Here is a 54,891-nt window from a genome sequence, read left to right on the forward strand (position 1 = left end):
CCCTGATCCCCTCAGCCACAAGGGCCACATCTAACTCCCTCTTAAATATAGCCAATGAACTGGCCTCAACTACCCTCTGTGGCAGAGAGTTCCAGAGATTCACCACTCTCTGTGTGAAAAAAACTATATTAACCAACAGCTTCTTTCATTCAACCATCACCCTACTGAATACTACGAATTCCAACTAAACTCCAAACTATCTTGGTTTTACTCAAGGGACTCAAGGGATTTTACTTTGTTTTGCACTTTATATATTTTTTTAATTATTGAACTTGTTTTTTGTTTGTTATCTCCTAAGTACTTGGAATCTAGAACCAGAGGACATAGGTTTAAGGTGAGTGGGGAAAAATGTTATGGGATCCTGAGGGGTAACATTTTTACACCAAGGTGTATGGAACAAGCTGCTGGTGGAGGTAGTTGGGGCAGGTACTATTGCAACGTTTTAGAAACATTTATACAGGTGCATGGATAGGGTAGGTTTAGAGGAATATGGGCCAAAAGCAGGCAGATGAGACTAGTTTAGATGGGGCATGTTGGTTGGCATTGGCAAGTTGGGCCGAAGGGCCTGTTTCCACACTTTATCACTCTATGACTCTACCGTGCTTACAAACTTGATGTGCTGCTGCAAGTAAGAAGTTCAATGTATCATTTCACCATCGCGGCACGGTGGTGCAGCAGTAGAGTTGCTGCCTTACTGCGCCGGAGACCCGGGTTCGATCCCGGCTACGGGTGCTGTCTGTACGGAGTTTGTACGTTCTCCCCGTGACCTGCGTGGGTTTTTTGTCTGAGATGTTCGGTTTCCTCTCACACTCCAAATACATACAGTTATGTAGGTTAATTGGCTTGGTAAATGTAAAAATTGTCCCTAGTGTGTGTAGGATAGTGTTAATGTCGGCCGAAGGGCCTGTTTCCGCGCTGTATATCTAAACTACTTTTCGGGACGTATGACTCTTTCCTGGAGACATGGATAGATGTGACCGGATGGGCAGCATGTACAGAAAGAGAAACAGAGTTACTGTTTTAATTTTAAATATGCCTGAACAGTTAAGTGTTTCCAGCATTTTTAACTTTTATTTTCATTTGTACAGAATCTCTTTTTCTAAAAGATTTGATTGTCACAAGATTGAAGAAGTGGTGCAGAAAAGAGCACTTCCTTTTCTATGCCACACTTGACACCAATGCTGGAACACCGAGGAACTGCAATATGCAAGTGGGTTCAATTTCCACCAGATCCATAGTAGGGTGTTCATAAGATCTTTCAATAGATGCTGCCTAACCTACTGACTTCTTCTTGCATTTCCTGTTCTTTATTTCAGATTTTCATTTGCAGTTTTTCTTGATTTTCAAGTTAAATAACAGTTCTTAAACAAGGAAAAGGGACAGTATAGAACACTAATGAAAAATGATGCTTTAGGGATTACGGACAAAGAACAAACATTAAAATTAAAAATAATCATAAAATCAAGAGAAACGTCAGAATTCTGTGAGCATACATTAGTGGGGTAGAGGTTTTAGTATATGGTTAAGCCAATAGCTTCTCATAAATCAGAAGAATTAGGGTTGAGATGAAAGAGCATAGTTACATTTGGGAATGGCTGGCTGTGTTTGTGCAACATTTTGGCATGGGAGAAAAGGTGCCAAAGTGTACAAAATATTATGTAAATGTGCAATTTGCAACAGTGTTCAATACACACAGGTGTGGTGAATATTGTTACATGATCTCTTTGCATGAGTTCATTAATACGTGAATGGCCAGGGGATGTGATGAAATAACAGTGCCTGAGGTGAATATGATGTTTTGGTAGGATATGATGTTTTTTATTCCCTCACAGAATGTGGGATGTCATTGACATATCCTGTTTTCATTGCAATCTCTTCCTGAACTGCTGCAGTTTATGTGACACGGGTACTTGCACAATTAGGCACGTGATAAGTATGTTTCTCGCCCACTGTTGATGAAAGACTATCTCCATGTCATGAGGATGTCTGACTTGGAAGGCACTTGCAGGCCAATCCTTATTCCATCTGTCTCCTGGTTTAGTTTGGCTTAGATAAAAGGTATAATATTTAGCGTTGGATAAAGTCCAGTAAAGTCTGATTAAAGGTAGTTATAAGGTCTCCAATGAGGTAGCTGGGAGGTCAGGACCGCTCTCTAGTTGGTGAGAGGACGGTTCAGTTGCCAGATGACAGCTGGGAAGAAATTGTCCCCAAATCCAGAGGTATACGTTTTCAAACTTCTGTACCTCTTGCCTGATGGAAGTGGAGAAGATGGAGTAACTGGGGTGAGACTGCTCAGTGATTATGCTGGTGGCTTTCCCGTGGCAACAAGAAGTGTAAATGGAGTCAATGAAAAGGAGATTGGTTTGCGTAATGGGACAGTAGACAATATGTGTAGGAGTAGAGGCCATTCGGTCCTTCGAGCCAGCACCGCCATTCAATGTGATCATGGCTGATCATCCCCAATCAGTACCCCGTTCCTGCCTCCTCCCCTGACTCCGCTATTTTTAAGAGCCCTATCTAGCTCCCTCTTGAAAGCATCCAGAGAACCTGCCTCCACCGCCCTCTGAGGCAGAGAATTCCACAGACTCACCACTCTCTGAGAGAAAAAGTGTTTCCTCGTCTCCGTTCTAAATGGCTTACTCCTTATTCTTAAACAGTGGCCCCTGGTTCTGGACTCCCCCAACATCAGGAACATGTGTCCTGCCTCTAGCGTGTCCAAACCCTTAACTGGACTGGGCTGTGTCCCAGGAAAACACCAGGTGTTTTAATTCCAGGTGGTAGAGGTAGTGAATTTGGGATGAGTTCATAAACAGGCCTTGGTGACTGTGCATTAGGTAGATCCTAACAAATGTGCTGAAATAATGATCCAAATAATGCAGCCACTGTGAACGGGAGTGACATGGCAGTCATGAGGCTACTTTCTTCCTGGTTGCTTTTAGGTATCTTTGATATTATTCAGTCACATTCATTCGTAAAATGGGAATATTCCAAGTGATTTACATTTTATTGATGGAAGTAAGTCTTTGGGTAGTCAGTAGATCAGTCACATCATAGAATTCTCAACATCTGTCCCCAGTATGAGCAGGGTAGCGTTAATGTGCGGGGATCGCTTTCGGTGTGGACTTGGGGGGCCTAAGGGCCTATTTCCGCGCTGTATCTCAAAACTAAATTAAACGACAAAGATGTTGCCTGACCCAGTGAATTAATCCAGCACTTTATGTCCTTTTTAGAAGTCACCTTTATTGATTTTGGTGAGTAGCAGAGATGGAACATAATGATTTAGCAAAATCTGGATATTAGAGAGAAGCGTGTTCAGTTCTGGGCACCATGTTGTAGGAAAGATATTATCAAGCTTGAAAGCGTTCAGAAAAAAAATAACGAGGATGATACTATGATACTCTCAGAGTATTAGTGAAATAAAATAATTCTCATCTTGTTTCTGTCAGTTTTCCTTATAAGGCAAACCACTTTGCTTTCAGTGAACTGCAGTCATTGAACATAATGATCGAGCAACTCTAGATGAATCAAAGGAAAAGCGCGGAGAGTCAAGGACCACATTAAAGGAACTAACACCCGACAAGTTAGAAGCAAATGTGTGTGGTTATACATTGGCATAACGTGAAAGGGCTATAATCTGACGGTACTTCATCAAATTACCTTGGAAATGAAATGGAATTTGGACTGAACAGTTTGACCAAAACTTTCCAAAGCGCCCAACCGCTTCCTTGTTTCAAAGTTTACTCTGGTTTCAGTTCTTAATTCACATGACCCTTGGAAGTAACGAACCCTGTGTTTCGTCTATTCTGCATGATTACAACATAGTGAGCTTTTGATCAGATTATCTCACGTTATTAAACTATTTTATCTAAACCTTTTCAATGACTAATAGTTTCTGGGAGAAAATGGAGCAGTTTTATTTGCATTTGCGGATTTTCCAGTGCCCATACATTCACAGTCATGTACTATAGAAACAGGCCCTTCAGCCCAACTTGCCTATGCCGACCAATATGCCCCATCTATACCAGTCCCACCAGCCTGAGTTTCACCCATAATCCACTAAACCTATCCTATCCATGTACCCATCCAAATGTCTTTTAAACCTTGTGATGGTACCCACCTCTACTGCCTCATATGGCAGCTTGTTCCATATACCTATCACCCTTTGTATAAAAAAGTTTCCCCATCAGGATCCAATTAAATCTTTCCTCCCTTACCTTAAACCTATGTCCTCTGGTTCTTGATGGCCCCACTCGGGGTAAAACACTCTACATTTACCCTACCTATACCACTCAGGATCTTATACACATCTTCTTTGGATCTAGTATATTTATTGCTCATCCACATCCTTAGGAAAGTGGTGGTGAGCTTCTAATGAAGTTGCTCCCACAATGCTGTTGGCCAGGGAGTTTCAGGAATTAAACCTATGGCGACATATTGGACAGCACGATGGTGCCATGGTAGAGTTGCTGCCTCACAGCACCAGAGACCCGGGTTCGATTCTGAGTATAGGGGCAGTCTGTACAGAGTTTGTATGTTCTCCCTGTGACTGCGTGGGTTTTCTTAGAGTGCTCCAGTTTCCTCCCACATTCCAAAGACGTGCAGGTTTGTAGGTTAATGGCTTCCGTGAATTGTACCAAGTGTGTATAGTAGAATCAGTGTGCAGGTCAGAGTGGATTCCGTGGGCCCAAGGGCCTGTTTCCACTCTATATCTCGCAACCAAAACTAATATTTTGTGAGATATGGAGTAGAACAGCTTTCCTGATAGCAGAATTCAAGGGCTTGGGATGTGCTGTATAAAGAGAAACAGAGCTCCTGATGTGTCATCTGAAATGTTAACTGTTTTTATTTTCCTCAGCGGATGCGACAATGCCGAGTGTTTTTCCTCTGGGTTTTTTTGCTGTTGGGAGTAACAACAATGCATTTTGTAAAAGGAACAAACTGCAACCACTGTACACTGGCGGTGAGAGGAATTTCCGGGTGGTGATGTGGTCCCAGTCAAGCTTTCATCTGGATACTGCTGAGTCTGTTTGAAGGTGTTGGTACCGCACATGGAGAGTAATCTGTCCTGCTCCTGATGTGTGCATGGAAAATAGTGGAATGGTCTTGGGTGATTATGTAAATCATTTGCAACAGATACCTTATTGTCATGGTATTTATATGCCTTTACAGTTGAGTTTCTGGTCAATAAAGACCCATGGGGTATTTATTGATGGTTGGGCACTCAGCAATACCATTGACTGTGAACGGGGAAATTCAGAGCAGAGAATACTGCTCCAGTGGACATTCTGTTTTTCAACATTAGTCATCCTGATACCCAACTGTGTGAAACTAAATTATTGACGTTAGGCAAAAACTTGCACATTAGAAACTAGATTGAGGCCACATGCAAAAACATAGAAACACTCCATCATTTTGGGTTACATTTGAAGAGATATTTTTTACTGTTATCAGGTAAACAATATGAAATCAATTATCTGATCTTTACCACATCAGGAATAATAATCAAACACTGCCCTGCTCCATACTCTAATTTTCTATCTATTATTGTGCTGAACAGACAATTATTTCACCATTGGGAAATAATGAGAACACATATGGGAAATCTTACCCAAACAACTGAGTTCCAGATATATCCCTTGTTTCAGTAATACTCAATGATGCAATGCCAGTTCTAATCTAAGACCCATCTCCAGCCAGATTAGCAGTAAAAATTGTCTCAGAATAAATAAATGTGAAACATAAAAGGGGAAGGAATGTTCTGGAATACTTCCATACTAAATACCAATCTGTGCAGAAGGTGAAGAAATCTGATGTATTGACTGCCTTAAAAAAGGTGTTCAGCTTTAGTCTCAGATTGTATCAGATTCTTGAGGATGTCATACAGAGATACAGCACAGAAACATGTCCATCAAGTCAACAACATCCACCAAACACCATTCATACTAAATACCAAACACCGCATTCATCCCATTTTTATTCTCCTTTTATCTCAATGAATCAATGGTAGTTTATTGTCACAGGAAAGTGATTCTGTTTTTGTATACAGTTCAGTAAAAGTATTACCATCCGTAAGCACAAACTTAGTTAAGTACAAGTGTATAGGAATAGCACTGAGACTGTATACAACAGTCGCTATTTTTAGTACCATTCTTCATGATTCAAGTCCAAGTTGTAAATGTAGAGTTCTTAAGTTGGCTGTAAAGGCCTGCTGTCCTGCCATAATTGGAGGTTCGGCCTGGCCAAGCAAAGTTGACGGTATCCTCTACCGCTGCACCATCACTCCATGTCACAGCTGGTCATGTCCAATCTGTGCGCTCAGCCTTTTAGATCCAATCGAGCTTCTGGCTGCTGCAGGATCTGTAGCGACCCACTCCACCGACGCCTTGATCTAGACTCATTGACTCAGGAGGTAAGAACCTGATCCATTTACAAGCATCTTTGTTTCCTTATTTCGCTGCCGCCGCCATCTTATGTCATCGGTTGCTTCCCTAGATTCTGTGACTCACCAACAAAGTCAGGGCAATTTACGGTGACCAATTAACCTGCATACCACATGTCTTGGGGATGGAAGCCCATGCATTCACAGGGAGAATGTGCAAACTTCCCACAAACAGCAGATGGTCAGGATTGAACCCAGGTCTCTGGAGCTGTGAGACAATGGGTCTACTTGCTGTATCTCACAGATTTGTGGTTTTTCTAAACCTTTATTGAGTTGTGTATCCTTTACAAAATCTGCATCATGAAATTTTACATTGTATCGTCTTGGTAGAATCCAAAACCAGATTCATTGGGTGTAAAGTTTTCAGACAGGCATCAAACTTGAGTCAGAACCAATGGCCTCCTCTGATTCTTGGATCCAAGAACTTCACCAATGGTAATCCATTGGTGAACTTCACCACTACTCTGCAATGGTAATCAGGTGTTCTGCAAGTTTTATTTCTGATAAAAATGAATGTTGCCCCTTAATCTTTCTTCCTGGGTTCCGTGTTTTCCAGTCTTTCCTATACTTTCAGCAGTTTGGAGAGCATGGTCCCTACAGTAATTTGTGTATGTGAGCAAGAATAACACTTGAGGTCCAGAAGCTTTCTAGTGGCTTATTTCACAGTTATCACATAGAAGATCAGTCACTGAAGAGTAATATGCAAGCCGAGAGGAACTTCAGAATCCCTGTATGCCACTGCTCCTGTTTTACATCATCACCCTGTCCAATTCAGTCTTATTATCTTTGCTATATAGAATATGTGACTAAGTACTGCCGTGTTCATTGTGAGCTTGCAATGTTTAATGTAAATGCAGTTGCTGAGATAGTGAACTGATATGTCACTACATCCTGAATTTTGTTTGTATTGTTCACTTTCATGATCACATGAAAGAATTTCAGCTGAAAGCATTGCATCAAATTACAGTCAGAGTCCAAAGATGACGATCAATACTGAGCATTACATGTTTCCCCAGCCCACTTCATGAAATAGGAGAGGAAGTTTGTCGGGGTGTGTTTTAAGGTGGGGTCCCAGCGATACATTCCTGGACAATGAAAACATAAATGTGCACCCGAGGCAAAATTATCTTATGCATTTACATACTTTACTCAATAGTTCAGACATGGCCAGTTGCTGGATGTCTTCTCTGGTGATGCTCTGCCAGGCCTGTATTGCAGCCTTCTTTAGCTTATGCTTCTTTGGGGGCTAGTCCCCTTCAGTTTTCGCTTCAGCATATAAAAGGCATGCTCACTTGGGTTCAGATCGGGTGATTGACTTGACCACTCAAGAATTAACCATTTTTTAGCTTTGAAAAACTCCTTTGTTGCTTTATCAGTTTGTTTGGGATCATTGTCCTGCTGTAGAATGAACCACCAGCCAATTAGTTTTAAGGCATTCGTTTGAACTTGAGCAGATAGGATGTGTCTATACACTTCAAACTTCATTATGCTACTGCCATTAGCAATTGTATCATCAATGAAGATAAGTGAACCAATACCTTCAGTAGCCATACATGCCCAGGCCATAACACCCCACCACCGTGTTTCACAGTTGAGGTGGTATGCTTTGGATCTTGGGTAGTTCCTTCTCTCCTCCATACTTTGCTCTTGCCATCACTCTGATACAAGTTAATCCTCATATCATCTGTCCACAAGACCTTTTTCCAGAACTGTGGTTGCTATTTTAAGTACTTCCTGACAAACTGTAACCCGGCCATCCTATTTTTGCAGCTAACCAGTGGTTTGCATCTTGCAGTGTAGTCTCTGTATTTCTGTTCATGAAGTCTTCTGCAGACAGTGGTAATTGACAAATCCATACCCGACTCCTGAAAAGTGTTTCTGATCTGTCAGACAGGTGTTTGGGGGATTTTTCTTTATTATAGAGAGAATTCTTCTGTCATCAGCTGTGGAGGTCTTCCTTGGCCTGCCAGTCCCTTTGCAATTCGTAAGCTCACCAGTGCTCTTTCTTCTTAATGACGATCCAAACAGTTGATTTTGGTAAACCCAAGGTTTGGCTGATGTCTCTAACAGTTTTATTCTTATTTCTCAGTCTCATAATGGATTCTTTGACTTTCATTGGCACAACTCATGTTGATAAACAGCAATAAAAGTTTCCAAAGGTGGTGGAAAGACTGGAGGAAAGATTAGATGCTGAGAGCTCCCTTATACCTGCGTTAAGGAGGCATTTAAACACACCTGAGCAATTACAAACGCTTGTGGAGCCATATGTCCCAAACATTATGGTGCCCTGAAATGGGGGGACTATGTATAAACACAGCTGTAACAAGACGCATTCTCCAGCATTGTCACCATACCAATGTGGTTCTCGGTCTCAAGATAATTATGTAACAATATCAAATTGCTGCTGCAGAGATATAATCAATAATAAATATATAGAATGGAGATTTATTTGTAATACTTTTGCAGCATAACATCAGTAATACGATTTTGATTGAAATGTTAAAAACTCCACGACAGCATTGTAATTTTGGCACAAGCTGAGGAAGGACAAGGAAAACTTTCAAATACGTGCAATCATAAAATTTCCAGCCACAGGGACACACCCTAGAGGGAGGAGCATATGGAGACGAGTGCGCTTTAAATAAGGGCTGGAGGCTGTTTGTCAGCATAGCACCATTCAGAACTCTAGCAGAACTATCCTGACAATCTTTTGGTTGTAGTCTGATATTACTTCGGAGAGTTTGGTGAAAATGCGGACTGAGGCTGGAACCATATCTATTCCAATGGCTGAGAGTGAATCCCTGAGGTGAGACCACAGTTTTCTCTACAGTCATTTTACTTAACATTAAACCCAAGCTGCACTATCACAGTGGAGCTCTTTTTGAATTATAGATATGTTTACAACTGCTGGATATGTCAGATCCCTGGCCAAAACAACCTACAGAATGATTTTCTTATCATGAAAAAATAGAAATACCATTTGAAGAAATAATCTAGTTTCAATCGTCTCTGCAATATTTGAGAGGGAAGTGGACCTTGGGTTAAATGTATGGCAGGGTCTATGTTAAAGTTAAACAAAGAGATTTACTTGCATATCCATTATCAATTTGGCGATATTCACACTGAATTCACACTGGTTATGAAGCCACCTGTAAGGATTTCTTAGATACATTTTCTGATTTATGGCATAGATGTTAAGCTGAGAAGTATTGGTGGTGGTTAGCATGGATCTTAATGCTGAGAGATTATACCATTAACACAAGATTGAGTACTTTTAAGATAAAAGTATGGGCCAAATGCTTATACCACGTGAAGTGTTTATTGTTCACCATCTGCTAGAACTTCCATTTACCCTTTTCCGCATAAAATGATTGTAACAATTCTTCTGTCCACAGAACGTTGCATTACCAGCATAGTGTGGATTTTCATCTCACTTCTCCTACTTCTTGCCCACGTGTCAAGGTAAGACATTTGAGATTACACCAGAATATATTTGGGGGAATTATTTCACTTTGTTAAAATTAGAGCAAACTTAAATCGACAAATATTCAGCTGCTAGGGATGACCAGAATTCATGATGATAAAGTATGACGTTAGGAACTTCAAAATAAATAAACGCAGAGCTTCAATTCTTAAACCTGCCTGATGTTTGGCCCACCTGTCTGAGGTTGTAGAGCTCCCTGGGTATCTATTATGCTACATCGAACTATCAGTCCCTCTAGCATTGTTCTCCAATACTGTAGCCACTGAGTGATTTGATGTTGGTTTCTCATTTTGCAGAGCCCATTTCAAAAAAGTTTATCATGTCCAATGGAGTCGAAACCTGCCAGTCTCCTGGCAGAGAGTTACCAATTGAAAATCACAGGGAAATCTTCATCCATTACCGCAGCCAGCTCTGCCAAGTTCACTCTGGAAAAAGCCGTCATGTTAGCCCTTGCTGTTGAAAGATTCAAGAAAAAGCTGGGGCAGCAATGGGGAGATGGCTTGGGCAGTGAGGCCAGTTGCTTTCAGGATACCGACTTGCTCGGGAACTTCAATGCACTCGTAGAAGGTGAGTTGAATTTTCTTTCTGGTGTTACCATTCTGTTAGCAGTAATTGGTTACAACTGACAGCAATGTGTTTACTGTTTAGTCTGAAAGCTGGCATTTTGATGTTAATCCCAGTGGTTCTGTTGACACTGAATTCTAACTGTTGCTCATTCAGTGTCGTGAGATTAACTACCAAACACAGCCAATGCCTTGTCCTAAAGATCTGAGTAGAAAGACCATCGATAGAGTCATCGAAAAGAGTCAATAAACACAGATTTTCCAGCTGCCAATATCCAAAGAACAATTCATAAGGAAACATTATGGTCCAAGATTTTATTCCAGTTTAAACTCTGTTAATTTGTAAATAACTCATTCTGAATTGTGCCAACAGAAGCTATCAACTACACCAGCTACGAAGATACTGAAATGGCAGTCGGTTCTTACAGGTTCATGCAGAGTGAGTGTCAACAGGTGAGGGATGATCACGACAAATCCCTGAAGTTGTCAGACAACCTCCAGCTCACGGCCATGTTCTTGCAGCAGCCAAATGATGAAGGTGAGTAAAGCATATAACAGAGTGGGGAAAGTAAGGGAAGATTGGAAAAAAGTATCAAAATCGTAAAGATATTAAGGCGAATGGAAGAGAACACCTCACAGGAGAAGGAATTATCTTCAACGTTCCTTCACTTTTGATCCTGGACATGTGCTGATCCTTGTCTGGAACACTTCTTCACAGGATCATGTATCTTCCAGTATTGTCATGCTAGTCTAACATGAGTGGCATACGAAGCCAAGCCAAAATATGCATACCTGCAGGACAACTGGGTCAGGAGCAGTTACAGGAGCTTGGATAGTCTCTCTGTCCCCTGCTGTGGAAATTAGCTATTTGTCTAACCTTGACCCCATGGCCATAGATGGCTTGGTTATGATCTTGTTAAAGCATTTACCCTGAAAAACTGTATTGCAGTACTTTTATCAACATGAACATTTATGCATTTTGGTTACAGTGCTAAAATATTCTTCCTTTTGCTTACAGTAACACTCAATGTGAGGTACTACAAGGCGACTACCAGTGAAAATAATCATTTGCCAGTTGTTCTGGGAATCAACAATGAGAATCTGTTTGTCTCTTGCACTGGGCCACAGGACAGTCCCAGGATGAAGGTGGAGGTAAGAGATCACACATGTGCACACGTTTAACTGATAGTTATACAGCCCCTTATCATTGCTTTCTGCAGAATTTGCTTCTCCTTCCACCCTGTCCTCGTACTTTCTACAAACTGTTTAGTTTAGTTATTTGATCCATGTTTTGTAATGATTCCCTCACTCTGGATTTGGAAACCTATATGTACACCAAAGTCCCTTATATTCTAGTTCCACAGCCTCAGTGAAATGTCTTCACATAACTTTCAGCACACCTGTAATCCCCTTGAACAACTTCCATTCCAAAGGACTGCCCACCCTCCAGTATTGGCATGAGTTTCCTCAAGTGTTCTGGATTCCTCCCATATCCAAAAGATTAATTGGCTACCGTAAATTGCCCCCAGTGTAGATGGATGGCAGGAGGTGGGTAAAAGAGAACAGGCTACAGAGAAATAAGTGGGAAATGGGACCATTCCATGGTCCGAATAGCCTCTCTCTCTCTCTCTCTCACTGGTATAAGAACAGTTGCAAAAACACATTCTCCCAAGAGCTCATCCTTACCTAATGCACCAAAAAGCTTTTCACAGGATGGTTGGGAGATTGGAGTGTGATTCACTACTGAATCCTCACAATCCTCACCTTTGTTCCAATCCTGAGGTGTATGTCCCCTTCCTAGCCAAGGTTAGCCAGGTCAGCATAGTTCCAAAATTGAACTGCAAGCAATTTATGAATTTGCATATAGTTAAATGATGAGGAGCCTGAACAGTGTACCAGCCCTCCACAGAGCAGAATTCCATAAGGATATAAACACTAAAAGATTTGGCAATATTAGGGGTGAATGGAGACATATGTAACTGGCACGTATCTGCTCTAGGTAAATCTGCTCTGTGTGGTCAACAGGAATTGAAATAATATTATTTGCAGTTTTCAAATTTGAAATACAAATTTGTTTAAATTTATTTTTACCATTTATTTGCACAGAAATGGGATCAGACTCTGCACAATATCAGTTGTGCCACTGACTTGCTTCGCTTTGTGTTCTTCAAGAAGATTTCGAATGCTGGCCACACCTTTGAGTTTGAATCGGCTATGTACCGTGGGTGGTACATCAGCACCTCCCGTAAGAATAAACAGCCAGTTGAAATGGATGTGAAAGAGCACCACAAGAGAATCACGATCTTCACAACTAAATGAGGCAATTTTGATCTCTGTGCAGTTTAGAACCGAAATCAGTAATTGTTGGTTTAGAGAGTGTGTGTATGTACTGAGTACAGACTTTTACATTTACCATTGATACGATTTATCACTGATAAAGTTGTCTTCAAATTACTGAGATGTACAGGTAGCAATATTTGTTCCTGTTTTACTTTTTATTATTTGGAGTTAAATATTAATGAAAATATGGTGCTGTGCCTTGAAACTTGTAACTAATTATTATAAACGTTCAATATTTTATTACTATTTAAATTGTTATTATTATTTAATTCATTACTGTACTGGAGAAAACTTTTCCTGGGTTTAATAAATAATGTTCTTTTCAAACAAATAGTTTACTTCATTTCATACATTTCTGTAAATTAACTGTGAAAAAGGTGAAGCACTCGTAGTCCTGTTGTCCAATAAGCTCTCCCATTGCCAAACCATGTTTCAGTATTTCCACTGACATGTTGAATTTAAACGAAACTAGAGATACAGCGTTAAAACAGGTCCTGGGCCCACCGAGTCCACGCCAACCAACAATCACACATACACTAGTTCTATCCTACACACTAGGGGCAATTTACAGAAGCCAATTAACCTAAAAACCCGTAAGTCTTTGGAATGTGGGAGGAAACCGGAGCACCCGGAGAAAATCCACATGGTCACAGAATGTGCAAACTCGGTTCAGATAGTACCCTTGTCAGGATTGAACCTGGGTCTCTAGCGCTGTAGGGCAGCAACTCTACCGTTGCGCCAATATGCCGGCCTAATATTGGTCTCAGTTTGCTGCCATTAAATATATGCAGGATGCCTGCTCCTTATCATCGCCCTATATTCATGGCCTAGGGATGCCCAAAAGCATTACACAACCCAGAAAAATAATTAAAGTTCGTCACTGTTATAATAAAGAAAAATGCAAGATGATTTATAAGTAAATTAATAGTTTTCAGTGAATGTATTTACAAGTACATAAGTATTTACAACCTACTAGTCAGTGAAGTTAATTAAATATGGCCAACCTTTATAAATGAAGGTTTTTCATTTTAGTTATCAATCTGACATACATATTTAAACATGTGAAGCATAAAACCAAACATACATTCTCATTCATATTTATGTGCATTCTCAAACCTTGAAAGATCAAGGTTTCATAAATGCAGGAATTGATTTTGAAATCTACTGCCAACAAACTTGGAATATAGTAAATGGTGAAGAATTAGAAAGGTCAGTGGTGGAGAGAGACAGATAGCTATTGAAAGTGAAATACAAGAAATGTTAGTTAAATTCTATTATTTATTGTATAACCTGACTGTACAGATACATATCCAATTGCGCTTACTCAAACAGTGTCAATCAGACACAAAATCCTATAATCCTCACACTAAGGAAAATAATTAATCATATCTTAATATTTAGTTATGTATTTCAGTTTTATAGGAACATAAAGAAATATTAATTTGCTCAAACCTGAAGTCCAGACTAGAGGCTCTGAAGAAAATGTCCTTTCCATTGACAAACAAGATTTACCTCTAGACAATTTATGTTGTCTGCATTCTCCAGTCAGATTGTCTACGACATTTCAGAACTTTTAAAAGTGCTGATAAATTCAGAGCTCTTCCCCATCCAAGGCGAGCTGGCCAATTCGATTCAAAATTGACTTGAAAGAAAGAGTCAAAGTGTAGTTATGGAAGGTTGTTTTTTTTTTATTGGAGGCCCGTGACCAGTGGTGTGTTACAGGGTTGGGTGCTGGTACTCATGCTATTTCCCATGTACATTAACAATTTGGATGACAATAGACAGGCATACCACTGTATAGTCTGTGGTTAATTGACAGTAATTATCTTATTCATATATAGTATTAAATTATGATTTTATACTATATTTTATCTATATACTACCTGAAGAGACAACAAATGTGATGTGATCCTTTCATTCATGGCCCTCGGGATCAAAGGAGAGACTGCAATAGTCAGGGGATTAAAATAATTATCACATAATAGAAAAATTAAAAGTATATTCAGTTTAAACCAACATCTGCAGATAACTACGTATAAAGGCAAGTAATAGTCTGCAAGAAGATTGCTATCATGGAGTTAACCTCCTGCAACACCGAAAATACTGGAAACATTCAGCTGGTCAGGCTGCATTTGTGGGAAGAAAAGCAATTATTCAGGTCAGAGATCAGAGTCATAGTGTGTGGAAACAGGACATTAGGCCCAACCGACCCACGTCAACCAACTAGTCCCTTCTACACTAGCCCCACCGTTTGGACCATATCCCTCTCAGCCTATCCTATCCATTTACCTGCCTAAATGATTCCTAAACGATGCAATAGTACCTGCCTCATGATTTTGTACACCTTTATAAGATCACCTCCCATTCTCTTGCACTTCAAGGAATAAAGTCCTAACCTGCTCAACCTCTCCTTACAGCTCAGGCCCTCGAGTCCTGGCAAGATCCCCATAAAATCCTTTGTCAAAATTGCAGTCTTTTTTTTATTTTCACTTACTGAGTGAACCTTCTGAATTGTATGATCTAATATTTCGAATCAGCGACTGATCTGAGGATCAATGGCAATTAAGAACTAGCAGTGTATCATTAGGATGTGGGAGAAAACCTGAGCACCCTGGGGAATTCTATGTGGTCACACGAAGAATATGGAAACTCCATACACACAGATCTGACATCAGGATCAAACCTGGGTCACTGAAGCCAGATAGCAGCAACACTACTTGCTGTGACACAATGCCACCCTGCTGAAAACTGGCCCGATTGAAAAAACATAATCTGAGGGGGAAATTAGTTTTCTGGAATTACCTTCTTCAGAAAGGAGAAGTGCAAGGTAGGGTCCAATTGAAATGTATAAAATTATATGCATCTTGAGAATGAGTCCAAAATCAGTGGGCAGAGAATTAAAGTATTCACTCCAAGGATTAATAATGGGGAAAACACTTGTCACGTAGAGGTGGCTGCAACTCATTGGCTGAAAGGGTTGTACAAGCAGATACCATTATTGAGGCTACTGAGAGCAAAGGTCATACTCTCAGAACAATGAATTCCTCATTTAAGTCAGGGATGAGGAGGAGTTTCTTCTCTCACATTTGTGACTGGAATTTTCTAGCAGAGTGCTGTGGATGTAGAATAACTGAACATATTAAAGACAGAGAATGAAATGGTAGAACTACAAGGGAATCAATTGATGTTAGGCGTGAGTGGGGAAAGTGTTGATGGAGCTAAAGATGGGATGATTTTTGATGTCATTGAATGGTGAAATACACTCAGCGGCTCAGTTAGCTTCCTCTTGTTTATTACATAGGCCTGAATGCCTTTACGTAAGTAGGGCCTGTGAAGAGCCTGGCCTGGGCTCTTGAATCAGTGTCAGTACACGGGATTAGGCTGCAAAACTCTTTTTCAACTGCACATACATTCACTGGACTTAATGACCATCTTTTGTTTACAGATTCTATCATGAAATTCATTTCAATAGTTCCAATGATTACAGTTATTGGAGAAGCTGAAATTGATTCTGAAGATTGGATACATGGTTGAAATCATGAAGAGTTTAGATAGATTAAAGGAATGGAAAATTGTTTCAGCTGAGAAGTTCATACCCTGTTAAAAATGAGATGGCTCACACATAAGGTAAATGGTAAATCATCCAAAAGCATTTTCAGGAAAAAATGCTTGCTGCATCAAGAGGATTTGGAATACACTGTCTGAAATGGTTCAGGACACAAATTCTATAGGAGCTTTCATTAAGATAGAAACATAGAAAATAGGTGCAGGAGTAGGCCATTCGGCCCTTCGAGCCTGCACCGCCATTCAATGTGATCATGGCTGATCATCCAACTCAGTATCCTTTACCTGCCTTCTCTCCATATCCCCTGATCCCTTTAGCCACAGGGGCCACATCTAACTCCCTCTTAAATATAGCCAATGAACTGGCCTCAACTACCTTCTGTGGCAGAGAATTCCAGAGATTCACCACTCTCTGTGTGAAAAATGTTTTCCTCATCTCGGTCCTAAAAAATTTCCCCCTTATCCTTAAACTATGACCCCTTGTTCTGGACTTCCCCAACATCGGGAACAATCTTCCTGTATCTAGCCTGTCCAACCCCTTAAGAATTTTGTAAGATTCTATAAGATCCCCCCTCAATCTTCTAAATTCTAGCGAGTACAAGCCGAGTCTATCCAGTCTTTCTCCATATGAAAGTCCTGACATCCCAGGAATCAGTCTGGTGAACCTTCTCTGTACTCCCTCTATGGCAAGAATGTCTTTCCTCAGATTAGGAGACCAAAATTGTACGCAATACTCCAGGTGTGGTCTCACCAAGACCCTGTACAACTGCAGTCGAACCTCCCTGCTCCTCTACTCAAATCCTTTTGCTATGAATGCTAACATACCATTCACTTTCTTCACTGCCTGCTGCACCTGCATGCCTACTTTTAATGACTGGTGTACCATGACACCCAGGTCTCATTGCATCTCCCCTTTTCCTAATCGGCCACCATTCAGATAATAGTCTATTTTCCTGTTTTTGCCACCAAAGTGGATAACCTCACATTTATCCACATTATACTGCATCTGCCATGCATTTGCCCACTCACCCCGCCTATCCAAGTCACCTTGCAGCCTCCCAGCATCCTCCTCACAGCTAATACTGCCCCCCAGCTTCTTGTCATCCGCAAACTTGGAGATGTTGCATTCAATTCCCTCGTCCAAATCATTAATACATATTGTAAATAGCTGGGGTCCCAGCACTGAGCCTTGCGGTACCCCACTAGTCACTGCCTGCCATTGTGAAAAGGACCCGTTTACTCCTACTCTTTGCTTCTTGTCTGCCAGCCAGTTCTCTATCCAAGATATTGGATAAATACTCAAAGAATAACAATCATACGAATATGGGTGAAGAACAGGGAATTAAACCAACTGGATTGCTCCTACGAAGGGAAGATCTGTTCTTTTGAAATCTACACTGACAAATCTGATGCACTTGGCAGCATGCAGTGCCACCTAGTGCCAAGTCTTATGCTAAATTATACGGTCATAAGTAATAGAAGCAGAATTTGGCCATTCAATCGCAGTTGATCTATCCTTCTGAACCTTCTGAATTTTGTAGTCGGCAGGGCAGTACTCTGCATATCGCCAACTTGGACAATTTTACGTTTTTATCAAGCCAATGAACATACAAACCTGTATGTCTTTGGATGTGGGAGGAAACTGGAGATCTCGGAGAAAACCCACGCAGGTCACGGGGAGAACGTACAAACTCCATACAGACAGCACCCGTAGTTGGGATCGAACCCGGATCTCTGGTGCTGCATTTTGCTGTAAGGCAGCAACTCTACCGCTCTGCCACCGTGACTGCCCCTATCTCTCCGTCCTAACCCCATTCTCCTGCCTTCTTCCCATAACCCTTGACACCCGTATGATTATAGAATCATAAAACAATGGAAATCATTTGGCCTGTGTGTCTATGTTGGATTTTTGAAATAATGATCCAATAAGTTTACTTCCTAGCACTTTCCCTATAATATACTTTCCACAATGTTTAAGCGGAATCCTTCTTCATCCTCTGCTGGATCTACACTTTCCACGTGTGGGTTAAGGTGTTCTTCATTTAGACGATTGCAAAACTCTGGAATTCTCTGCTCTAGAGGGTGCTGAAATTTTATTTTCACTGATGACACCGGACCACACATAAAGGAAATTGGGAAAATTACAAAATAAAATACTTGTAAGTTTATGTCACTATTAATCGGCATGGTGGTACAGCAGCTGAGCTATCTCACCCTCCTATCCCCATTCTCCTGCCTTCTCCCCATAACCCTGACACTCGTGCCTATCTAACTATCGCTGTCTTAAAAATATCCATTGACTGCCTCCACAGCCTTCTGTAGCAATTAATTCCACAGATTCACCACCTCTGACTAAAGAAATTCCTCCTCATCTTCTTAAAGGAACCTCCTTTAACTCGGAGGCTACGACCTGTGGTCTGTGTGATGAACTGGGCTACATCTACAACTCTCTGCAATTTTTTGCTGTCTTGGGTGGAGCTGTTCCCAAAACCAATCTATGATGAAACACCACAGAACGCTTTCTATGGTGTATCCGGGTACATTTGTAAGAGTTATGCCAAATTTCCTCAGTCTTATCACAAAATAAAGGCACGTGTGTGTGCCTGTCACAGCAATGTGGTTGGTCCACCACAGATCATTGGTAATATTAATACCAGGGAACCAGAATCTCTCATCCATTTCAACACCTTTGATGCTGATTGGGGCATATGGCCCATCCTGCTTCCTGAAGTCAATTAGTTACTCCTTTGATTTGCTAAAATTGAGGAGAGGTTGTTATTCTGACACCATGTCACTAAGTTCTCTATTTCCTTGCTGAGTTTGCCATCTCCTTCATATACTCCCTGCACATGCACCTGAATTCATTGGAAGAACATGGTAGAGAGAATCAACAACTTCAAGTTCCTGGGCATACACATCTCTGATGACTTATCTTGTTTTTTTTAGTTTAGTTTAGTTTATAAAACTATTGTCACGTGTTCCGAGGTACAGTGAAAAGCCTTTATTTGCATGCTATCCAGTCAGAAAGACTCTACATGAATAGTCAAACCCCCACAGTGCACAGACGAAGGATAAAGTGTACAATATTTAGTACAAGATATAACATTGAAGTCTGATAAAGTCCAATTAAAGGTACACAAAAATGCTGGCGAAACTCAGCGGGTGCAGCAGCATCTATGGAACGAAGGAAATAGGTAACGTTTCAGGCCAAAACCCTTCTTCAGACCTTCGTAAGTCCAATTAAAGATCATTCTAAGGTCACCAATGAGGTAGATGGGAGGTCAGGGCCACAAACGTGGGCAGAGCTCATTGATGAAAGTACAAAAAAAACTCACCAACATCACAACCCGTTCTTCGTACAGGTGAGCAGTGAAGAGCATAATGACTGGTTCCATCATGGAAATTCAAATACCCCAGAATTAAGGAGGCTGGAGAAAGTGGTGGACATTGCCCGGTCCATCATGCGAAATAACCTCCCCCTCTTTGAAGAAAGCGACCAGAATCCCAGCCACTAATGTCACGAAAGACCTAGCCATACTGTCATCACGCTGCTACCATCGGGAAGAAAGTTGCCCTCGGGTTCAAGAACAGCTTCTTCCCATCAACCGTCAGACTCTTGAATTGCACTGCACAACCTTAACCATTACTCTACCTCAGCACCAAAATATCATGGACTATATGTAGGAAGGAACTACAAATGCTGGTTTACACCAAAGATAGATACAAAATGCTGTAGTAACTCAGCGGGTCAGGCAGCATCTCTGGAGAAAAGGAATAGGTAATGTTTCAGGTGGAACCGTTCTTCATACTGAGAGTCAGGGGAAAGGGAAACTAACTGTATGAAATGGTTTTGCAGGAGGAACACAGAGGCGGAGCAATGAGAGAGGGTGTTGCAAAACTCCCGACGGAGAGAGAACGTCTTCATATTTCAAGGAGATTTTGCAGTGGTGCAGACAAAATGTGTAGGAATGAACTGCAGATGCTGGTGTAAGACTGTTTCTCTGCGTACTTTAGCTTGCACTAACTATCATGGTCTGGTTTACCCAGTAATCTGATATTTTATTTGTTGTGTGGTTGAGTTTAATGTTCCTGTGAAGCTGCAGCAAATAAGAATTTCATTATTGTGGTCCCAGTACATATGACAATTAACCACTCTTGACGTTACAACCCTTCAAGGAGGCTTTGAGTACATCGTTGAATCTTATCTCTGTCGACCTGGTAATTCCTTCCTCGCGATAGAGCATGGAACGGAGTCACGGAGATTGTAAATGCTGGAAATTTGAGTAAAACACTAAATGCTGGAGGAACTCAGCAAGTCGGGCAGCATCTGTGGAGGGAAATACATAGTCTAAAGGACCATTCCTTCACCAAATGCTGTATGGCCCGCGTGTGTAAGAGAGTGTCTGTCCTACCACCTGGGCTGAGGTATTCCATGCCACACACGCCGAGCTGGGCTGAACTGTTCCATGCCACAGACGCTGAGACGGGTTGAGGTGAGGTGGTCCACGTTAGACACGCCGGGCCGGGCCGGGCCGTCTCTTCCTTGCTCTGACATCTTTGGTCCCTTCACTGGCGCCGCCGCCAGGGGGCGTGGCCAGCGCCATCACCATCGCGGCTGTCATTGGCGGATTTTGAATCGCGTCGTGTTGGCGCCGCGGGCGGGGGCGGGGCCGGGCGCGAGCGGCGGTTTGAACGCGGCGGCGGTTGGGAGGAGGAGGCGGCGCGAGATGGAGGCGAGAGCGCGGAGCGGCAGCGTTCGGATGGCGGAGTCAGGTGAGGCCGGGCCAGGCCGGACCGGGGGGGGTGGGTGAGTGAGGCGAGGCCGGGGGGTGAGGCCGGGCCGGACCGGGGGGGGTCAGGTGAGGCCGGGGGCCGGGGGGTGGGGTTGTGGGGTGAGGTCGGGCCGGACCGGGGGGGGTCAGGTGAGGCCGGGCGGGGGGTGAGGCCGGGCCGGGGGGGTCAGGTGAGGCCGGGCCGGGCCGGACCGGGGGGCAGGTAGCGGGGTCGCAGCCCCCCCCCCCCCCCCCCCCCCCCCCCCCCCAGCGCAAATTGCAGGAACAGCAGCTCATATTTCACTTACACCCCAGGACATTGACTCCTCCAACTACAAGTAGCCCTTACTTTATCTCTCTCTCCATCCCTCCCCAGTTCTCCCACCAGTCTGACCGCCCCCCCTGATTTAATGTTATCTCTGTATGCTTCGGTGTCAGCTTCTCCGAGCTAACAATTATCTATTCTATATTTTCCTTGAGCAGCATCCCCTTAGATGTCTCGTTTTCACACCTTACACTTCCTTCTCTCTCTCTCTCTCTCTCTCTCTCTTATCCTCCCCCCTCACTCTCAGTCTGAAGAAGGGTCTCATCTGAAACGTCACCCATTCCTGTTCTCCAGAGATACTGCCTGTCCCGCTGAGTTACTCCAGCATTTTATGTCGTATCTTTGCCCGTTCTCTACAGCTTGCCTGACTAAGCCTGGTCCCAGGCCCCCATGATGGTGGGTAGGTGGGGGGTGTATGGACAACAGCTGTTTGACGTCCACGCTTTTGATGTTTGACCTACCTGGGGCATTAGGTGAGATGAATTATTAGCACTAATACAAAAACACAATGCTGGAAGTGCCCAGATGGTCAAAAAGCATCAATGGGAAGGATACAGACAAAGAGTCACCTGGTAGGGTATTGGTTTGGTTTATTATTGTCACGTACACAGTGATACAATGGGAAAAAAATTGGTTTAGAAGCTATCCAGTCAAATCATTACCATTCATGAGTGTAATCGAGCCATACACAAGTAAACAGCTACTTCATGGCGGAGCAGCGGTAGGGTTGCTGCCTTACAGCAAATGCAGTGCCAGAGACCCGGGTTCGATCCTGATTACGGGTGCTGTCTGTACGGAGTTTGTACATTCTCCCCGTAACCTGCCTGGGTTTTCTCTGAGATCTTCGGTTTCCTCCCACATTCCAAAGACACAGAGGCTTGTAGGTTATTTGGCTTGATAAATATTAAAATGTCCAGTGTAAAATTGTTCAACTTCCTGCATAGAGGTGGACTCTTTGGAAGTAATGACTACAAGGTACAAAGTACTACATTCGCTACAAGTACTCACTGGAAATTGACTAGTAATCGACACAAGGGCAATGATACACTCTTAAACAATGTAACATATAGCCTTCAGTAATTTTAGCTTGCAGTTACAAAAATAAATGATACTAAAAATACATTTATTTTTGAAAATTCTGTGGTGAAATATAACTTTGTTATTGACACTAGAACATTTTGGCTCTGAAACCCCATTGACACATTGTTTTTAATTATTCAATTTTACATAGCGAAAGGTTGCTTAAGAATACTGTTATCTTGTTTTTGAAGAATTACCTGTGCTGAGAGGATTCCCTGAAGGTGGCAGCACAGGGATGGATGGTGAACCTCTGCCTAACCTGTAAGGACTGTCAGCTTTGTAGCAGGCTTGAGCTTAAGCAATGACGAGATGTAGTGCAGGAAGGTGATGGAGAACTTAGTAGCATGGTGTCAAGACAACAACGCCTCCCTCAAAGTCAGCAAAATAATAGAGTAGGTTATTGACTTCAGGAGATACACAATCTAGTCGGCATCAGTGGTGCTGAAATGCAGATGAAGAAGAGAATCAAATTCCTAGGTTTAAACAGCACCCACAATTTGTCCTGATCCTACCATATTAATGCTACAGCCACGAAAGCATACCAATACCTTTACTTCAGAAGACTACGGAAATTTGGTATGTTTCCAATGACTATAACCAATTTCTACAGATGCCCCATAAAAAAAACATCTTATTATGATATGGCAACTGCTCTGCTTATGACTGCAAGAAATTGCAATGAGTTATGGATGCATCCCACTCTATCATGCAAACCAGCAATACCACCCTTCTTCCAAATCATTTATATTTCATGCCAGGTCAGGAAATTAGCCAACATAATGAAGGCCCACTCGTACCCCGCTATTCTTTATTCTCCCCTCTCGCATCAGGCAGAAGATACAAAAGCTGAAAAGCACAGACTACCTGATTCAAGAACTGCTTTTCCCCCACTATTAGACTCTTGACAAAACCCTTCATAAGCTAAGAATAAATTCCAGATCTCCCAATCAGCACAGTAGAGATGGGGATGAAGACAGTTGGCCACCCTTGTCCTGGTATAATCTGTTCAGTTTGTATAGAACCAGCCTCAGGAATCTGAATCCCAGCTTCCTACACCATCTCCCTAGCCCTTATTTATCTTGTTTATCCTTTTATATCTGCTCTCATTAGTATGTGATGCTGGGAGTAATCTGTACACGTGACAATAAACTACATTCAAACTGATTTTTAATACCTCCTAACTTCTGACAATCGGCTTGTTTTATTGAACCAATGTTGTTGGCGTTGTTATCTATTGTGACCACTGGGAGTTCTCGACCCAAAACATCACCCATTCCATCTCTCCATAGATGCTGCCTCACCTGCTGAGTTACTCCAGCTTTTTGTGTCTACCTTTAACCTCTCCAGAATATACTGGAGATGACATCCTTTACCCTAGCACCAATGTCCATCCTGGAGTTATGTTTGTAGCAATGACAAGAGGAACATTGTGATACTGCTGGCAGGCTTGATCCCAAACAAATTACAGGCAACACATTGTACCTGCCTTTTTATTATGAGATTTATCTATTGCCTAGTTTATAATTTCATTAGTTGTGTGTTTCTGACTCTCGTAGTACAGGTGCACAACCTTTTATCCGGAAACCGAAAAGCTCCGAAAACCGGACATTTTTTCCAGGATGTCGTCTGCACACCAAAGCTCGCGTTTGGCGCCAAACGTGACCCGAAACGACCCACGGTCAACCCAGGTCTGTACTACTGTAGCGGCTGCCTCCTCCACGGAGACCGGGGACACACTTAAACATCTTTAAATCATTGCTTAAATGTTAGTCAGTTAGTTTGGAGGGCTTTTATGTGAAGGGGGAAACTTTAATTCTTAGTCCCCTACCTGGTCGGAGAGGCGGGGAGCGGGCAATGCCTTACCGGGTCGCCATGCAGTAAGCTCCGGATCGCTGTGGCCGCCGACTCCCAACATCGCGGAGCTGGGGCTGCGGGCGTCCGGCCGCGGGCGGTGCCGGTTGTAGCTCCGACCCCGGCAACTCTACCCCTGGCTGCGCGGCGCTCCAAATCCAGCGACGCCCGCGGCCGGACGCCCGCAGCCCCAGCTCCGCGATGTTGGGAGTCAGCGGCCACAGCGCTCCGGAGCTTACTGCACGGCGACCCGGTAAGGCATTGCCCGCTCCCCGCCTCTCCGACCAGGTAGGGGACTAAAAATTAAAGTTTCCCCCTTCACCTCCCCCACCACATAAAATCCCTCCAAACTAACTGACTAACATTTAAGCAATGATTTACAATGATTCCCCAGTCTCCGGGGAGGAGACAGCCGCTCCAGACTTTTCAAGCCGCCCGCGCTACCTATCCAATCTACGCTAAAAATCTTCCATTCAGAAATACGAAAAATTCCGAAATCCGAGAAGTGTCTGGTCCCAAGGCTTTCGGATAAAAGGTTGTGCACCTGTAGTTGCAATATGAAGTTGGCCCTATATCCTGTTGCAATTTAAAGTATCCTCAGGTTTGGTTGAATGATTACAAATTTAATCTGTAGTAATTTTTTTTATTTTCAAAACAGAACTTCGAAGGCAACAACTTGAAGCTTATCTCCAGAGAAAAGGGAAATTGAAGGTTCCAGGTCTGACTGACAGGTTTGTCCTTGTTAGTTAGCAAAACTCTCTTGCTGCAATTTCAATATAAAATTTATGGATTATGTAACCACATTCCTTTGAGTCATAGAAGTTGTTATGATATGTGTAATGTGCCTTTAATGACTTAATAAAGTCCATGCATGCATAGGGGTTTCAGGCATTTTGGGGATTTTACTTACTGGAAAAGCTTGTCCTTGAACATGGTGGCAGCGGTGACATACCTGTATCATATAAAAGTGAAGTTTCTGAATTGAATAGGTTTATTAATTCATTGTCCATTTTAACTGTTTGTCTGAGTAAATAGTTCCTAACTTTTTAGTTTGAGTTTTACCTAAAAATGTGTCTTTTCAGGTATTATTTAGGGGACAAAAACAATCGGAAAATACAACCAAGAACTGCTCCATTCAAAGTTGGGTTGGTAAGTAGGAACCCATGATCCCTTTTCAAACTAAGTCGATTCAACTTATTTTTATTAAATTGCATTAAGTTTGTAATGCACCACTGCAATTGGTAAATCAACTTGATTGATCTTAACCCAGAGATTTTAGTGGCAGTTTATCTATTGATAACTACCATCTTTTGCCGTTTGAACAACTGCTTATTATTGAGAACAATAACGGAAATTGGTGGAAATATTGGGATAACATCTGTTGATATGGAAGCAATTGGCATTTCCAGTCAAAGTTCTTTTATTAGAACATCTGCAGCGCCCAGAAATTAATATATTACTGCAGTATTCTTGCACTCTTTTTTATTATTAAACTATTCCATTTGTGCGAAAAGACATGGAGATATAATAGATTAATCTTAATAGTTTGTGACATTTATGGGATGAGCATTGAACATGTTTTGTCATCTTTTCATGTTTTGAGTTCTGTATTGAACGAGAACTGGGAACTTGTGTTCAAATCCCTGGTGGCTAAATTTAATATCACAAAACTGTGTTTAATACCTCTTCTCTGATCCTTATTTTTTTTTTTTTTTTTAAAGAGGGGTGAGGAAAAACATAGCTGGGAAGCAAGTAGTAATTAAAAACTTTACAATAAAGAATGACAGAATGTGATTCTTTTAATTGTGTTAATTCTTTTAATTAGCTTCAGAGGAGAAAATGAACTCTGGAGACGGTAATTAAATAATTTTAAAAGGTGATTTCCAGGTTGGGAATATGAAATGGAGTACATTCAACGGCATAGTTTTATAAAAAGCTTTAGTTTAGTAAGTACAATATTAGTTAGTGAGCTGGATTAGTATGGTACATCCGCATACAGTGGAGTTTGCAGGAATTGAGGTTGGAGTAAGGAAAGCCAAGAAGAAAAATAGCATGAATCAGCAGAGATGGGCTTGACAGCAAAAAGGTTTACAACGTTGTGAATTGGTGCTTAATAAATAGATATTGTCAAGGATAGATAAAGTGGGGGAGGGGGGAGTGATCAGGAAAATAAAACATCTGATATTTTCCAGTTTTATAATATTGGAAAATATTTGGAAAATGAAAATGTTAAAAAAGGACCTTGGTTTATTCATTGCTTCAGACAATGTTGCGTGAACTTTGTTTCAGGGAAACGCCCAGAAGCATGATGCTCACACAAAACAATGTGAACTCCAAAGCACGAACAACCCATCACGTACTAATCATGTCAAATCAATCGCTGCTAGGAATCAAGTTCAACACTGCTCAAGAACCGCTGGAAAAAATCCCGCCCTCACTCAAACAGTTTCTATGTTTCCCCAAGTTACAACTGCATTATTCCCAATGGAGTCAAATGCAGAAAGGGAAATTATTGTTGATGAATCAGCTCAAGAAAGACAATGTTTAGGAAACTTAAAACCTGAAAATTCAACACATTATGAATTTATTCATAAATCAAGCAATCAAGAAAAGGAAAATAAATGTACAGTAGGTACAGCACAAACTGCTGGACAATCTACCAGTACAGTTTTAATGAATCAGTTTACACAACAGGTGAATGATACTCCAATCAGCAGATTAAAGGGGACTCCTTCAGATAATCACTCGTGGGCCATTGGTATCGACAATATAGACAGGGTACCTGCTGTGTTGAGGCCAGTGGGCAAGTCTGGAGCAGCCCCCACTCAGGCCAGGCCAGTAAGCAGCTCAAGAGTGGCCCCCGCTCAGGCCAGGCCGGTGGGCAGGTCCAGAGCAGCCCCCGCTCAGGCCAGGCCAGTGGGCAGGTCCAGGGCCCCCCCTGCTGCAGCCAGGCCAGTGGGCAAGTGTGGAGCGGCCCCCGCTCAGGCTAGGCCAGTGGGCAGGTCTAGGGCGCCCCCTGCTGCAGCCAGGTTGGTGGGCAGGTCCAGAGCGGCACCCGCTCAGGCCAGGCCAGTGATCAGCTCCAGAGTGGACCCCGCTCGGGCCAGGCCAGTGAGCAGCTCCAGAGCGGCCCCCGCTCAGGCCAGGCCAGTGATCAGCTCCAGAGCAGACCCCGCTCGGGCCAGGCCAGTGGGCAGGTCCAGGGCGACCACCGCTCAGGCCAGGCCAGTGAGCAGCTCCAGAGCGGCACCCGCTCAGGCCAGGCCAGTGGGCAGGTCCAGGGCGGCCCCCGCTCAGGCCAGGCCAGTGGGCAGGTCCAGGGCAGCCCCTGCGGTGGCACGGTCTGGCGCAGTCCCCAGTGCACCCAAAGTCATGGGTAGCGCTAGACCATCGCCCCGTGCAGCCAAGCCTGTGAGCAGGCTTGGGGCAGCTCCATGTGCAGCCAAGTCTAGGAGAGCCCCTCATGCAGCCAAGCAGGTGAGCAGCTCCAGAGCACTCACCTGTGCAGCCAAATCTACAGTTGGAATGACTGCTCCAAATGAGCCTTCAAAAGCAGAGGTAGTAAAGAACTGTGGGAAATTGAGCAAAACAGAACAACAATGTGAAAGTGAACAAACGATGAAATCGCCATGTATTGCAAGTGGACCGAATGGATCCAATTCTATTGAAAGTAGATCTCTGACAATATGGAAACCTTTTACACGATCTGCTCAAAGATTGCATCCAACTTTGGTGTCTCCTACAAGAAATATAAAGGTCAATAAAGATGCAGTACAAAACATAAGCAAATTGGCAACATCAGTAATGAGCACAGCTAAGCAGAGAGATGATCAAAGTTCCATCACCAAGACATTGAAAGGAAAAGATGAAAGAAGGTAAATGATTAACGGAATCACTTGGTTAAGCTTACTACGGTCAATATCATGCGGGTTGAATTGAGTAAGAGAGAGCTTCTCTGGACAAATCCAAATAAATACTATGGTTTTAAAAAGCAAGTCAAAGGTTGGTATCCTGTGGGAAATGACATGTCTTCTGATTCTCCTAAATCTTGCCACTGTTTACAAAGTCCAAGTTAAGAGTACTTTGCTGTTCTGAAGGTACTCTTAATGTATACCTTGTAAAAGGTGGTAAGACTTATTCTCGATTTGCTTTCGTGAATGTAGATCCATCAATACTCAAAGATTGGTGTTAACTAAGGGAAAGCAACACTCTTGATTGACATCTCATGCATCATAAGAGTGATAAAGTGTGGAAATAGGCCCTTCGGCCCAACTTGTCCACACCGGCCAATATGTCCCAGCTACATGAGTCCCACCTGCCTGCATTTAGTCCATATCCCTCCAAACCTGTCCTATCCATGTACCTGTCTAACTGTTTCTTAAATGTTGGGATAGTCCTTGCCTCAACTACCTCCTCTGGCAGCTTGTTCCATACACCCACCACCCTTTGTGTGGAAAAAGTTGCCCCTCAGATTCCTATTAAATCTTTTCCCCTTCACCTTAAACCATATGTCCTCTGGTCCTAAATTTACCTACTCTAGGAAAGAGACTCTACCCGACCTATTCCTCTCATGATTGTATACCTCAATAAGATCACCACTCATCCTCCTGCACTCCATGGAATAGTCCCAGCCTCTCCCTCGTGCTCAGACCCTCCAGCTCTGGCAACATCCTTGTAAATCTTCTCTACCCTTTCCAGCTGGATAACATCTTTCCTATAACATGGTTCCCGGAACTGAACACAATACTCTAAATGTGGCCTCACCAATGTCTTACACAACTGCAACATGACCTCCCAACTTCATTGCAAACTATCTTTCCCTTTGTTTCCAGTGCACCATGGCTATTGTTCAAAACGCATTGCAGTTGCTCACCAAGGCTACATTAGTCTTTCTCAAACTAATAAGCATAAAGGTATATGAACGCTACCACCTGCAAGGCCAAATTGGACATAAATATATTGTCACCCTTGGGTCTGTTCAATAACACTTAATTCTAGTAATTCAAGCAGGCGGTTACACATTCTTGAAAGACAATTATGGTTGGACAATAAATCTATTAAAATAAAACAAGAACTGTATTAAATGCTATTCTCACAACTTGTGCTGATCCAATGCTTGAATATGGGACTTTGGGTGGATATAAGACGCCCTATTGCATTAGGTTAAAGAGCAGTGGAGTTATTCTCAATGTCCTTGTCAGTATTCATCCACACAGCAAGATTAAAAAAAAAAAAAAATTTAAGCGAACCACTTGCTTTTGTGGCATGGCTTTGCAGAAAATCATAAAATCGTAAGTGATAAGAGCAGAATTAGGCCATTCAACCCATCGTTTGCCATTCAATCATGGCTGATCTTATTCTCCCTCTGAACCCCATTCTGCCTTCTCCCCATAACCCCCGACACCCGTACTCATCAAAATGGTTGACATAGATCTACTCTACAACAATGATTGCTGTTTAGCTTGTTACAGCATTTTGAAAGTTGTAGTATGTAAAAGTACTTTATTAATGGTAAAATGTATGGAATAGAAACACAGAATATAAAAGCATGGAAGTTGAAGCTTTGTTGGAGTGAGTGTACCCAGAGTTCATGTTGCTTCCTGTGCAATTGGTGCCATGATGATGCTGCTGTGATTCTCTTCATACTTCCACCATCATGGTTTCTTTTTACTTCTTCCCTGTTAAATCGAAACACGGGTGGTTTTAATTTTCAACTGTACTATTCATATTTTTCCTCAGGAAACAACTTGAAGAGTGGTTAGCTTCTAAAGGGAAGACCTACAAACGCCCTCCCATGCCAACCCCTTTGAAGAAAGTTTTAAAATCTGTAAAGAAGAATTTGGAGTGTTCTTTCTTGGAAGCACTGGAAGAAGAACAGAAGAGCCTGGCAGATCGGGTGCACCACATGTTGAATGACTGCATGAAGCTGCTAGAGAGGGTATGGAAGTTTTACCAGGATTGACAGTGAGATTAATGCTTCCCAAAAAAATTAATTGTCCCTGCTCCAGGATGAGTGCTGGAAGTGTTGTAGGGTATATTCAAATAGAGGTTTGTTATGGGAAGCACATCTTGGAATCAATCAATTGATAAGAAGGTAGACACAATATGCTGATGTAACTCAGCGGGACAGGCAGCATCTCTGGAGAGAGGAATGGGCGAAGTTTCGGGTTGAGACCCTTCTTCAGACTGATGTCAGGGGAGGGGGCAGGACAAAGATAGAATGTAGGCAGAAACAGTGAGACTAGTGGGAGAACTGGGAAGGGGATGGAGAGAGAAAGCAAGGACTATCTGAAGTTAGAGAAGTCAATGTTCATACCGCTGGGGTGTAAGCTACCCAAGCGAAATATGAGGTGCTCTTCCTCCAATTTGCGCTGGGCCTCACTCTGACAATGGAGGAGGCCCAGGACAGAAAGGTTTTTGGGAATGGGAGGGGGAGTTGAAGTGCTGGGCCACCGGGAGATCAGTTAGGTTCGCCGAGCCTGTGCTTGGTGTCCCTTCAACTCCCCCTCCCATTTCCAATCTGACTTTTCTGTCCTGGGCCTCCTCCATTGTCAGAGTGGGGCCCAGCGCAGATTGGAGGAACAGCACCTCGTATTTCACTTGGGTAGTTTACACTCCAGCAGTGTGAACATTGACTTCTCTAACTTCAGATAGCCCTTGTTTTCCCTCTCTCTCCATCCCCTTCCCAGTTCCCTTTCTCTCCATCCCCTTCCCAGTTCTCCCACTAGTCTTACTGTCCTACCTACATTCTATCTTTGTCCTGCCCCCTCCCCTGACATCAGTCTGAAGAAGGGGAGAGGACAGGACAGGAAGAAAAAGACCCGAAACGTTGCCCATTCCTTCTCTCTAGAGATGCTGCCTCACCCGCTGAGTTACTCCAGCATTTTGTGTCCACCTTTGATTTAAATCAGCATCTTACACAGTCAATCGTTAAGGTAGGTACTAACTGCATGCAGTGGAATTATTTTCTTTCTTTTCTCAAATAGCACTCCATTTGGTGTTTTCAAATAGCTGCAAAGTAGTTATTGCTTTGTTGTGCTTTAATATTTGTAAAAGTTTACATTGTTTCCCTTTAGGGTTCCTCGCCTGAACAAGTGTCTGAAGCGTTGCGGAATGTTCCTGATGGTGAGAAGTTTGCCAAGTACTGGATTTGCCAAGCACATCTGCTAGAATTAACTGGTACGATGGAGGCCATCATTGCTCTGTTTGAGCAGGCTGTTCACAGTGGTGCAGAGGTAACTATATTTGTAACAACAAGCTAAAATGTATCTGATGAATTCAAAATTGCAGATTTAAATGTTTTAAGTTTTGATCTTTACCTAAACATTCCTCTCTGGTGAGTTGCTTTACAATGAGAAACAAACTCTTTCACAGCCTGTTGAAGAGCTGCGGTCTGCACTTGTGGAAACCATCATGAGGAATGTACACTCTCACACATCCTGTACAGGTAAATCTGCTGGCATTAAAACATTGAGTTTCCTTTAGCTTTAGAACCAATGTTTTCATGTTGTATTGTCACTTTTCTTGGCAGATAAATGGTATCCAATTTGTGCACACACCTAGGTTCCACAATCAATGTAATAATGGCTAGCTAATTTGCTTAATGTACATTGAGCCATAAATATCAGCCAGGATATCAAAGATGTTGCCCTGGAATCAGCTTCATCCATCTCCGTGGAGTATTGGTTCAATGTTCCGTCCAACCGGCATCTTTAGCGTCTGTGGAACAATCTTGAATCAAATTTTGTGCTCTGATCTCCGGAGGGAGGTTTGAACCCACAATTTATCTCCGAGCATGTGAATAGCCATCTGTGCAATGGATGACGTTGACATAGAGATGCTGCAGTTATGAATGATCACTGACCATTTTTTTATTTGCCCCACGTTTTTTATATTTTGATAGAAAAGGAAGATGTTAAAACTGAAGGTTTTGAAGAATCAGCTGTTGCCACGCCTCGTACAACAGTAGTGGAGTCTCTGTTCAGCAAAATAGATGGGCATGGTTCATCCGTGATCAAATACAGAGTGACCGCAACACCCCAAGTGCTCAGGTAAGGTTTTGTCATCAACACCTTTCCCCCTTCTCCCCCCAAGAAATGATGGCCATTGTACTTGTCTATACTAATCTCTTTAACTCAAATTTTGCCCATAACCCATGCCTTGACAAATGAGATGATTTGGATAGCTTGATATTTTCTAAGTACTTCAGGTGCCTCTGTTGTGGTTCAATGTTCTTAAACAGACAAAAACACAAAATCAGTGATCAAGCAGTACAATCTTTATTTCGCCAGGCGGGTGTGGTAAAACTCTTTACCATATGCAGATTACAGAATATACAGAGTCACTTGTTATTGGAAAAGGGTATATCAACATCTTTGTTAGTCTTGTAAGAGCTTCCTGCTGGTTTTGCAATTAATTATGAGAAAAGTAATAGCCTGTCTTTAATTTCAGCTGAATCCATTTTTGTGAAGAATAAATCTTTTTAACTTCCACACCTCCACCGCCTATTCTGTTCCAGATTCCAACCACATTACCTGTAGTCACCAAATGAGCCTCCTCATTCCCTAGTTACCATCTTGCTCCTGAAGTATCAAGTTATCAAATAATATCTAAGTGTTTTTAGATTTGGTAAACATTCAAAACGAACTTGGATCTTTTAAATATTAACCAAGCTGTTATTTTTTTTAATGTACATGTACTTTCTGAAAGTATTAATTTAGGTTTTTCATATTGCTGCGACCCATCTGTGGAGCCTCTCTTTGGAGTTTTTCACCTCGCTAGTGCCCACACAGGTGGCAACTGTACAGAATTAAATCAAAGAGCTGACACATTTTCAACATTTCAAAATCCATCTTTCTTTGCAGAACAAATCATCTTCAAAGCAAAATCCGATCCCATGGGAAGCAAGATCTGAAGTTCCTCACCCCCGTCAGGCGGTCGGTTCGCATTGAGCATGTTTCTGCTTGGCACCCTGAGATGTTGAGAGAGCATGACTGCTGTGTGGCCTCCCTGAATGAACTTTTAGATGAGGATGAGGCTGAAACATTTGTTTACAGAGAAAACAAGGCTCTGCTGGAATAACAGAAATTACACTGATATCCTTTAAATGCATTTTACATACTATCCACATTAGCTATCAGCTTATTTGTATTGTTTTAAGAATGTATATAATAAACTTGTTGTGTATTTGGCGCTTGAAACTTAATTTCACCATCACGGTATATGCTCTTTACCTAACATTTAATTGATTAATACACTGTTGCAGAATTGTATTATTACTGTCATCTTACAATACATCCTCATAACTAATAATCATATCTAAACTTGGCACATAATTTTTTCATTCCATTCATCTTCCTTAAACCAAATACATTACCTCTTGCATTATGTGTTATCATTTTCCATTCCCTTGTGTGTAAATTGCGCACTCTAATCACTCTAGCTCTTCCTGTATCTCTGCCTCTTCCTTTTTAAATGTTCTTATCTTAATTTGAAGATTTCTTCATGTTCCTGATATTCTGCTAAAGTTAACGTTTCATTTTCTGCTTTATATATTCCCTTTGTTTTCCTCTTTCTGTTCATTTTTTGTAGGTGTAATCTGACACATGGCTGCAGGTTTTCGTTTTGCTTCCAGCTTCCTCTGTCGCTCAATTTCCTCAGGCTGCGTATTTATCTGCTCTTGTTTTTATTGAGATTCTGCAATGCACAACCATCTGTCCATTGCTCAGTGAAGGAGGCTCCATGCTGGACTGTAGTGAAGAGTGCTAGTCGCAATCATTCCTGCATACTTTTTTCTCAACCGGCAAGCCTCTCTTTAGATTTTTCTATCAGCAGCTTTTTACTCATTATCACACATTTATTTAACCGTTCTTTGTATCGTTTAAGCCTTTTCTGTTGTTCATCTATTTGTCTTAAGTCACATCTCTGGTTCTTCATCAAGAAGTAGGATCTATATTGTCTTTGTAATACAACAGTGGCTTTGATTTGTGCTCTGCTTTATAAGCACGGTAGTGCTAATCCATTGCGCTTTGCACGCGTGGGTTCGGATCCCATCCTCGTCGTCAATTGTTATGTATTTGGTGCTTGGAACTGACTTTAAATAACGCTCAGACACAGGAGTAAAACTAAGCAGCTTCTTTATTGCAGGACGCCCGCCACCATGCGTACCATTGCCCAAGACATCACATATGTTAATTCTATTACATACACCACATGCCTCTCCCTTTAACTTGGAGGCTGGTAACACCATTTATATTACATACACAACAAACTATTGGATTCAGAAACTTCAAAAAGCCTATATAAAAAAAGTATATATTTAAATGTGCTAACGTCTCCTTGCCAACTAACAACCTTCTATCTTCACAAACACCAATATTCTGCTGCTTGTTTTTACTTGGCTGTATCTCAAGGGATGAGGAAAGCTGCACTACAAGGAATAACTAAGTTTACCAATTATGAAGAACTTTTCTATTACAGATCTCAGTGGAGTACAGAGGCAAATATATAAATGATGGGTCTTTGTCTCAAACATTACAGAGGGCACTGTAGCACATTGGCAGAAAAAAATTTCAGTTAATTCTGTCTTTTCCAAGAATGGAAAATGTCAATCTAAAGTATTGCTTTTAAGTTAAATGCTGGGTTTAGGAAAAAGAGGACATGCATTCAAACTGATTTTTTAAAAAGTAAATATAATGCAGATAGCGCTTTATTTCACACAGTGACTAAACCTTGAATGAGGCAGAAAGTAGTTTGACCAACAGTTATATTCGGGGAGATTACTGGCCATTTTCCATCGTGGTTTAATCTATTTTTTGAATTTTTAAAATATTTGGCTTCCATGTTATTTTTGTCATTGTCAACCGTCACCTTTCTATTTGCGTGGTGGATAAACCAACCTGATGCCACACATGACTCAAAATACATTCGCTCATCTGACTGCACCACCTTTTTAAAATGGAAAGCCTTATCGGTCGGTCTTTCGATCTTGGGCTGGAATAAAGAAAAACAAATTATGCACTGACTGTATTTGTAAAGCAAGTAGGCACACAATATAAATACTGTAGCGGATCCCTTCCCGTCACAGGTGGCTCTGCTGCTTCGAGGACCAAAAGCATTTGATTTTTGGCTCTAGACATAGGGAGAGAACGTACAAACTCCATACATGCAGCACCCGTCTGAACCTGATTCTCTGCCATTGTGCCGTCCCTAGGTCTTGGATGAGGAAGATATGGAAAATAGATAAAGGTCTAATTCCCTCTAGACTGTTCAATAAGTGTACAACCAAGGGATTATTTACCTGTAGTATGAGCTTTCGGCTGTCTCCCTGACCAGTGCAGCGACATACGTATGTCTTTGAATCGGAATCTTTGACAAAACGCAGAGATACAACGTCATCTCCGTGTGGGGTGATGATTACCTTGTCTGGAAATCAAACAAGAAAGAAGTGAGACACAGCCATTCATTTTCTGTTGCAATTGCTTGTTGGCAGCAGGGTTTGCACCCAATCGCTGCCCAGAAATACTTGCTACGGGTACAATAGCAGTGGAGTTGCTGCCTCACGGCGCCAGAGACCTGAGCGCGATCTTGATCACAAATCCTGTCTGCACAGAATTTGTACATTCTCCCCGTGACTGCGTGGGGTTTACACTCACACACCAAACACCTACAGATTTGTAGTTAATTGGCTTCTGTGTAATAGTGCTAGTGAACGGGCTGATTGCTGGTACACACTGTATCTCTAAAGTCAAAAGTGAACTTTGCCCAGTTCAACACAGAATGACAAATTACAGATTGCTGCATTCCAGTTTTTCTAATGTCACTTCTGACACAGGAAAAATGAACAATCCACAATCATCTAACGACTGCAACATTAATCATCACCAGTGTTGATTTAACCCATTGGTGGTGGAGTCGGTCTACCCCACGACAGAAGGGAGAGGAGTTCTACAGTTTGATAGCCACGGGGTAGCGTTCTGGGACCAGTTTGTTGCTGAAAGTGCTCCTCAAGTCGATGTAACATGCAACATATGACACACTGCTTATTGCTGTTTTAAAGCTGTGCCTCTTTTCAATTGACCACCTACTCTCAGTTGGAATAATATTTAGTTAGCAAGTGCTGGAGACCGCCTGTATCCATTGAGAAAGGCTGGGGAAGAGCTGCAAATTTGACACTACAGGTGAAACTCATTAGTTTAATCACGTACGCTGATTTATTTCACATATTTCTGTTAAGAGTAGACCAGTTACCAGATTCTGTGAACAGATTTCTTTGCCAGCTGTTTTCTTGAGATGATTGGTGCCAACAAACTAGGGCTTACCATTGCGGTTAGAGTTCACGGACTTCAGTATCACTTCGTTCAAACATTTGTATATCTTCACGATTCTGTTATCTGAAGTGTAAATGTAATAGCTACTTTCACCGTCCATATTTCCGATGGTTTCTACCTGGGTGAAAAAAAAAACATTTTAGAGTCATAGCCGAGAAGATGAAGTTACCATTTTATTTGCATTCACGTAGTAATTCAAAGAAATCTAAAGCTGTAATTAAACTACAACTGTAATGCTTATATTCCCTATATTTTAAATTCAAGTCACAAGTGACTCTCCACTGTAATACAGTGCTGTCCCAACTACGCGGAAGTCATGAGACGTGTAATACGTGCGTTTGACCAAAGATTCGCTCTAAGATCTTTGCGTTTGACTGGCCAAAGGCTGAGACCAAGCCACTGAAGTGCATATTGGTCCGGCTGTAATTAGCTCTGGAGCAGCAGCGATGTTATGAAACTTTTCAAAGAGCAGAGAAGGGAGAGGTGGATGAGCTGCAGGAGTTGCTGCGGCAGGGAGGGGTCTGATCATGTGCAGGATCAAGTTCAATTCAATTCAATTTATTTGTCATTTGGACCCCTTGAGGTCCAAACGAAATGACGTTTCTGCAGCCATACACACATAGTATAAACACATAGACCCAAGACACAACATAATTTACATAAACCTCCCTCCCATTGCTTTGATGGAAGGCCAAAAAAACTTATCTCTCCCCCCCCCCCCCCCCCCATGTCAAAGTCAAAGCCCCCGGCTGGTGATGGCGATTGTCCCGCGGCCGTTAAAGCCACGCCGGGTGGTGCGAGGTCGCACACCGGGTCTAGAGCCCCCGGTGTGCGCTCCGGGAGCTCTTCAACCCCGCAACTCGGGCAGGAGAAGTCGCCGTTGCAGGAGCCCTGAAAAGCGGTCTCCCTCCAGGGACCCGCGGGCTCCCGATGCCGCAGTCCGCCAGACCCGCAGTTGCAGCCTCCGAATCTCCGGAGGTCGGGCCGCAGCAGCAGCAGCACCACCTCTGGACTCGCCCAGCTCCGTGACGGTGAAGCGTCGGCACCAGAGCCCCCGGCCTTCTCCTGTTGGAGACCGCTCCTCGTTGCAGCCCCAACGACAAAGGAGACCCGACAAAGAAAAGGTCGGGTCTCCCGTGCATGGAGAGATTTAAAAGTTACCCCCCCCCAACAAAAAATAATAAAAACTACATAAAAACATAGACAAAAAATAATAAAAACGCAGACGGGCTGCAGAGGCAGCTGCTGACGAGAGTCGCGCCGCCTACCGAAGTTAGATTGGACAGGGAGCCAGTTTGGGTAATACCAATAGAAAGTGGTATTATATATGTTCCATCAATGGGAGCTAGCCAGGAGAGAATTAGAGTGGCCAGGTATGAATCTCCCCCAACTTTTACAGATGTTTAAGGAGATTCAGCATCTCACCACTTAGGCTCTTGGGCAACCCCTACTTCAGCAAACATCCGCCGTGGACTTTGCGCTATCATGGCCTGGTTTATATTGTATTGCTATTAACGCAAGATTAAAGCCACAGCAAGTAAGAATTTAATTGCTCTGATCCCAGAAGTAAATACCAAACACTTGATTCATGATAATCTTGAACGATGATCTCAGCGGGACGATCAGTGAAACAATCACCATTTTCCGAGCTGCAAGCGGGGAGGTGGGTTTTTCAGGAAATGTTAGCAAAGAAGCGAGGGTCTCATTTAAACTCACATCCTCCACTAAAGCCTCTTTATCCACCCAGGTGATGACCGGAGTCTGAAGAAGGGTACACAAAAAGAAGAGTCTCCAGCTGAAACGTCACCCATTCATTCTCTCCAGAGATGCTGCCTGTCCCGCTGAGTTACTCCAGCATTTTTGCCTATCTTCGGTCCTGACCACTCCTCCCTGCAAAACCTCCTGAGTTCGGCCACTCTCGCAACCCTCGGACACTCGCCCCTCCCCCAATTCCGACCGGACACCCACGCACTTCCCCGTTCCGTCGTGTCAGTGAAAGCGAGCAGACAGGACAAAGATCAAGTATCTACAGGAGTGGTCATATAAATGGGGATTCAAATTTTCTGTGGAAAAGACAAAGATAATGTTTTTTACTAGGAAGAAAATTGGTAGTGAGGTAAAACTAAAATTATACAACCAGGAATTGGAGAGAGTAAAATACTATAAATGTTTAGGTTTATGGTTTGATGAGAGGATTACATGGATGGTTCATATTCAGAAAGTAGTGGACAAATGTAAGAAGATACTTAATGTAATGAGATGTTTAGTTGGATGTGATTATGGGACAGATAGAACAGCTTTGAAGGCTATATACACTGGGTTAATTAGATCTGTGTTAGATTATAGTTGTGTGGTGTATGGGTCCGCATCAAGTACTTCTCTTAAGAAAATAGACAACATTCAATATCGGGCATTGAGAATATGTACAGGTGCAATAAAAACAACTCCAACAGCAGCATTACAGGTTGAAATGGGGGAGATGCCTCTAGAGATGAGAAGGATACAGCTTTCATTGAATTACTGGATTAACCTACAGGGCCACAGTCAAGAACACCCAGCACAAGTTACTGTCAAACCATGCAGGGAAAAGGAGAGAAGGGAAACAAAAAGTTTTGGATGGACAGTGACCCAGAGAGCAATACAAATCAGCATAGCACAATTAAATGTGGTTCCAACGGTTCCATTACCTTCAATTCCACCTTGGATGCTTCCAGATGCAACAGTAGACTTTACAATATTAGAACAGGAAAACAGGGATAAACAACATATGTACAATTCAGTCATCATACAGGAATACATTGACAGATACTACAGTTTTGTCCACATTTATACAGATGCATCAAAAGATTCAGTAGATAAAGTAGCATTTATTGTACCAGAATTTCACATCAAAGTAGGGAAGAGGATCAATAATGAGCTCAGTATACACAGGTGAAATTATTGCAATATTGTTAGCGGTACAGTGGGTCGAGGATACTAGGCCTTTAAGGACAGTTATTTGTTCAGATTCAAGTTTAGCAATAAAGAGTTTACAGCACAGCCATTCAGACAGTAGACCAGACATTTTGATTGAAATACAACAAACACTATTCAGAATTCAAATGATGGGGCTTACAGTCATATTTTTATGGGTACCAGCACACATTGGCATTAGAGGAAATGAAATGGCAGATAAGGTAGCAAAAGAGGTAACAAAAAGAAGTAAGATTGATTTAAGTATTAACATAGGTAAAACTGAAATCAAAGACATTATTAAGCAAAGACTGAAGGAAAGATGGCAAAAGCAATGGGAGGAAGAGCGGAAAGGACGGTGGTTCTACAGAGTCCAGAGGAAAGTGGGAGAAATGAGATGTGCAGGAAAGAACAGAGAAGAGGAGACAGTAATTTCAAGAATCAGATTTGGACACACTGGTCTGAACAGTACACTTTTTATAATAGGCAAGCATAATACAGGCAGATGTGAATACTGTGGGCAAGAGGAAACGACAGAGCATGTCATTGTACATTGTGAGAGGTATGAGGAGGAGAGAGAACAGATGAGTGAGCAGTTCAGAAAAGAAAGAGTACAATTTGATTTGGTAGATATTTTGCAAGGGAGTTCATATAAGTGTTATCAAATCCTGTTGCTTTTTCTTAGGGTAACCAATTTGTTCGGAAGGATATAGGTTATTCGTATATGTAATGGTGTTGTTTGATCCACACTCCATGCCAGTTGGTGGCGGTAATGCACCAAAAAAGTTGTTTGCCAACCGCCAAAAAACACTACATAGTAGAAGAAGATCAAGGATCATGTTTCAGTCTGAAGATGAGCCCGACCCGAAAAGTCACCCATCCACGTTCTCCAGAGTCGCTGCCTGACCCCTGAGTTCTTCTTCTTCTTCTTCTTCTTCTTCTTTGGAGTTTTACGGCAGCCGGCATCCACAATGTTGCATTGCTGCCACCTTCTGGCTTCATTCCACAGTACTCATGTCTTTACATTAGATCCTTTTTATAAGCCCAGAGGCTCTCAAGAAATCAAACAACACCTTTATTCCTTTTCCTTTCCCTCCACAGTCTAGAATGTTCTTTACTGATATTTCTGTCAATCCAATTTTCCTCATTTCAATGATCATAAATCCTCTTTCTGTCTCATATCTCCTACTTGCAACTAGGGCACGCTGAACTGTTTCTGGTTGATGGCATTCCTCACACAGCCCAGTAGGGTGTTTTCCCAATATTTTTAATGTGTTGTTCAGGTGAGTGTGTCCTATCCTCAATCTTGTTAATACTACCTGTTCTCTTCTGTTCCCCCCTCTTCTTGCTGTAATGCCCACTCTGTTTTATAGCGAATAGAGGTGTCTCCCCTTTGTCTCCTGTTCCCAGTATTGTTGCCATTCCTGATTTATTTTCTTCCACACAATGTGTTTTCCTTCAGATTTGGATAGTTGTAAGTTTACCTCTATGTTTCTTTTTTTTACAGCCTCCTTTGCTAATTTATTCACCTTTTCATTCCCTAGAACACCAATGTGTGCTGGGACCCACAACAAAGTCACGTCACTGCCCCTCCTTGTCACTTGGCTTAATAGTAGCAGGATTTCATACACTAAGTCAGGCCGCCCATGGGATGCACCAGACCCAATACTCTGGATTGCAGATAATGAGTCGCTACATATTAATACTTTACATGGTTGCATCTGTTCCATCCACCGAACTACCATCAAAATAGCGTACAGTTCCACTGTATATACTGTCAAATAGTTGTTTGTTCTTTTGTAAAGCTCAACATTCATCCTCTGGACTACCACAGCTGCCCCTGTTGTTTCAGCTACCGGGCCCTTTGATCCATCTGTGAAAATTAAGAGGTGTTCCCTGTATCTATTATCTATAAGGCTATGATATTCTGTCTTTAGGTCTGAATTTTTGTTCCTCCCTTTTGCCTCCCATATCTCCAGATCAACTTTTGGGATATTCAGTAACCATATTGGCACAGATGGCCACAATACTGCAGGGCAGAACTCTTTGTCCTCTACTCCCATGTCCCTTGCCACAACTCCTCCAACCCAGCCGAAGCTTCCAGACTGAGCCACCCCTCTCTCCCAGCACTCCTGTACTACCTGCTTTGTTGGGTGGTTCTCTCCATGACCCTTAAGGCTTAGCCAGTAATTAGCCATTAGTTGTCTGCGGCGCAGTCTCAACGGCATTTCCCCAGTTTCCACCTGTAGTGCACATACAGGTGACGTCCGCACACCTCCTATACAGACTCTTAGAGCTTCCGCTTGGACTTTGTCCAACTCGGACAACACTGACCCATAAGCTATACTGCCATACTCTAGTCTGGATCTGATCAGTGATACATAAATATGTTTAAGAGATAATACATCTGCTCCCCACTCTAAACCTGCCAAGCATCTCATTACATTGATGGCTTTTTTGCATTTTTCAATTATTTTTGTAATGTGAACCCTCCATGTTAATCTGCAGTCAAAATGAACCCCCAGGAAACGGAAATCTTTTACTCTTTCCAAATTGTTGCCGTATAGTTTTAACTGGACATCCTCTTTAATTTTTTTCCTTGTGAAAACCATTGTCTTTGTCTTCTCTATAGAGAATTTAAAACCCCATTTCCCTCCCCACTCTTGACCCCTGAGTTACTCCAACTGTTTTTATTTTAATCCTGTCTCGGGTGGTGGAGCCGAGGACAGGTCCCGGGGGTGGAGAGCCTACTCTTTCTCCTTGTGCAAGCGCTACCTTGGTCCTTGCTGGTGACATCTTGCATCTACTATAGGGTTACCGACTGGTTAGTACTATAGCGCCGTTTCACCTCATTCCCAAACATCTTAAGGACAATTATAACCAACACTCGAGATCTCTCTTTGAATTAAACCATTTAAAAAGCCATGTTCTTGTATTAATGGCCAGCCAATGACCGCCGATGATAAATAGCAGTGAGTAGATGTGGCGCTGATTCTCTCTCGGCATCACCTGGTTGAACAAACCACTTGGGCCAGTGCCAGTGCCAAATGAGGAACCCTACTGCAGCAGGAACATCTTTCTCCATACACGCTGAGTATTTCCAGCCTGGTCTAATTTTGTTTTCGCTTCACAGCATTTGCAAAGTGTTCCTTTTGGACTATTGTGGAGGTTTTTTAAATCTCATAACCCCCACCCACCCACAAACTAATTGTGTGCATTATCAATGGTGCAGAAGTGGGAGTGGTTGGGCACTTCACATTCCTTGCGGTTAATATTACTAATGATATGTCATGAAGCAACAGCTATGAAGGCACACCAATTAATCTATTTCATGAGAGAATGAAGACATTTGTCATGTTTCCAGTGTATGGTATATCTGATCTGTTGGGATGGCATTCTAAACAAAGCTTTTCACTGTGACAATAATAACCTAAAGCTGATCCAACCTGATGCAACAAAAGCCATGTGCCAGACAGCATTCCCCTGCCCCACTGAAGACCTGTGCTCCTCAGCTAGCTGAGACTCCAAACAAACCATTTCAGTACAGTTGGGAAATTGCCCTGGAATATCCTATTCTCTAAAAGCAGGAAAAATCCAATCCAGCTAAGTACTATTCAGTCAGGCTATTGTCAATCATCATCAAAGTGACGAAAGCTGCAGTGAAACTCACCAATAACTTATTCCCCATCACCCAATTTGGGTTCAACTCCAGACATCATCACAAACTTTGTCCAACCACAGACTAAAGAGGTAAGGTGAGAACGACTGCCCTTTTATTCAAGGCTTGCTGGAGTTCAGAGTCGGTCACCAACCAGGTCAGCTCCCGATGTTACCATCCGCAGGGCCCACGGCCGAAGTCTCACATGTGTGCGCAAGCGGTCACCAAGAAATTGTGGCCCCCCTTCGTGTTTTGATAGCAATTTCCGCCATTCTCTACAAAACACAATCTGCATACTCTGACAGCAGTTCTCAAATCCACAATCTCAGCCATCAAGAGAGCTAATGGCAATAGGTGTCTGCTATTCCACACCAAACTGATTATTATTTAAATCTTTTTATTTGAATTTCACAGCAATTTGCATACATACAATGATAACAGACAGTGACAGTCAAGGCATAATTGTGCAACAGTATGTAGGTGACCCTCAAAGCCCTTACCCTTACCCACCTTCAACCCACCCGAATCAGGTCGGAACCAAATGGGGACAAACAACACTCGCATACGTACACATCCACACAAATATGGTAAGATAAACAAAACAAAAAGTACTAAAGAAAAAAAAAAAAAAAGGGGGGGTCACTAATAACAGTAAATAATTAAGTAATTAAATAAATAAGTGTGGGGAGGGGGGGGGGGTTAAGGGGAGAGCAGCTGCAGTAGAGCAGAACATGGTGGAGAGCACTCAGTCCTCTTCTGAGTCTGGGGACAAGTTCAGAGAGTTAACAAGTTCCAAGAAAGGGTTCCATGTATCTAGGAATGTCTTGGTAGAGCCTGTGAGAGTTTTTCAAGCTTTAAATTGTAAAGCACCTCCTTGATCCAGCGGGCGTGTGTCGGGGGACAGGTAAGCCTCCAGTTAAGCAAGATCAGTCTCCGGGCTAACAAGGTTGTAAAAGCTAGGACCCGTTTCACCGCAACAGAGAGGTTGGTGTTGGGAGGGGAACCGGAAATGGCTGACAGTGGGTTTGGAGGAATAGTCTGGCACCATCCTGACCCGGAAAAAAGATTGCTTTACCTTCATTGCATCTAAGACTTGGAACACTCTGCCGAAGGACTGCATGAAGATGGCCTTTACAGAGCAGTTAAGGGATAGGTAAGAAAAACTCCTCACCCTGTCATCTCTGCAAACAACCTCCTCACCCACTTCCTCTGTGTACCCAGTTTGAGAAATTTGATCAGATACTTGTTTTGTACTGATGTATGAACAACTTTTAACCCTGAACAATCTTTGGAACCCTCTCATTCACAAATGAATGGTATTTCCATCAGCTAGAGTGCATTCCTGACCTCCCATCTTCCTCATTGAAGATCTAAATGTTGTCCCCTTTACCGTACACTCTGCATTGCTTGTTTTGTCTTGTTTTCGTGGCTTGTTTTCTTTGACGGCATAGCACACAAACTACATTTTTTCACTGTACTTCGGTATACATGACAATAATAAACTAAACTAAAGATACTAGAATTCATTCTCAGACGATAAGTAGGTAAATAACAGCAAATTTTCTTGCAATTGGAACTAATGTAAATTAATTCATTTATTTTTTGCTAAATGAGTAGCAAATTCATCCAGTATATCTAACCTTTTGCTCTATATATTGTACTTGAGTTTGACTTGATTGCATTTACTTTTGAATCTGTTTAGATAGCATGCAATATGTACCTATCGGCACATTGACAATAAACCTAATCCTAAACCATTATCAACAATCAAGAAGAAAAGTGCATTAATAATTTAATCTTGTGTTCTAATCTTACGAACGATGATAAACAGATATTACAAGGTCAAACCCCAAATTAAAATATATAGATGGAGAACTGTCCCCAGAAGTATGGATCAATAACATTATCCTAGTTTAGTGCAGCAATCCGTTTTGTACAAAGACATACTCACTTAGTTTTCGGGGGTTTATTGCGCTTTGCCTCACTGATGCTCACCAGCTAATGCCTGGTGCTTTCCTGGTTTCTCCCTCCTTTATATACAAATAAGGTGAAGCTTTTGACTACCAGTTGTCTGACTTCCTGTTGTGTAATAATCAGATTTCATTAAAGTGATCTGGCACCATTTCAGGTTCATTAGCATTTAACACATATTTGTGTGAAACCGATGTTGTGTAATGTCAATGGCAGGTCCTTTCTCATTTCATTCTGCATATCCTGATCGAAGAAAAACAAAAATTGATTAATTTGTTACTCTATGTGAAATCTTTAGAGACCATGACTCACGGTTTGGCATTTGTGCCGGATGACTTAACTTGGGTTTTTCTGTTAAAACTTGTTAATAAAGTGATATCTCAAATGTAGCCTTGTGTAAAAAAATCACAAAGCATTGTGAATGAGATGTCAATATACAAAATGTTAATTGTAACATTAAAACGGAATATCTTTATTTGTTCTGTTGTGTGATTAGCAATGTTGTACTTTTAACAATTCATAGAAACATAGAAACATAGAAATTAGGTGCAGGAGTAGGCCATTCGGCCCTTCGAGCCTGCACCGCCATTCAATATGGTCATGGCTGATCATCCAACTCAGTATCCCGTACCTGCCTTCTCTCCATACCCCCTGATCCCCTTAGCCACAAGGGCCACATCTAACTCCCTCTTAAATATAGCCAATGAAGTGGCCTCAACTACCCTCTGTGGCAGAGAGTTCCAGAGATTCACCACTCTCTGTGTGAAAAAAGTTCTTCTCATCTCGGTTTTAAAGGATTTCCCCTTTATCCTTAAGCTGTGACCCCTTGTCCTGGACTTCCCTAACATCGGGAACAATCTTCCTGCATCTAGCCTGTCCAACCCCTTAAGAATTTTGTAAGTTTCTATAAGATCCCCTCTCAATCTTCTAAATTCTAGAGAGTATAAACCAAGTCTATCCAGTCTTTCTTCATAAGACAGTCCTGACATCCCAGGAATCAGTCTGGTGAACCGTCTCTGCACTCCCTCTATGGCAATAATGTCCTTCCTCAGATTTGGAGACCAAAACTGTACGCAATACTCCAGGTGTGGTCTCACCAAGACCCTGTACAACTGCAGTAGAACCTCTCTGCTCCTATACTCAAATCCTTTTGCAATGAAAGCTAACATACCATTCGCTTTCTTTACTGCCTGCTGCACCTGCATGCCTACCTTCAATGACTGGTGTACCATGACACCCAGGTCTCGCTGCATCTCCCCCTTTCCCAATCGGCCACCATTTAGATAATAGTCTGCTTTCCTGTTTTTGCCACCAAAATGGATAACCTCACATTTATCCACATTATACTGCATCTGCCAAACATTTGCCCACTCACCCAGCCTATCCAAGTCACCCTGCAGTCTCCTAGCATCCTCCTCACAGCTAACACTGCCCCCCAGCTTAGTGTCATCCGCAAACTTGGAGATATTGCCTTCAATTCCCTCATCCAGATCATTAATATATATTGTAAATAGCTGGGGTATTCCATTGTATGGCAATAATTTTCCCGAATGCGATATCACTCTTGCCATCGGGTAGAAGGTACAGGAGTCTGAAAGCTGTGAGCTCCAGGTTCAGGAATAGCTTCTTCCCAACAACCATCTGGCTATTGAACACTACAAACACCAACTAAACTTCAAACTATGAACTGTCTTAGTTGTATGAGGGGTTTGGGCTTCAGTTGGGTTTTGAACTGTGGGGTTTTTCATTTCTTGAACTTTTTTGTTTGCTTATTTATTTATCTCTTCAGTACAGTATTTGCAAAAGTATGGCGCTGCAAGTAAGAATGTTATTGTTCTGTTTTGCTACATATGAAAATTAATCACTCTTGCCTCACTTAACTAGTGTAGAAATAGCAGGGGCTATGACAGAAATATTTCAAATGTCATTAGAAACTGGAATGGTGCCCGAGGATTGGCGTACTGCGCATGTTGTTCCATTGTTTAAAAAGGGTTCTAAGAGTAAACCTAGCAATTATAGACCTGTTAGTTTGACGTCAGTGGTGGGCAAATTAATGGAAAGGATACTTAGAGATAATATATATAAGCATCTGGATAAACAGGGTATGATTAGGAACAGTCAACATGGATTTGTGCCTGGAAGGTCATGTTTGATTAATCTTCTTGAATTTTTTGAAGAGGTTACTAGGGAAATTGATGAGGGTAAAGCAGTGGATGTTGTCTATATGGACTTTAGTAAGGCCTTTGACAAGGTTCCTCACGGAAGGTTGGTTAAGAAGGTTCAATTGTTGGGTATTAATGGTGGAGTAGCAAGATGGATTCAACAGTGGCTGAATGGGAGATGCCAGAGAGTAATGGTGGATGGTTGTTTGTCAGGTTGGAGGCAGGTGACTAGTGGGGTGCCTCAGGGATCTGTGTTGGGTCCACTGTTGTTTGTCATATACATCAATGATCTGGATGTGGTAAATTGGATTAGTAAGTATGCAGATGATACTAAGATAGGTGGTGTTGTGGATAATGAAGTAGATTTCCAAAGTCTACAGAGAGATTTAGGCCATTTGGAAGAATGGGCTGAAAGATGGCAGATGGAGTTTAATGCTGATAAGTGTGAGGTGCTCCATCTTGGCAGGACAAATCAAAATAGGACGTATGTGGTAAATGGTAGCGAATTGAGGAAAGCAGTTGAACAGAAGGATTTAGGAATAACTGTGCATAGTTCCCTGAAGGTGGAATCTCATGTAGATGGGGGGGGGGTGGTAAAGAAAGCTTTTGGTGTGCTGGCCTTTATAAATCAGAGCATTGAGTATAGAAGTTGGGATGTAATGTTAAAATTGTACAAGGCATTGGTGAGGCCAATTCTGGAGTATGGTGTACAATTTTGGTCGCCCAATTATAGGAAGGATGTCAACAAAATAGAGAGAGTACAGAGGAGATTTACTAGAATGTTGCCTGGGTTTCAGCAACGAAGTTACAGAGAAATATTGAATAAGTTAGGTCTTTATTCTCTGGAGCGCAGAAGGTTAAGGGGGGACTTGATAGAGGTCTTTAAAATGATGAGAGGAATAGACAGAGTTGACGTGGATAAGCTTTTCCCATTGAGAATAGGGAAGATTCAAACAAGAGGACATGACTTCAGAATTAAGGGACAGAAGTCTAGGGGTAACATGAGGGGGAACTTCTTTACTCAGAGAGTGGTAGCGGTGTGGAATGAGCTTCCAGTGGAAGTGGTGGAGGCAGGTTTGATTTTATCATTTAAAAATAAATTGGATAGGTATATGGATGGGAAAGGAATGGAGGGTTATGGTCTGAGTGCAGGTAGATGGGACTAGGGGAGAATAAGTGTTGGGCACGGACTTGTAGGGACGAGATGGCCTGTTTCCGTGCTGTAATTGTTATATGGTTATATGTGGTTCCCTCTTCACTACTTTGAAAGTCTCACTGAGAAATGTGACAGTGTTAATAATAAATGAAGAATGGAATCAGTAATTGGAAAATGAAATGAAAGTTCCACGTTTGATTAATTAGATCCTTCACAAGGCTGAAAGTATCCGGGCCTGGTGGGGTACTTGATCTGACCGTACTCCTAAAACACGTGCGTAACAACCGGCTGAAGGTTTTGCAGACATCTTCAGTCTCTCGTTACTGACGTTCCCTCCTGCCTTAAAAGGACTTCAATAATACAGGTGGCCAAGATAAGTATGGTGACGTGTCTCAATGATCACTGACCAGTGACACTGATGTCTGTGGATGAAGTGCTTTGATATGTTGGTTACGACACATCATCTCCGACCTTAGTAAGGGCTGGGCCCACTATTTGTTTACCCTCACATTGGATCAACGGGGATTGATTACAATATTGTTTGCAATGGATGAAATACATTTTGAGATTGGAGACATAGATTTAAGACAAATATGATGAATACTTGTTGGTACATGAAACCGTGTCGTTGAGATCAGACTATTTGACTAAACTGATTTCACACTTGACTGGAGAGAGACAGTGGGTAACAAATAACACATTTAATTTGCATATAGTTTCCGGTTTGGGGTGAGAGATTGCAACCTTCACGCAGTGAACTGTACTGCCGCTTTGCACACGGCATCGGGCCAAAAGTCAGTCATCTTTTCCTTTATTTTGATTTATTTAATTCCTATTTATTTGGGGGATTTTAGGTTAGTTAGTTAGTTTCTTGACTCCCACACCTCCTCCCCAATCTTTGCACATCCCCAATCTTTTCCTCTCATCACTTTAATTTCATGTTTCATGTATTTTGTGTTTTTACGACTGTTGGTCAATTTCCCTCCTGGGATAAATAAAATTCTATTGCATCGTACTGTATCATAAATTCTTTCATGCTCCATGTTAAAAAAGATGGCTTAGTACTGACCTGCTTCAGACAGCTGAATCTCTTAACTTTGGTTGTATCGATACGATACGATACGAAACGATAGAACATTATCCCATCCTAACTTATGGCTAGGTTACATTCAATTTCTAATGGTTAAATGACATTCATAAGTTTTAAATTAGTACACAGTGTGCACAGTTAAAATTGCAACTTTTGACGTAGTCCCTACACATTCATGGTGGTACAGCGGTACAGTTGTTGCCTTACAACACCAGAGACCCGGGTTTGATCCTGACCACGGATGCTGTCTGTCTCTCTGCTTCTAGAATCTGGAACATAGAACAGGCCATTCAGCCCACAATGTCTATGTCGAACATGATGCCAAGACCAACTTTTATCTACCTGAGCACAACCCATATCCCTCAATTCCCTGCATATCCAAAAGCCTCTTAAACATCACTACCGTATCTGCCTCCACCACCACCACTCTCTGTAAAAAAGTTGCCCCGCACATCTCATTTAAACTTTCCCCCCTCTCCCTGTAAGCTATGTCCTTCAGCATTGTAATCTGTACACCTAACCTGGTTGATAAACACTGTAAAGGTTTCTGTCGGAGGCAAGGCTCTGTTGTGGCTAGCACAAGACACGTCCGCCACTGAGTTAGAGTTAAAGAGCATCTTTATTCAGCAATCACTGCTTTTTATAATTCAAGGTGACCTGGCCTCAGTCTTGAGGCTCAGGCACGAGTTTCCACTAGATTACACAATCTAATTACCTGGCCTCCATCATGAGGCTCAGGCACGGGTTTCACACGTTTCTCCTTTAGATTACACATATATTTATATTACATATATTACATTTCGTGCCCAGACATCACGAACACAGCACCTGTATGAAAGGAAGGATATTTTGCTGTGTGAATGTTGTGTTGTGCACAGTTTTGGTCTCCTCATTTAAGGTAGGACATTCTTGCTATTGAGGTGGTGCAGAGTAGGCTCAACAGGTTAATTCCTGGGATGGCGGGACTGACATATGATGAAAGAATGGGTCGACTGAGCTTGTATTCGCTGGAATATCCAAGTCACTCTGCATCCTCAATGCTATGAAAATTGAGGGTGACTTGGACAGGTTGGGTGAGTGGGCAGATGCAGTTTAATGTGGATAAATGTGAGGTTATCCACTTTGGTGGCAAGAACAGGAAGGCAGATTATTATCTGAATGGTGTCAAGTTAGGAAAAGGGGAAGTACGACAAGATCTGGGGCCCCTTGTTCATCAGTCACTGAAAGTAAGCATACAGGTACTGCAGGCAGTGAAGAAAGTGAATGGCATGTTGGCCTTTATAACAAATTTAACAAACAGACTGGTCATTCCTTCTTCTCCCTGCTGCTGTGAGGCGAAAGGTACAGAAATCTACACCACCAGACAGAGCAATAACTCCTTCTCACTCTGCACTTTTATTGTAGATTGACCGGTTGTGTTACTCCAGTACTTTGTGTCTTGTTTTGTAAACTGGCATCTGCGGTTCTTTGAAAATAGGTGCAGGAGTAGGCCATTCGGCCCTTCGAGCCTGCACCACCATTCAATTTGATCATGGCTGATGCTAGTGTTATACGCAGTAGTACCAACATCTCCCTTTTCCCCTGAACTCATGTTGCCCCTGGGAGAGTGGACCTTCCCTTGTGCGAGGGGTCACCCTCGGGAGTTGGCCCCTCATCCCCCAAAATCATCCGTATCGTCTGTCCCGCAGTTCCTCTGTGCCCCTCATCGCCTCATCATCCACCACACTCAATGAGCAGTGGTCCGTCATCCCCTCAATATCCCTCATCCCCTCAATATCCGTCATCCCCTCAATATCCGTCATCCCCTCAATATCCCTCATCCCCTCAATGTCCCTCATCCACTCAATGTCCCTCATCCATTCAAGTGTCCCTCATCCCCTCAATGTCCCTCATCCACTCAATGTCCCTCATCCACTCAATGTCCCTCATCCATTCAAGTGTCCCTCATCCCCTCAATGTCCCTCATCCATTCAAGTGTCCCTCATCCCCTCAATGTCCCTCATCCACTCAATGTCCCTCATCCCCTCAATGTCCCTCATCCATTCAAGTGTCCCTCCACATCGGTCAGTGTCCGGTGCTCCCTCAATGACCCTCAGTCTGGCAGTCCCTCAGTGACCAACTGACCCTCAGTGTCCTTCATTCCCTCAGTCATTAAAATGTTCCTCAAATGTCCCTCATTTCTCAGTGTCCGGCTTGGCGCCAGTGTGGGGGGGGGGGGGGGGGGGGTCACGCGGGGCTCGTGGCCGGAGCGAACGGACAATCGCTTTGCACGAGCTGTCCTTCGCGCGCTGAAATTTGGCGCTGAAGTTTAGCGTTGATGGACAGCGGTCTCCACCAATCGGATGGACTGTCCGCCCCATGGGCCAACACCGTGGCCGGAGCGAGGTCCAATGGTCATCGAGGGGGGCGGGACATGGCGGTCTCTATAAAAGGCGGCGCTGTCCAGGCAGCGTCCACAGTGTCCGTGGACGATGGCCGGAGAAGAACCTCGACGCGCGACCCCACGGCGAGCGGACAGCGGCGCGATCCTTCAAGACACAACCCATCGCTCTGGTCATCCCACTGGTCAGCGAGACTTCACCGGCCGGACCGGGTCTGCGTTCCGGACAAGACCAAGGGTCAAGACCAAAGACATCGCCCCTCTCCCCCAATTTAATAAAATATCCCCTCAGGGGTCAATCCTTCCTTCCCACCCTCCCTGTCCAGAGGGTCGAGGGGTGAGTATGAAGGGGGGTGAGGGAGGGGAGTCTCTTTCTTGTGTCATTTTGCTCCATTGATGGTGTTCGCGGTTACACTCACCGGCGCTAAGTCCCCGCAAGTCCAGCTCCGCACAAACATCTACAGGTCAGGTTCAGCGCCCCTGGACCGCTCTGCGGAACAAGAACATACATCTACAGTGCAGTTTGATGGCGCTACTTCGGACAGTTTGTATAAAGATAGAGTTAAAGGGAAAGCAAGCAAACGAAAAGTTACAAAAGACTCCCGAATTAATGGGAAGGATAGTTCGAGAAGGGATAAGAGTAAGGTCACGGCCAATAGTGACAGGGAAGGTGAATACCGAAGTTAAAGTGTTTTATATTAATGCGCGAAATATAAGAAATAAAGTGGACGAGCTTGAGGCTCAGTTAGAAATTGGCAAGTATGATGTTGTGGGATCTACAGAGACATGGCTGCAAGAGGACCAGGGCTGGGAACTGAATATTCAAGGGTATACTCCTATCAAAAAGACAGGCAGGTGGGCAGAGGGGGTGGGGCAGCTTTGTTGGTGAGGAATGAAATTCAGTCCCTTGGAGGGGTGACATAGAATCAGGTAATTTAGAGTCAGTATGGATAGAACTGAGGAATTGTAAGGGTGAAAATCCCTAATAGGACATCAACAGCCCCCCAAATAGTAGCCTGGATATAGGGTGCAAATTAAATCAAGAGTTAAAGTTGGCATGTTATAAAGGTAATACTATGGTTGTTATGGGAGATTTCAACATGCAGGTAGACTGGGAAAATCAGGTTGGTGCTGGACCCCAAGAAAGGGAGTTTGTGGAGTGCCTCCGTGATGGATTCTTAGAGCAGCTTGTATTGGAGCCTACCAGGGAGAAGACAATTCTGGATTTAGTGTTGCGTAATGAACCAGATTTGATCAGGGAACTCAAGGTAAAGGAACCATTCGGAGGTAGTGAGCATAATATGATCAGTTTTAATCTATAATAATAACAGGATCAGTCCGAGTCAGCATGGATTTACAAAGGGGTAATCATGCTTAACTAATCTTCTGGAATTTTTTGAGGATGCAACTAGGAAAATAGACAAGGTGGATGTAGTATACCTGGACTTTCAGAAAGTATTCGATAAGGTCTCATATAGGAGATTAGTGGGCAAAATAAGGGCACATGGTATTTGGGGGTAGAGTGCTGACATGGATAGAAAATTGTTTGGCAGACAGGAAACAAAGAGTAGGGATTAACGGGTCCCTTTCAGAATGGCAGGCAGTGGGGTACTGCAGCTATTTACAATATATATTAATGATTTAGGTGAAGGGATTACAAGTAACATTAGCAAATTTGCAGATGACACAAAGCTGGGTGGCAGTTTGAAATGTGAGGATGCAGAGTGACTTAGGTGCACCAGCGATGCTGGCTCGAATGGCCTACTCCGGCACCTATTGTCTATTGAAGCAAGGTTGTGTCCCAGCTCCCATGCTGTTCGGCATTGTCCTATCTGCAAGCATAGCAGCCTGTCCGTTTTGTCTAAATAGTTTGTTTGAGAGATTTCTTTAGGTTTTTAATGTGGGGAGGGGGGACCTGTTTCCCAGTCATTCCCTGGCGGGGATGCGACTATTTCTCCGGGTCGAGTCCTCGAGGCCTACCAGCTGGATCGGAGCGTCCTTTCCTGCCGGAGACCGGGGATTGGACCAGAGCTTCGGCAGCAGCAGCGGATTCACCACGGAACAGGCAATACCTACCCGGTTCGCCGTGTGAAGCTCTGGAGCGTTGTGCCTGCAGCGTCAACATCGTGAGCTGTGGTTCATGGAGCTCCCAGAGCGGGCGGCGCTGAGCAACATCGCGGAGTCCCTGGGGCCCTTTGCCGTGGGCCGCCAGAGTGAATCTCTGCCCAGCGCGGCCTGTGGACGTCGGGAGCCGCGGACTCTGGTGGGAAGCGGCCTTTTTGGAGGTCCAAGCCGCTAAGGTTGTCCTCCAGTCCCGACGTCGGAGTTCCATCATCCCGGCCTGAGCACCGGGCTGCCCGTAGCGGTGCCTGCAGAGGGCTCCGGAGGCCCCGACCATAGGTGAACATCGAGGAAGATGACTGACTTTGGTGTCTTCCCTCACAGTGGGAAACGTTTTGATTCTGCGGTGTGGGGATGTTTTATGTTGGGCTCTATTGTGTGTTGTATTCTTTATTTTATTGTATGGCTGTATGCAAAAACAAATTTCAGACAATGAAGTGCCATCGTATCTGCCCTCGATCCTTTGTCTTCGCGATTGACACAGAAGGAGCGTATCTTCACACTAGAAGCAACAGGAACCTCTTCATTCTAGCAACATTGAAAGCCAAGACCAAGGTAAGAAATGTGCTTATAAATGTTCAACGGTCATATTTCAGTCATATTTACTGAGCTAAAGTGAAATTCATTTCTGTATACAGTCTAATACATATCACC

At 42.8% G+C, this 54,891-nt stretch overlaps 2 protein-coding genes across 2 annotated transcripts; both read left to right on the forward strand.

The window, feature by feature from the left end:
- The first annotated feature begins 8,886 nt into the window (after positions 1-8,886).
- Positions 8,887-19,220, forward strand: LOC129713422 (interleukin-1 beta-like). Its single transcript, XM_055662467.1, has 6 exons — positions 8,887-9,245; positions 9,835-9,901; positions 10,220-10,490; positions 10,860-11,024; positions 11,505-11,638; positions 12,593-19,220. The coding sequence occupies exons 1-6, from the start codon at positions 9,190-9,192 to the stop codon at positions 12,803-12,805; spliced, it is 906 nt and encodes a 301-aa protein (XP_055518442.1). The 5' UTR covers positions 8,887-9,189; the 3' UTR covers positions 12,806-19,220.
- Positions 19,221-21,052: 1,832 nt separating this feature from the next.
- ckap2l (cytoskeleton associated protein 2-like) lies at positions 21,053-33,623 on the forward strand. Its single transcript, XM_055662468.1, has 9 exons — positions 21,053-21,163; positions 25,077-25,149; positions 25,501-25,567; positions 26,708-28,293; positions 30,158-30,356; positions 31,495-31,653; positions 31,793-31,865; positions 32,322-32,469; positions 33,283-33,623. The coding sequence occupies exons 1-9, from the start codon at positions 21,118-21,120 to the stop codon at positions 33,497-33,499; spliced, it is 2,568 nt and encodes an 855-aa protein (XP_055518443.1). The 5' UTR covers positions 21,053-21,117; the 3' UTR covers positions 33,500-33,623.
- The last annotated feature ends 21,268 nt before the right edge of the window (positions 33,624-54,891 follow it).

Source organism: Leucoraja erinacea, chromosome 35 (assembly GCF_028641065.1).
Source record: "Leucoraja erinacea ecotype New England chromosome 35, Leri_hhj_1, whole genome shotgun sequence".
Classification (NCBI taxonomy): domain Eukaryota; kingdom Metazoa; phylum Chordata; class Chondrichthyes; order Rajiformes; family Rajidae; genus Leucoraja; species Leucoraja erinaceus.

What these genes read in the sequence shown, in the direction of transcription:
- LOC129713422 (XM_055662467.1), top strand. Translation starts at nt 9,190, where the DNA reads ATGCGGACTGAGGCTGGAACCATATCTATTCCAATGGCTGAGAGTGAA. An exon ending in CTTCTTGCCCACGTGTCAAG is followed by an intron (nt 9,902 to 10,219) that starts GTAAGACATTTG and finishes CTCATTTTGCAG; the next exon opens with AGCCCATTTCAAAAAAGTTT. An exon ending in GCAGCAGCCAAATGATGAAG is followed by an intron (nt 11,025 to 11,504) that starts GTGAGTAAAGCA and finishes TTTTGCTTACAG; the next exon opens with TAACACTCAATGTGAGGTAC.
- ckap2l (XM_055662468.1), top strand. Translation starts at nt 21,118, where the DNA reads ATGGAGGCGAGAGCGCGGAGCGGCAGCGTTCGGATGGCGGAGTCAG. An exon ending in CGTTCGGATGGCGGAGTCAG is followed by an intron (nt 21,164 to 25,076) that starts GTGAGGCCGGGC and finishes TTTTCAAAACAG; the next exon opens with AACTTCGAAGGCAACAACTT. An exon ending in CTCTCACACATCCTGTACAG is followed by an intron (nt 31,866 to 32,321) that starts GTAAATCTGCTG and finishes ATATTTTGATAG; the next exon opens with AAAAGGAAGATGTTAAAACT.